The sequence below is a fragment of the Amblyomma maculatum genome, chromosome 7 (genome assembly GCF_055883805.1).
Source record: "Amblyomma maculatum isolate TAMU_Amacu chromosome 7, ASM5588380v1, whole genome shotgun sequence".
In the NCBI taxonomy this organism is placed as follows: domain Eukaryota; kingdom Metazoa; phylum Arthropoda; class Arachnida; order Ixodida; family Ixodidae; genus Amblyomma; species Amblyomma maculatum.
In genome coordinates, this window is record NC_139350.1 from 33,578,029 (window position 1) to 33,650,117 (window position 72,089).

A 72,089-nucleotide genomic window follows, 5' to 3' on the forward strand; every position below is an offset into this window, starting at 1 on the left:
CCTGCCCCAAAATATTATCCTTTGGCTTTGATGCATGCTGGTGTTTTTTTGATTTTGGTTGGGACCGCGGCGAAGAATGGTTCGACATGAGAGACCCACACCGTTTTAGAATTCTTACATCTGATCGCACCATCTCTGCGTCATTAATGTTTCCATTCCGTAATTTCCGTTCTTCTGCAGTTTATTTCTTGTACGCTGAGCTCTCTTTTTTGTTCTAATACCGCTTTTATTCAGGACCAGGCCGCCTTGGCTTCACTAATCGCCGTTACGGCCTTCAAAGCTCGCCTGGCTACCTGGCATGCTAGACGAGGCTTGTGCCCTGTTGAGGTTCAGCTATGGTGCGGAGGACTTCTCCCGTTAAAGGGCCACAGTCGTCGGTTGTGCCGCATAATGGCATCAGAATGGTGGCACAAGCATAGGCACTACAAGAATTGTCTCTGGGTGGCCTGAGCGAAGCGACATACAGAGTTCATGTGGTCTTATTCACGTCCCTGGACTTCTGCAAGGACTTCTGCGAGAACGACGCCATCCGGAACTGAAGGCAAGTTTTTGATCTTGGGAGACATGCTCGTGCCGGAAAAGTTCCAAAAGGTGCTGAAGCAAGGCCCGAAGTTTTGTGTGCAGCCCACCCTTGGCAAGGAAGAGAAGTTGTCGCTTGGGAGGTCTGTGTCTCGCCAGGCCAAAAAAGAGGAGCAGCCGAGGTGCATGGTTGATTGTGTGGAGGCTATGAAGGGGACTGAGGGGGGGGGGGCATGTGAAGGGGTACAGCTTTGCCCCGCTGGTGAATTTCCTGTCATCTGAAGATTTGACGCTATTGGTCAGCGCTTGTCCGTTATTCTCCTCTCTGTTTGTCCCAAGTAGCCGCGCTGTTTTTTGATCTTGTAATGTTTCCATCGTCATCTGGAGGAGTAGCCCTGTGAGGCGATGCAACAGTAGTGCTTTCAAGCTGTTGAGAGCTTTCAGAGGGCATGTTTGCTATGAAAGGGGTTGTTGCTGATTGCAGGGCTTGCGTTAGCTGAACTGCCAGAACGTTAGAAAAACACTCTGTAATAGCAACAACTATTCGGTCGACCATTTTAGTCATTGATGCTTCCACTGCAGTCATTATCGCCTTTGAGATCGATGCATCCAGAGGCACACCTGACGGGTCTGACACACCTGCATAACCGTGTAATCACTCCTTAACTTCTGTTACAGAGTAACGACTCGAACAGCGTTTTCTATCTATTACTTCTAGAATTTGCAGCTCCTGTTTTCGAGATGGACACTCCAAAGAGTTTGCAGCGTAGGCTCCACCGCAAAGGCAGCATTTGTCGTTTTGTTGTGAACATGATGACGAGTGATGACCATCGCCACATTTGGAACACCGCACGGAGGACTTACAACCACGAGCACTGTGACCATATCGCCAGCAATTAGTGCACTGCAGTGGCTTAGATTCAAGAGGATACACACGGAAGATCAATGGCCATGCTTTTATCTCTGACGGGCATGAAGTTCCCGCAAATGTGGCAATCACCGACTCTGTTGGTAAACGCGTATTATTAACTTCCCGGCTGCAACGGTACACCGCTACCACACCAGCCGCCGAAAGAAGGTCGAGGGTCTCAGCTGGAGTTAAAGAAGAGTCTACTCCTCGGACCAATCCTTTTGTGCATGTAAGATGAGTAGGGATAAAGCTGCTCACCTGAAGCGATCCGAATGAATTGCATTTAAGCAGATCCTTAACGCAATTGAGGTCTGGAGATCGGCACAGTATCCTGCCACGCCCAAACTGCCTTACTTCTGTGATTGAGTCATACAGGGAAGAGGCTGCCGGGAGAGCAACTCGAACAGTCCCAGGGTAATTCATTTTAATAAATCCGCCATCCTTGGCCACCAGCGCCACAGGAATGTTTGGAACGCCAGATCGTTGGAACGCTTCCAGAGGTAGATCGTGAGGCGTAATGAAAGCCGACCAGGGGGAGCGCCCCTGGCCGGGAGACTGCGTGGACATCACTTTACAGTTACAATCTCTCTGCGAGCGTTATCAACACGGTGAAAAGCGCAAATGCGCAGGGGAAAACAGAAAAAGAGGACTAGCCGCCCAATACTTAGCCGATTCACGCCTTCTGCTCGTAGCGATGCCCTAATACGTTAGCACGGTTAGCACAGCTGACAGCTGGAAAAAGCCATTTCGCCCATGGAGCAACAGCTCCATGGGCGAAATTGAACGTCACTCCTCGACTTCATAACATCAACTAACCTTTCGTCATTTATTTTATGATACTTTTCATCCTTCACAACATTCTTTTTATTCCCCGAGACAATAAACATCGCAAAAAAAAGAAGCAAGCTACACATGTGGTAGCTACGTGTACCACGTGCGCCCGTGCGCACACAATCAAGAACCCCGCTCTTCGGGATGCTTTCCGATACGATAAGTAGTTCCTGCTGCACTAGCGCAAACCCTTCGCACTACATCAGCTGCGTCAACAGAAAATGTTATTCCCAGGCTCAAAAATACATTTCCATGAGGGAGCGCTAGCTGTAGCGCTTTCTCTGGCAGTTTTAGGGTTTTACCTCTAATATCAGTAATCGTATTGAAAGAGACGAAGGGGAAGCGAGTGATGATGCGGCGCAAGGCTATAAAAAGGCGTTCCCGACTAGCATTCTCTATCCTGAGAGCTGGATTTGCGGAGGAGGTCTCCAACATGAACGACATCGTGCACCTGCAGGCGGGGCAGTGCGACAACCAGATCACAGCGAAGGTAAACAGCGCTTCCGATTCGGGGGTTTTTCGCGGGGCAGAGCTCGCCTCTTCCGGCAGGTTTCGGTGCGACTTACGTTAGCCGCTTCACTGTTGAAAACGCGATTTTCGACCATCTCATTTCAGGCTACGGGCGTAAGAACTGGCTTTTGAGCCAGGCGCCGGAGATAGTAGGTGCGGTTATCAGGTGCTTAGTTTTAAATTCTGTGTACGCGTGTGAGTGCTGCGAATCATATTATTCCGCCTGTTTCGACTTCTCTATTCGAACTGACGGCTGTTCTTATTATCCCATCAGTATCACAGCCGACATACAAAACGGTGTTCTCTGGTTATGTAGATGGGTTGGCGGTACAGTCTGGTGGTTCCGAGTTTTTGTCTTTGCTTTTTACTCGATATCAGAGGCGGGACAGGCCGCCATTGGAAACTTACCCTGACAACGTTTAACGTTAGAACCTTAGCTAGTGAGGCTAAGTTTAGCAGTGCTGTTAGAGGAACTAGAAGGTATGAAATGGGATGTCATAGGCTTATTGAGGTTAGGAGGCCGAATGAGGCATATATAGTACTGAAGGATGGGCATGTACTGTGTTATGGAGGCTTACCAGAGAGGCGACAACTAGGAGTAGGTTTCCTTATCAATAGGTATATAGCGGGTAATACAGATGAATTCTATAGTAATAATGAGAGGGTGGCAGTCATCGTTCCTAGGCTTAATAAGCGGTATACACTGAAAGTTGACAAACCTATGGACCTATATGTAGTTATGAAGACCAGACAGTTGAAAGCTTCTACGAAGATGTAGAATCGCCAATGCGAAAGTAAAGACGCATTATAATGTACTAATGGGCGACTTCAATGCCAAGGTAGGTAAAAAGCAGGCAGCAGACCAGGCAGTTGGTGACTATGGCATTGGTTCTAGAAATAGCAGGGGGGAGTTACTAGTTGAGATTGCAGAGCGCAATAACTTAAGAATCATGAATACCTTCTTCAGCAAACGGAAGAACCGGACATGGACACGGGAAAGTCCTAACGGGGAGACTAAAAATGAAATTGACTTCATGATGTGTTCAACCCCCGCCATTGTGCAAGATGTAGAGGTAATAGGGAAGGTGCAATGCAGTGACCACAGGATGGTGAGGTCCCGAATTAGCCTAAATCTGAGGAAGGAACGCAACAGATTAGTAAGAATGAAATCCATCAACAAATTAGCGGTCAGGGCGAGGGCAGAAGAATTCAAGATCTCTCTACAGAACCGATATGCAGCTCTAACCGAGGATGGCGACATCACCCTAAATCAATGAATAATAATTTCAGGCATATCATTACTAAGTGTGCGGTAGGATAGTTAGAGAGGATACCGGTAAGCTGTCTAAGGAGACGAAAGATTTGATTAAGAAACGCCAGAGTATGAAAGCTTTCAATCCAACAGACCAGATCGAATTGGCCGAGATATCAAAGCTAATCAATAAGCGCAAGGTGGCTGATATAAGGAAGTATAACATGGAGAAGATTGAGCATGCTTTAAAGAACGAGGGAAGCCTTAAGCGGTAAAGAAGAAATTGGGCATAGTCAAAAATCAGATGTATGCGATAAGGGACAAGGCGGGCAACGTCATCACGAATACGGACAAGATAGTCAAAGTAGCCGAGGAGTTCTTTACAGATCTCTACAGCAGCCAAAGTAGTCAGGACCGTAACGAGATTGGCGGCAGGGAACAACAGTCAGACTTTCCACTGGTGACAAAGCACGAGGTCAAGAAAGCATTGCAAAGTATTAAAAGGGGGAAATAAGCTGGAGAGAATCACATAACTACAGATTTGCAAAAGGACGCGGGGGGGGGGGGGGATATCGTGCTAGAAAAACTGGCCACCCTTTATACGCAGTGCCTTGTGTAATCGATGGTACCGGAACCATGAAAGAATGCAAACATTATCCTCATTCATAAGAAAGGGGCCTCTTAGGACCTTAAAGATTACAGACCAATCAGCTTACTGTCTGTTACATATAAGGTACTTACTAAGGTAATCGCTAATAGAATCAGGACAACCTTAGACTGCAATCAAGCAGGCTTTCGGAAATGGTACTCTACTATCGATCATATCGATACCATCAATCAGGTGATAGAAAAATGCTGGGAATATAACCAGCCCTTATACATAGCATTCATTGATAACGAAAAATCATTTGACTCAGTTAAAATATCGGCGGTGATGCAGGTATTGCGAAATCAGGGGGTAGACGAGCCGTACGTGAAAGTGCTGGAAGATATATATAGTGGATGCACAGCAACCATAATTCTGCATAAAGAAAGTAACAAAATTTCCATAAAGAAAGGTGTTAGGCAAGGAGACACAATCTCCTCAGTACTATTCACAGCTTGCTTAGAGGAAGTATGCAGAGACTTGGAACGGGAGCAGTTAGGGATAAGGGTAGATGGAGAATACCTCAGTAATCTGCGGTTTGCTGATGACATTACCTTGCTAACCAACTCGGGGGATGAACTGCAACTAATGATTGATGACCTAGACAGGAAAAGTAGGAAGGTAGGCTTGGAAATTATTGTGCAGAAGACTAAGGTAATGTTCAACAGCCTCGGGAAGGAACAGCAGTTCACATTAGGTAGCGAAGTACTGGAAGTAGTAGGCGATTATGTGTTCTTAGGACAGGTAGTAACCGCAGATCCGGAGCATTAAAAGGAAATATCAAGAAGAATAAGATAGAGCTGGAGCGCATTTGGCAAGCACTCGCAGATTTGACTAGCAGCTAACCGGTATCGCTCAAGAGGAAAGTATACAACAGCTGCATCTTAACTCTAATCACCTATGGGGCTGAAACGTGGAGGCTAACGAAGAGAGTTTTACTTAAGTTTTGGACAACCCAGAGGGCTATGGAACGAAAAATGGTAGGAGTAACATTATGAGATAGGAAGCGTGCAGAGTGGGTCAGAGAAATAACGCACGTTACCGACATTCTAGTGGAAATTAACAAGAAGAAATGGGCATGGGCAGGACATGCAGTGCAAAGAGAGGATAACCGATAGTCGCTTAGGGTAACAAACTGGATTCCAAGAGAAGGAAAGCGTAGGAGGGGGCGGCAGAAAGTTAGGTGGGCGGATGAGGTTAAGATGTTCGCGGCGGTCAATTGGTGCAGCCAGCGCAGAACCGGGTTAAGTAGAAAAATATGGGAGAGGCCTTCGCCCTGCAGTGCGTATAGTCAGGGTGCTGATGATGATGATGAAAGGCAGGACGTGCGTGAGGGTGGCATTCTCAGAGGCGTTCTAAGAATATTAACCCTGTGCTGTGATCCTGAAGAAGAATGCGATTAATATAAGGCTGGTGTGCTTTTAAGCTTCACCCAAGTTTAGCGAACGTTGAGCTACGTTAGACATATTGCCCGTAAGGAAGGCTCTGCTCCTACAGCATTCTGTCCAAAAAAAAAACGAGGAATGTCGCATTTTCAGGCATATGAGATTATGCTGTTTTCCGCGCACAGCTTGAGCCTTTGGGCCCGATGTGAATTTTTATGGCTGTCGTCAAGCTTAGGTGTGAAGACGCTCCTATAAGTGACATGTCTACCCGTTTGCAGCCCTGGGAGGTCATCTCTGACGAGCATGGTATTCTTCCATGCGCGGTCTACCAAAAGAATTCGGAGCTCCGGCTCGAGCGCATGAATGTGTATTACGACGGAGCTTCATTTGAGTGCCCTTTTTAATAATGTGAAAACAGTTCCGGTCTCAATAGTAGCCTACGTGCTATTAAATTCAACTCATCTCATTAGCGGCGTGTACAGGGCGTGTCGACACAAACATTCAATTATTAATAAGCAAATCACTTTAGGGAGAGACTGCAGAGGGTTATAGTCCCATAGAAAGTCGCGAGCTAGTCCAGAAGTAGGTCTTTGGTTCTCGTCGCGACGAGCGTCGTTGGTTTGTGTCTATCGCTTCCATAGCATTGAGAAATGCTTTCGGAGTACTGCGCTTAAGGCGACTTGCACCACTAGATTTTGTTTCCTTTCGTTGGCAGTTCACATTGCTACTGTAACGACCGCCTTGCGAGCTCTACTCCGCTAATAATAATTAGTTCACAGGAAAGTAAATACGCACTATATGTTACACATGCCCTGTCTACACCTGAACCGTGCCGAAAAGGAAGGGGCTAGTGAAAGCGGAGAGAAAGAGGTGCCATGGTCAAGGGCTACGCAGTAATTTCAACCACCTGGGGATCTTTAACGTGCACTGACATCGCACAGTACAGGACGCCTTTGCGCTACGCCTCCATCGAAACGCACCTATCAGCAGTTGGGCTCCCTATATTGAGTTTTTAAGTGACGGATGAGCGCTCGCCAGGGCAGTTTAGTAGAACTCTTGGGGTGAAGAGTACTTGGACTGTTTCTGTATACTATTATATTTACCGCGAAGTCACACGCTTCTTTCAATGACGGTGCCTCTTTACATTGTAGACAAGGATATACAATATACGATACAGATCTCGTTATTGCGACATAATTCATAAGCGGGGCGCAGTAAGTGATAGCAGATAATGTGGACACTTCATTAGCATCCGTTAAACAGCGTTCCATTAGTGACGTAGTTCCCTTATGTGCGAAATCTTTTCTCTGTAAAAAGCATATCCACATGTTCTTTAGTTGTTACGCTTTGATAAAGTTGGAGCGTTATTGCTTAGCCGTATCCGTGGCCTCCTTTTTGCGGCATTTCATGTTACTTGCAGAATTAATTCCCCAGCCCCCTCTGCTACATCTACAAAATTGCGTTTACGTCTTAAAGTAGTGGGCTCGTTTGGCCGCAAAGCCGTCGCAGTACTTTAGAGTTGAGCAATAGAGCAGGAAAAGAAAAACAAACTCACATAATTTTTGCTGGTGACGCAGCTGTTTTTTGGGCAGCGTTCGGAGTGGTGTCATGCCATTTTGCTTGCCATGTAGCATCCGCCTGCTGGTCAAGTTGGAGGCCCGTTTGTGATCGGGTTTCAAACCACGTACTTCCAATTGTGTCCCGATCGATAACCCACGCATGCAGCATGCAATGGTCGATGGCTATTGTATGCCGTCATTTGCAAAAGGGTAGCAGAACCTTTACCGACATCCCGCGGAATTCGGGGGTACATCTTGCGCGCATAGCTTGCGCATACTTTGTGCGGACGCCATTTATGAGTTGTTAAAGGCCTTGGAATTGTCGAGTTGTCAGCATGAAGGCTTGAAATTTAAGCGAAGTCCTTTCCTTAAACGGTGCGATTCAGGCTTAGAGAAATGTGTGATACTGCGCCCTTTCTTTCCAATGTAACAATTTGCAAAGACGCTGACGAAGCTGGATCATGCCCCTAATTATTTGTCTGCATGCCTGGACTCGCATTCCTTGATTGTGTAGTTTTCTGAGTGTTGTTTTCGCCTCACCTTGAGTCGTGGGACTGGTAGAAACACCGTAATAATATTACGCCGTAAGGGAACTGAGGAAGTGGAGAGTAAAAATGGAGAGCGCGAAAGGTCTGCCGTAGTGAAGACTACGGTGTAATTTAGGCCACGTGGAGACTTCTTCTGTGCACTTCACATCGCACAGCACAGGGGTGCCTCTCAGCTTTGCTACAATCAAAACGAATCCGCCAGAGGTCGGGTTCGACCGCGGGTAATCAGAACATTAACCTGGCATCTTAACCACTGCGGCACCGCGGCGGGACCGAAACACCGAACTGGATGTTCGGTTGCCACTTCATGTTCCGGCGTTTCCACCAAGGATATTAGAATGAAAATTGCGAAAACGACGAAAAATTGGCATACGAGCTCAGGATCACGAGGTATTAGTGTGAAACAGGCTGCTGCCGCTCTAAATAGGTCATTAATGTTTCACAGTTATCACCTTTATGCGTATTTAGGGAGGAACTGTGTGTATAGGTCAATTGGTTCTTGCCTGAAGGAGTTGAAATATTGTAGCGAGAGCTACATCGGCCACGGACTTGCCATTTCACCGTGGCCGTGCTCCGAGCAGGTACAGAATGACCTTGAGCTTTTGCCTAGCAACCGGCGTAGCAGCGGACGCCGAGAGCTCGGCGAGGAACCGCCGACGCCGTTCGGTATGAAGTCACACCGATTGCCTCATAGTTGCACTCGCCTTCACTTAACTAGTCACTGACCAGGAATAACTAACCGCCGACTAGTCACCAACCTGTACCAACTAATGAATAATCAATCACAAACCTGTTCTAATTAGTCACTAGCATAACTATATAGTCATGTGTAATGACGACTGGCTACGACGCCATCACTTTAGACGTCATCGGTCATGTCTAATAACCGGAAGTGATAACGGCGTCACATCCGATCATAACGTTATGGTTAGTGAGGACGTCACCAAGCTATTCACGCATATACGAAGCTGACCCCACCGGATGTTCGATCCAGGCGTTCGATCCAGGCGTCCGTGCGACGCCTTGCATTTGCCGCTTCGTCGAAACGTCGCACCCAAGAGCCTATAGAAATATACGCAATACAGCAGGCATTAATGGCATTTCAAATTGGTTGACTGCAAATAAAAGGCGCAGCATGTGTTACAATTCTCCGCAGACAGCTTGAGCGACCTGTAAAAAATAGGAGGCTGGCAGTGCGAGAGCACTGCTCAATCTCCACTGGAGAAATGCGGAAGCCTGAGCGTTGTTGTTACATGCAGGAAATCACCCGTCCCTCGTATAAATTTTGCTAGCTGGACCGGGGCATGTGCCACACAGTGGAAATTTTCTTTGTCCCGACCGCCGGCGACTGCGTTCCGATGGAGGCGACCATCCGTGAGCTGTGAGATGTCAGTGCACGTTAAAGATGACCAAGTGGTAGCAATATTCCCGCAGCTGTTCGCTTCAGCACCCCTTTCTCTTTCCGCTTTCACTCCTACCTCTCTTTTTTCTCGTACGGCTCGGCTGATGTGTCCGCAAAAAGTGACAGATACATCGCCTTTCCTTTGCTGTCAACCTGCTAAGTCAGAAACCCATACTTTCCTGGTCGTCTTGCCGTAACATCCATTGGACGTCGATGTTAGTCACGTATGTTTGATTTTACCTTCATATTTTTCACTCTAACTAACACTCCTGCCAACATGAGTTTTCCCCAACATCCTCATATTATTCTCGGTCAATCACAGTCATTTGTTCGATCCTATCTCTCTCAGAACGACACAACGGCTCTGGGGAAGTTTAAAGGCGCAATCCATTCTAGGCTCATGGAAAGAAATCCCGTGCGCGATCTCTCAACACCTGCTATTAGGAGGCGTGGGATCAACGCGCAAGATTCCGCGAGATGTGTTCTTGTCTAGCGTTCGTACCAGCTACAATCCCACACCTGAAATCGCATTAGGGACGCCACGCGACAGGAGTGGCGGTGTGTTGTCTGTACCGTCCAAACTCATACTTTCCGGATTAAGTGTGATAGATACTGCGCTTTTCCTTTCCTGCTAACCAATTATATTTATATGCAGCGCTTCAACGGACGCCGATAAGATCCAAATACTCAGAAGCAAATGATAGGAGAGGAAGAGCAGGTTTCGCTATTCTCCCCTTAGGAGACATCTGAGAGACCTAATTTTATTGCGGACGTAGCCTCACCGATATAGGCTAGTAATGCTATTGCATATGAAAAGCAGCCCGCTAGGGACTAGTTCTACGTTGCGCCATGAAAAAGACGGCCGCATTCGCGTCGCCTTCACTTCAGCTTTGATTGCGCCAGTGGTCACTTGTTGCCGACGCGTGTTGTAATGTGCTGTGTTACTGGGCGTACGTGATTCGTTGCAGTATGGATGTTGCCGTCTGCATCGTCAGGCGTGTACTACATGTGCGTCAAATTCCCCCGGAAGTCCGGCAAGCTCAAACGTATGCCGTTCCGAGGAAAGCAAGCGGAGACGAGAGTGAAGGACACGCGATGCTTTTTCATTGCAATGCGGGTCACTGCAGTGAATTGCAATGTTCTTTGCTTTGGGGTTACCAACGAACGTTGCGTGTGATAACGTTGTCGGTGAACTGGTTCAGGTGATGTGCGATAATACACGCAGTTACTGGTAGACCTTATTGTAGGCAAGTACAATTCAGGTTCTCACCAAGTGGGTTCTAAAAAATTCCTGGAGTGTAAGACTACTATTCCGCTCAGCGTGCTTGGAAGAAATCTGCGGCGGCCATCTTGAGAGGGGCAAGAAACGGCCTGTAAGAGCGCGGGAGAGCTTTGTAAAATATTTTTCCAATGCTGTGTGCTATGAGAGGAGCCATACTGGACGTCTATAGATTGATTTGCACCGCCGCGATGTTTAAAGCTCTCGACGATATGCGTGTACTGGGGAGTTTATAGCTATACTCAGGGCAAAAGTCGCCGCTCTACTTCAACGTCAAGCCTTCGAATCAAGCCATTGGAACACTATTGTCACATAGTTCGGTATCGTATGTCGAGTATAGAAGCATTGAATTAATTGCGAGTCCTAATTAAATATTACAAATTGTTTACTGTATTTAACATGCCACATCATAGTCATATATCATTCGATAGCTGATCTCAGGTATATTTGCAGTTGCATATTCTAGGGCTCCCCTTCATGGATCACTGCCTTGTCGTGGCGGAGGGGCTTGCGAAACTCGATGAAGTCGTGAGCTCTGCTGTGTAGGGCCACCCAAGATAGACAGGTCACGGCAGAGAGTTCTGACAAAATGTGATTCACTGGAGAAGGTAATGGCAACCCACTCCAGTATTTCCTGCCCAGAAAACACTATGGCCAGTCACAATACCATTATCGATATGGCGCCGGAAGATGAGCCCCCCAGGTTGGAAGGCGTCCCACATGTTACTGGGGATTAACAAAGGGCGATTCCTAGTAGCTCCAGGATTAATGAAGCGGCTGGGCTAAAGCCAAAAGGACGCTCAGTTGTGGATGTGTCGGGAAGCGACCGGAAAGTCCGATGTTGCAAGGAGATATATCACATAGCAACATGGAATGTAAGATCTATGACGCAAGGTAAACTGGATATCGTCAAGCGAGAAATGGACAGATTGTACATTGATATCTTGGGTATCAGCGAGCTCAAGTGGACCGGAATGGAAGAATTTAACTCCGGCGACCATTATGTCTTTTATTGTGGGCACGAATCCAAGAGAAGGAATGGGGTCGCTCTCATAGTGAACAGAAGAATGGGCAAAGCAGTGCTGGGGTACAACCCCAAAAACGACCGAATGATTTCACGTCGGATCCAAGGTCACCCTTTCAACATAACAGTTATCCAAGTCTATGCACCGACCCCTGCTGCTGAATAAGCTGACGTTGAGAGATTTTATGCGGGCCTACAATGCCTTTTAGACCGCACCCCATCATCAGACGTCGTTTTTCTCATAGGAGACTGGAATGCTAAGGTCGGGAGTGAATAAATATCCGGAATTACAGGCAAGTTCAGTCTTGGTGAGCCAAATGAAGCTGGGCAGAGGCTAGTAGAGTTCTGTCAAGAAAACAACCTGACCATAGCGAATACTCATTTTCAACAGCACAAGAGGCGCCTGTACACATGGATTTTACCGGACGGTCTGTACAGGAATCAGATCGATTATATTATTTGCCGGCAGAGATCGAGAAGCGCTATACAAGCAGTAAAAACAAGGCCTGGGGCCGGTTGTGGCACCGATCATCAGCTTCTTGTTGCCAAAATTAAGCTTCGATTGAGGAAAACGCAGAAAACTAGAAGGCCTTTCAGGTATGATCTGGATCAGATTCCATTAGAATATGCTGTGGAAGTGAGGAATCGATTTCAAGAATTAGATCTAGAAGACAAAGAGCCCGAAGAGATGTGGACTGATGTTCGTGATATAATACAAGAAGTTGCTACTAAGGTAGTTCCAAAGCAAAAGAAATGCAAAAAAGCAAACTGGTTATCTGAAGAGGCTTTGCAAATAGTTGAGGAAAGGAGGATGGCAAAAGGTATGGGGGAAAGAGAAAGATACAAGGTTCTCAATGCGGATTTTCAGAAAATAGCAAGGAGAGATAAGAATGCCTTCCTGAACATACAGTGTCGAGCAGTTGAGGACAACAGCCAATTAAGGAACACAAGAGCTCTGTATAAGACAATCAAAGATATCAAAGGAAGCTTCTGTGCTAAGCTGGGCGTGATAAAGGACAAACGAGGCAAGGACCTCACTGAAGCCTCAGAGATAAAGAAGAGGTGGCAGGAATACACAGAAGAACTGTACAAGAAGGACCCGGATGTGCAAACCCAACATAGGACGGTTGTGATTACTGATCTCGAGCCGGGCATCCTGAAGAGTGAAGTTGAATGGGCCTTAGCCAGCCTTGCTAAGAACAAAGCTAGCGGAATTGATGGTATTCCAGCTGAGTTGCTTCAAAACCTCAACCACGACGCTGTTAACACACTGCATACATTATGTCAAAAGATTTGGACAACCCTGCAGTGGCCACAGGATTCGAGGAGGTCAGTTTACATCCCCATTCCAAAGAAAGGCAGTGCCAAAGATTGTTCCAACTTCCGCACGATCGCGCTTATTTCGCATGCTAGCAAGGTGATGTTAAAAATCCTGCAAGGTAGGCTGCAGCAGTATGTGGATCGGGAGCTTTCGGACGTGCAAGCTGGGTTTCGCAAGGGCAGAGGAACCAGAGACCAAATTGCCAACCTTCGCTGGATCATGGAAAAAGCAAGAGAGTTCCAGAAACCCATTTACTCCTGCTTTATTGATTACGCGAAAGCGTTTGACTGCGTAGATCACAGCAGATTGTGGCAAGCTCTCCAAGAGATGGGAGTTCCAATTCACCTCATCTGTCTCCTCAGGAACCTTTATGAAGGGCAAGAGGCCACAGTCAGAACTGGGCATGGTCTTACTGATTGGTTTCCGATTGAGAGAGGGGTGAGGCAAGGCTGCATACTGTCGCCCTGCCTATTTAACCTATATGCAGAGTGCATCATGAGGAAGGCCGGTCTGGACGAGTCTTCAGCTGGAGTGAAGATTGCTGGAAAACGTATCAACAACCTTAGATATGCGGATGATACCACTTTAATGGCAGAAAGTGAAGTGGAACTCAAGAGACTTCTGATGCGCGTACAAGAAGAGAGTGAGAAGTTTGGGCTTAAACTGAACATTAAAAAGACGAAGATCATGGCGTCTTGCCCTACCAAGTCCTGGAGCATCAATGGACAAGAAGTGGAAGCTGTGACAGATTTTCTGTTCTTGGGCGCCAAGATTACCTCGGAAGGAGACTGCAGCCATGAAATTAAGAGACGCCTGCTTCTGGGAAAGAGAGCAATGGTTAGCCTTGACCGCCTAGTAAAGAGCAGAGACATTAGTCTGCCAACCAAGATCCGTATAACCCGTGCTATGGTTTTTCCAGTTGTGGTGTATGGATGCGAGAGTTGGACTGTGAAAAAGGCTGACCGCCGAAGAATTGACGCGTTTGAATTGTGGTGCTGGCGAAGACTCTTAAGAGTTCCTTGGACTGCCAGAAGATCAAATCAGTCGATATTGTCCACCATAAACCCTGACTGCTCATTGGAGGGTCAATTCTAAAGTTAAAGCTCAGCTACTTTGGTCATCTGATGAGAAGAGAGGAGTCGCTGGAGAAAGATTTCATGTTGGGAAATGTTGAGGGTCGCCGGAGAAGGGTTAGGCAGCGAACGCGATGGTTAGATGGCATTCTCGAGGCATTGCAGATGAAGCTATGTGATGTTAAGATAGTGAGAGACCGGAAAGCGTGGCGTGACATGGTCCATAGGGTAACGAAGAGTCGGACACGACTGAACGCCTGAACTGAACTGATTCTAGGGCTGATTGGATACAGCTAATTAGCTATTTAAAAAAAACGTTACAATGCATGCGTAGCTTCAAGTCGTATACCGATGGATAGCTTATGCCGAGTAAATTACACTGGGCCAACCGCATGTCATAAATAATTCGCGCTAATTAGTTTATTGTTATTCAAAATGAAAACATATGCTATAGTTTCAAGTCACGTTATAGCCTAGCTGATATAGAGTATGTTTTTACGAATCTAATGTCATTCCACTGCACTCAGTTCCTAACATCTGTTCAATCAACCTAGTTAGTTGGCCAATTTTCATTTTAGCGTCTCCAGAATGTAGCTTCCTCGGTCGGGATCAGGACCTGAACTGTATATTAGCAGGTGTATGCCTTCGCCAAGGCTCTCGGCATCTGGAATTAAACGCCTAACGAAACAACAATGCATGGGCAAACCTGAATAACAATTAAATCTGTATTTTGAAAAAAGAAGCAGGAGGAGAAACATAGCTTCCTATCCTTCACATAAAGAAACCCATATTGCTGTAAACAATTAACCTGACCATCGAACTGATACAGGCTACTTTATCAAGCTTGAAAGCAGCAGGTGCTATCAAGTTCTGTGACCAAGCATTTCAGACCAGCTAACAAAAACAAGGAGCAAAGGATCCGGGAAGAACATTAATTTTGGTGGGTTACACAGTTACACAGATCTGCGAACATAAATACGAACATTAAACTTTCCTATTTTGGCAAACGGAATTTGTTGGTCGAAATATACTTATGAGGGAAATAGCAAGTCGCTGCAAAGCTCGCAAATAGAAAAACAAGTAGAATAATAAAAATCAAGGAGTGCTAATCTGTTGAAGCGTAAACAAGGAATGATCTCTTCGGAGCAGATTATTAACCAGTATTCCCCAGGTTTGGATGATGCAATAAACCGCAATTTGATATCATCCTTGATGATCTGACCGTTTTTAAACAATATAGGAACCAACTAACGAAAAAACTACGTAATGCACGTAAAGAGTACTTCTCACGTTTTTTGGACGACAAAAATGTGCCGAGTGAGTTGCTCTGGAACAAATTAAACACGCTACTGCGTCGCGATAACCAACGTAGCTGCATTTCTAAACTAACGATTAATGGCAAAGTTTTGCACGAGGCGGAACTGGCTGATGCTTTCAATAATTTCTTTACAAGCATGAGTACGCCAGGCAGCTCCTCAAATGCGTATCGGTATATCAGCACGCGGAATGAAAAATCAATATTTCTACAGCCAGTGAGTGTACGGGAAGTAATTTCAACAATACAAAATTTAAAGAACAGCAGCAGTAGGGATATCGACGAAATTCAAATAAAACCAGTAAAGTATGTCGCAGATGTCATAGCACCAGTTCTAATGCATATCTTTAATAAATGTCTGACGACATCGACATTTCCGGTGAAAATGCAAACTGCAAAAGTAGTTGTGCTTTTTAAAAAGGGAAGCAGAAATGAATTGGGCAATTACCGTCCGGTGTCTATCTTACCTATATTTTCTAAGCCTCTCGAAAAAATAATACACTGCAGGCTGGTAAATTTTGCTGATCACTGCGAATTAATAACGAAACACCAGTTTGGGTTTAGGAAGAATATGTCTACAGAGTTAGCCCTGCTTCACCAGAAAGAGTATATTTTAACGCAGTTCGAAAGCAAGGAAATAGTAGTCGGCCTATTTGTAGATTTTTCCAAGGCATTCGACCTGGTGAATCATGACATTCTGCTGCAGAAGTTGGACTTTTACGGTATACGTGGGTGTGGACTACAGTTATTACAATCGTATTTATCCCATCGATGTCAAGTAGTCCAAATCAACAACTCGCGGTCACGAGTCCTGCCACTGCTTTGTGGTGTTCCACAAGGCAGCATATTGGGCCCCTTGCTATTTAACCTGTATATTAATGACATTGTTAACATTAATCAGAACGCCAAATTTATTATATACGCAGATGATACTAGCATATTTTTTTCTGGCAATAATATCGATAAACTCATCTCTGATTGTAATGACACCATAGTCCAACTGCAGCAATGGTCCTCATCCAATTGCATGAAGATTAACGAAAATAAAACAAAAGCTGTTGTCTTCCGGCCGAAAAATAAACCTGTTCCTCCTCATGCCGATATTGTTTTAAATTCTCATCCTGTTGACATTGTTGATCATTTCAAATGTCTAGGTGTGATATTCACTGCCAATCTGTCCTGGGAAACTCATGTGAATTTTGTATTAGCCAAACTTGCTCGGATAACCGGTGTAGTCGGTCGTCTCCGATACATGCTCTCTACTAAAACAAAACTATTGGTCTATAATTCTCTTTTCTATTCGCACGTCAACTACTGCCAACTTGTCTGGGGCACAACTACATTCTCTAACACACAAAAAATATTCCGTATGCAAAAACGGTATCTGCGCCACGTGTACAATGCTGGTTATAATGCAACCACTGCAGAATTTTTTCACAGTGCTCATGTTATTACAGCTCACAAGCTATACCGCTACCGTTTGAGTGCTCGGTATGAATATGAAGTAAAAAAAAAAATATTCATAGCCTGGATGCCTTGGCACATTTAGAAACAAATGAGAAGTGTTATAATACTAGACGTGGAGAAAAATGGAAGGTTGCTGCACCACGCTTGAATTCTGGTATGGAGCGTTTGTGTTATTCTCTGCCATCGCTTTTAAACTATTATCAATCACTGAATTTTGATTTATTTAGCTGTTCCACTGTTAAACTCAGAGACATGTTTGCTGTTTGACTAAGCTGATCAACTTTTCTGGTGTTTGTTTTATCTAGCATTTCTTTTCTTCTGCATAGAACAAGTGTCTTGCTATGCTTATCGCTTGTTTACTTTTTGTGCTGACGGTGTTTGTTTTACCTGGCTCAGGAACTTTTCTTTTATTCCGCATTGATTAAGTGTTTGTTTGTTTATCGCGTGTTGATTCTCTGGTGTTGCCTAGACGCTGCCTTATATATGGGGCTGCGGACTCGTCAAGCCGCCAAGTGGCAGCTTTTTTTCCGTAGCCCTCCATCTGTATAGCACCTGATGGAAATAAAGGTTTATTATTTATTATTATTATTATGTACTATTTTTAAGTATTATGAGCACTGACGCTACTCATGCCTAATGCCATGATCCTTATGGTGCATACTGAAATTTCATTTATTCTTAGCAGTTAAACCTTGAATGGAAGGACCTCCGTTTGTATTTGTACAAGACATATTCCAATCTTTTGTTACGCTATGAATCCTGGTTTACATACTACTCTACTGTACCTTTACGTAGCTTGTGGACATGCGTGCCCACGGATTGTAGTGATGATATGGTGATTCAACTTAGGAAACATATTTGTCATTGGCGACAAGTTCAGCACTCGTAGCACTATATGCTCTTTTAAATAAACTGTCGAAATGATATCAAATTCTACTTCCTCTCTGACCCATATTTGTCAAATACTTATTTGTTTCGTTGAAAGTAGGGGGTTGCTGCCTACGTGCTATGAATTCGATATCAATTTTTCATCCCTATAACTTAATCTACCATCGACCAAATAAGTCACCTTTATTCCAACATAATGCACATTGATTCAATTTGGTCAGCCTCAGTCTAACGTATTTACTCTTAATCAAACATAATCATTCATAATCAAATGTAATCCGCTATAATTTAGGTTTATCCTAAGTAATTACCCTCATTTCCACGTAAACTGCCTTATTCCAGCTTAAGCTACACTAATCCAACTTAATCTGGACATTTCTAACAATATAGCGTTGAATACAACGTAGTGCGCACTAATAGCCCCTTACTTTTTAACTATTAGCTCACCATTAAGCCTATAACTGTTTACCGATGCCTATGGCCGCACCGGAATTAACAGCGGGCAAAGAGCACAAGTGCAACCGTGCCGTTTGTTCGGTTCAGTAAAAAAATTAACTGAAACTTAATGCCATTTCCTCCATCTAGTCCTCCTTAATCCGCTTAAAATCCAACTTTATGCACACTTTATCCGCCTTATCAAGTCATTCCTATGCACGCAGTACAACTCCAGTACATATCACAAGCACAACACAATTGGGCCTCCATAATTTTTCCGACGCGTTTTTTTTTTCTAGTTTTGGGGTACAATGACGGCTTTTCGACAGAGTGATTTGTATACGCTCCCGTAATAATGGCGCGCAGTCTTATCAGCTTTCTACACTTTAATACAGAGAAGAAACTGTCCTGAATCTATATTTTGATTACCGGCGCCTGTAGCTGCACCGGGCATAACAGATCCGTCAGAGAGCGTATGCGCAACTAGGCTCTTTGTTCTGTCCAATCAAAGAAGTCTGGAGTAAAATGAAAAGAACACAGGTGACCTCAGCCTTTTGCCTGCCAGCCTTCGCGACGAACAGCCTATTCCAAAAGTGTTCTCCTCTCAGGGAAACCTAGCAAAAGAGAAGCAAACGCTATATTGCCGCGAAAGCTTCAAAACAGTATTTGTTGTTTTTTAACAGCCGCCGGCATACAGGCTTATCACTCTGATTCTGGACCGCGTATCAGTTCCGTAATCTTTGTTTGTCAATGCTCGATGTCGCTAGTCACACCTTTATCAGTTTCGTTGTAGCGCACGATGCACCGAGATCTGTCTCGAAGGTTCCGGCCACTCGGGTGTCTTTCCACAATGTTCCAGCCCGTGCTGGTAGCTGTTTGCGACGTTATCTAGATTGTTCTGTGCAGCCTTTAAATTGAGCGTTGACGAGTGTGACGGGCATTCTTTGTAGTTCTTTTGCGGGCGCAAGTTAGCCCAATAAAGAGTTTCTTCAGTGCAATCATCGACCCTTCATTTGTGTCGTCGACCTTGTCACCCCTACGTGGCAATATGCCTGCACGTACACGCAGCAATGCAAGGAGCACGGTCAGTTCGGAATTAGCAATAATGAGCTCAATTCGTGAAATCTGACTCCTGGGCCGGCTTGCACGATAAAGTCCGAGCTAAGTCCAGACTTAAATGGTGTCTTTAGAAAGACCAAGCTTATTTAAGACGGCTCGTGTTCCGAACGTCGAACGCTTCGGGTTCATGTTCACCAGAGTGGCTTCCCAGAACGGCCTCAGCAACCACTTGGGGCATTTTTCCTCGTAACACAATCTAAAGCCGCAAAAAGCAATGGCACGGATTTTACACAACGCAAAATTGGCGGAATGTGTACATCTTACAGCAGGGACAGTGCCAGCGCATCCCTGTATTTTCCTAATTTCTCTACTTAGACACCTGGCGTCCTTGTGTCTTAACCAAGACTCACTAGAGTCGTAATCATACAAGCGACTTATTCAAGTCAGGACTGAAGCCCAGTCTTAACTCCAGTCTTAAGCGGCCATGCTAGTGGCCTATTCTTTAGACTCCAGTTAAGTCTGGACATAGCTAAGACAGTCTTAAGATTGTTTTGTGCAAGCGGGCCCTGGTGTCATTGTTACACGGTTCGTACAACCGTTAGCCGTGCATAAACAACGTTTGTGTTGTTTGTCTTATATGCCACGCATTTGAAAACCTCCCCTTCTCCGTGCACTCAGCAGGCGCGCTCAGTAGCAGCTGGCTGGCTTTCCTGCCTCCCTCGAGATAGCGTCGCCGAGGCTTCTGTCGACGGGCGCGGCTTCCGCTCGAGTAATTTTTTTATAACCTCCTTGGTTCTTACGTTTCTCCTTAGGAGCCCGCAAATCTTAAGAGGAGTTTTATTCATGGCCCACTTTTTAATTTCTGCATTCGTTCTCTTCGTTTCCTTAATTCCGTCAGTACATAAATCTAGAGGAGTGTCTTCGCCCCTGTAGGTATGATTCGGCTAAGAATATGTCCTAACACACGCTTTTAAGTACCTTCAGGCCAGCGTGGTGCAGGCCACAACTGGGTCAAGGGCCAATACACGGAGGGTGCCGAACTGCTGGAGGTAGTGCTAGGCGTCGTTCCCAGGGAAGCGCAGAACTGCGAATGCCCGCGAGGTTGCCAGTTCGCCCACTTCCTGTGTGGTACCACCGGACCTGACGCGGGTACTCTACTCATCTCAAAGATCAGCGACGAGTACCCGGACCACGTCATGAACACCTTCAGCGTGGTCCCTTACCTAAAGGTGTGACATTGTCTTTATGACACCATTTCCGCGCCTTTGAATCTGTCTGATCGCCCAAGGGACTTTCTCAAGATATTCTCCTCGAAATCTATTTCGCCTGTGTGAGCGCGCCCGGTTCTCATGTGGCTTTCTGCTCCTACCTCCAGGTCTCGGACTCCATCGTCGAGCCATGCAATGTCACAATGTCCATCGACCATCTAGTGAAAAATGCCGACGCAACTGTCTGCAGGGACAACGGAGCCTCTGACAAAATCTGCTTAACGACCCAGTGGCTGGCGACTCACATTTACCGAGATCTTAACAACTTAGTCTCTGCAAATATGTCGGGTGTGATTGCATGCCTTCGGTGAGTGTTTCAAAGCTGCGCACATTACTGCATTTCTGTAAACAAGCGAACCAATGCATTTCCTGAAGATCCCACAGAGTTTAACACCCATCCACCGCCTCCTTCTAGTGACGGCTGGGATCGATTCAATATGAGGCTTACAGGAAACATAGCGGCCCCAACAGTAATTAAAAAACTAAAGATGGCCTAGCTCTGCTATGCCTGGACATACGCAGCGAAAAGCAATGACTACCTCGGGATCAGAAGTAATTTCTCCAGTCTTCTGCGTCGTTCGCCAGCAGCTAAACTCTCCTTGGCTTCCATGTCGAGCGCGTCTAAGTTCTATAACTCGTTGACAAGAAAGGAAAGGCGCAGCATCTGTTACTCGCGGAAGGCAAGAAGCGCCACCCAGTGGCGTTGAAACGCACTTGTTCCCGCTTGGTCCTGCTAGCTGACGGCAGATGAGTGACGTCAAATTCTTGATGTCACCCTAATTTACTGACTTTATTTTAGACTTTTTTATTTTAGACTATCTGTCGCACGGAATCTCGCTATCATCCTCACGATAGACAAGCGAAATTATGAAGCGTGCTTCACGACCCGGGGCGTGGCACAACGCAGCAGTAAAGCGGTAGGCTGAGGATCCTAGTAGTGGAGGTTCTATTTCTAGATGAAGACTGATTTTTATTTTTTTAATGAGGAGGAGTCGAACACCTGCTGAGCACCAGGCCTTGGCTGTGATGTCGCGGCATACGGCACACGCGAAGCTTTTTTCTTCAAATCCTTTAGACATAATCAAAACAGGATAATGTGCCTTCATGAAGTGCGTGTGACCGCACTATTCTAGCAAAAATCATTGAAATAGGAAACGTAGCTAAAAAGCGCCCTCGGCTTCCATGCCTCAAGTGTAAAATATAATAATAATGTAAAATGGGGGTTTACTGAGCAGATCAGCAGGACTCGATCAGCAGGACTGGACAGATCCGCGGCGAACACAGCGACAGCGAACACAGTCAGGTCCAACACGCGCAGCGATCACGATGTCATTGTCTGGAATGTTCCTCGTGCACTTCTTCCTCTTCACAATAACCATACTAGGTACACCAGCTAATTACAGGAAGCGAAGGAGGTTTCGAGACGCACTTCTTCTGCAGCGGCAGTAGTGACTACCACATGTCAGTTAAGATTCTCCAAAAAAAAGCCGCAGGACGAAGTAGCAGCTCCGATCGATCCAACTCGCTCCGTCAGGTCTTTCCCAGCGCCCTCAGGGACTGATACTGTGGATAGGGTCGACTTTCCTTCTCACGGGCTAACACTGACTTCGCCTACTATTTTATTTGGTGTTCTGTTGTGTGTCATAACTCGCTCGTGAGCTGTTCTTGTAATCTGTTACTTCTTTTTTGGCCTGTACAGTGCACTTTATGCTTGGACCTTACCATGGTCTGCATTATGTACATAAATATAGTTTAAAAGAAAACAAGTCATGTCCGTGTAGCTGTGAACTTAACAATATTTCAGTTACAAGCTAGAGATTGAATATCGACGTCATTTACTGCACCTGCATGAATAGCATAGGTATATAAACTACGTTCATTAATTATTTTTTTGCCATGTATTTCTTTTTAATATCTCACCATATATAGCATACGTAGCCTTTTCCTTCCTTTTTGTATCGCTGTAATACCCTACAGGGTGGTGCAGATATTTGATGCAAGTGTTTTGGTTTCTTGACCGCTGCAGGTGGCCAGGGCGCATAACAGGAAAAGCAATTTTTGTAATTAAAGTAAAACTTCAATAAGCATACGAAAGGTTTGAAGTAGGCGACATCAATACTTTATTGACCATTTTAAGTTTCGCAGGCTCATGAGCGGTGTAATTTCTACTGCCCCACAAGATGACCGCCGAACATAATATGTGGGAATACATTCCTATTGTGAGAGGGTTCTAATCGAGCATCTTTCCCTATCAGGCTTCCTGGGCAGTTGAATGCTGACCTTCGCAAAATGACCACGAACATGGTGCCCTTCCCACGCCTGCACGTCTTCCTGACTGGCCTCGCTCCGCTCACCTCGCGTGGAAGCGAGCAGTAAAGGGCTCTGACTGTGCCACAACTGCCGCAGTTGGGGTTCGGAGCCGAAGACATGATGGCTGTCTGCGATCCCCGCCAGGGTGGCTATCTGGCAGTGGCCGTTGTGTTCAGAGGCCGGATAAGTATGCGGCATGTCGATGACCAGATGCAAAACATGCGGGACCTTCACTCTCATTTCTTCGTCAAATGTATCCCAAACATAGAAAGTCAAGTGTGTGACATCCCACCTCAGCGCCTGAAGATATCGGCCTCGTTCTTTGGAAAAGCACATCGCTGCCTCCATGAGGCGTGTCTGACTCCTTTTCGAGCAATGTATCCAGCACTGCGGAACCTGCACCTCGTCATCTCGGAGTACTTGTCTGACCAGTTAGAAAGACATGGTGGGCACGGTTTCTGCAGCGTTGTCACGGGCGCTTCTTTTTTGTACGGGGGACAGGCTGGAGATGCCGGCCTTGATGCACTAGCTGACGAGCTTCGTATCCCCTGTGCCTTTTCATAAGCTTGTACATTGGCCTTGGATACGCGCAGTGACTAAATATATATTGTATTTTGAATGCTTTATTCCCTCGCCCTGTCAAATGTTGCTTTTCTTTTTGGGGGAGACAAATTTGCTACAACTTGATGCACTGGGCTGGGCGGGCGACCTCTCTTCCCTCGCATGAAGAGAGGTCGCACAGGCAGCTTTAGTTATGCTTGAGAGTATCCTTTGTTGAAGTGCTTTATGCAGCCCTTTCATGGAATACTATATAAATACCGCGTCCTTGATGGTATAATTGTTTCAGTTGTGTGCTCAATGTAAGCAATAAACACCTATTTGCTATCGCCGCCACTGAGTTGCTGAGTACTTTTGCGGACCTAAATTAATCACAATAAAACGGTGATTTTCATGCAGTTACGCTTTTATTCCTGTTTGTACATACGGCCTTGTCCCTGTTCCGTGGCAATATTCACTCGACTTTTAAATGTTGCTCAATGCACTCAAAAATAAAATACGCGTTATTGTCCTGATATGAATGCGGACCGATATTAAAATGTCATTGTTTTTCATAATAGGTATGCTTCTCGTTTTGTTTTCTCGTTCTCTACACCAATAACTGTCTCATACCAAGGCGAGACGCTATCAAGTGCTCTTCTTTGCCCTCCACATAAGCAATACATTACATTTGTCGACGGTAGAAAGTTTCAGTACTGAGGGCAGGCTATGAATGTATTCCCTCGCGGCTGATTTACTTTTCAAACCTTATTGAAGCATTGCTGTGTGTTTTATATTTTTCTTCAGCTGCACAGCTAATTCAACCTTCGGTGAGCAGCATTTAATAATATTACCGCGATTTCTGCATTTGTAATCACTAACTGAAAATAAATCTTAGAGCCGAGCATACAATAATTTAGTCGGTAATGCAAATGTGCTTTAAATGATTAGGCGCATGAATAACTGTTTTTCCCAACTGAATGTATTTGAGATTTACACAAGCGATGATCAGGGCACATGCAAAGCACCGATTATGAAAATTACTACAGATTAGAGAGCCTTTAAGATAAACGCTGAAAAAAAATAAGGTGCTAGTAAAGAGCCCTGGTAAATCAGGGGTCGATATTCAAATATATTCGGTTTCCCTCCGCATATAATTCCTTGAATACAATTAGGCTTGCGCTTCTCGGCGGCAGCAGCCTCAATTTTATTACGGGAAGAAAGAATGTGGAAGTTCCCGCGTTATTGGAGACAATGCGTACAATGCGTGTCTCATCTGGGCGCTTTCTGGATTTTCACAGGAAGAAGAAACATTGAAAGAGTTTCAAATAGCGATTCAAATATCGTGCTCTGCTCCCAAGGAATACCCAAGAGCATTTATATCAGGTTACTATTAGGTATTTGGGAGTTGGGAGACCCCATATTCGGCACGCTTAGAGATAAGGGGCTAGCGTCGCATAAGCCACAGGAGATATAGAATGAAAAGATCTGCCCTTGTTATGATGTACAAACTAGTTGCGCCCTATTCTGGAATTCGGTTGCGTATTTTTCACAGGTTCGGCTCCTTAGAAGCTTCCACAACTTCTCTTGAACGGCAATAAATGTCCTGTACTCTGAGGCTCGAGTACTTCCTTTGCATTCCCGTTTTCAGCAACTTACGGTATAGTCCATTATAAATTTTTACAATTCGTCCTATCGTATTTTGTAACAATCTTCATTGCTTGACAATATTTATTTTTCGTAGCTTTTGTTTTCGGTATGTAAGGCCGAGGTCGTATATGTGCTGTCGCTTTTATCTCCATTGCAACTAGATGTGTGCTGTCCTTCACGAGTCAGGTTTCGTCTATCACAGTTTAGTTTGGTCTATGATATTTATACCAATCATGGAAATTCTTTGCTCGTGTCTGCCTTGGTTTTCATTTTCGACGACCACCTGCGACATTTTCAATTGTATGTCGTATTTACCACTGATGCTGCACAGCGTAAGGGAAAAGCGGCGGTTGGAAATATTTCTTTTCGACTTGATTAGGCTTTTTTACTTCGCTTTCCTTACTATAGCACCATATTTATTAGGAATCTTTAGCTATTGTTTTAGCCACCCGAAGAGTTTGTTTACATCACGGCAACTTTACTGTGGCGACAGACGCTCTATCAGTTTGTACTGTCTTGAATTCTTAGATTGCATCTACTTTGCGTCGGCAGCTTTATGACCTCGCGCTGTCTCATATCAGTGAAATTAAACTTATGTGGGTTCCCAGCCATTGTGCATATACAGTGAACGAATCCCCGTACTTTCTTCCGTCAGCTTCTTTGAATCACCCTATCTTGTGATTACGTCTCTACCTCCATTTTTGGGAGGCGGCGCGATTCAAACAATTTCTTTGGATGAAGTCCTGAAATGCGCTCTTTTTGTATTATGACTACTTGCGGCATTTCAAGTATGCATGGAATTCAGGTGTCTTTCCCGTCAGGGCGAGGTGTTTCTTGATTCTAACTTTCATATTCATAGATCTGGCTGTTCGCCTTCAGCCATGATCGTGATCATACTGCAATTACTCTGATACATTTAAACATTTTTTCCTGTCCTGCCGCGCTGTTTCGCCTCCCTCCGAAAACTCTCCTTTGAAATGCCTTGGTAAAATTTGTATACATGCTTGATTGTTCCAGATTTACTTCCTTTCGGCGCTACTCTGCTGGGATTCAGCAGCTGAACATTTCGCTCTGCTGTACAGCAAATTTGTTATAATTCCCTGCTAGGTGTGCCGATTCTGCTGTTTCTCCTGTTCAGATTCTTATTTAGGTGAAATTAATCTTTTTTGCTGTTGAGTACGGCCTTTTTTGAATAGTAATGCAATTATATATATATATATATATATATATATATATATATATATATATATATATATATATATATATATATATATATCATAAGTAAATAGACGTACTTGGTTGCTAGAGGTTACATACAAGTGAAAAATTGCTTCATACTGTTTTGCAAGTTTATTTGGAGTCAACGTTTCGGCAGGAGCCCTGCCTTTCTCAAGACAGAGGGTACATGATTCTTGTTCGTCTTCTTATAGCGTTGGCAAGACGTGATACAAACAGAATATGGGCACATACAGGTGAACCAGCTGGACACGCACAACACACACATACACACACAGGTGCGGAGAGCAGGCTAGGCCCAAAGGGTCATCCACCCCACTGGCCGCCGGGAGCCATCTGTATACAATACAGGCAGCCGCGGAACAACCTCGGGAAAAAAAAAAAAGGTGGGGGAACGTGTTTGCTGCAGATGGTGAAAAAATTATTTTTTTTGTTCTCACTAAAAGATAGGGAGCGCCAAGCGTGATGAAAAAAAAGGCACCACAACCAGGTGGACATTGTTGGTTAGAAGAACCTGACAGCGGCGAGTAAAGTTCGAGCAACTCGCGACGAGAGATGAACCTCAAAGAAAGAAAAGAAGAAAAAAAATATGTGGGACAGTAGAATGGTGAAATACTTTGAGGTTTTCGCTAAAAGATGTGAGCGCCAAGCATGAAGAAGGTTTTTACGAGAAGTGGGATGTGGAGGGTATCAAAGAAGCGGGGGAAAAAAAGGGAAGAGGGGGGAGGAAAAAGAAACAAAAAATGAGGAAAACTGTCAAGGGATAATGATTGATATATGTGCTTAGCATTAAACTTGCAGGGCTCGTAAGGACAACATTGCCCCAATGTTTTCATTTATCCCAGTATTGATTGTCCTACACTTATAAGTAAAGTATGACTCACGCTGCTCCCGCTCCCGTGTATTATTGAATCCCCCATGAAGAACTGTTAGTTTGACTGAGTCGAATGAGTGCTGTTTCTGGTTGATATCTTTTGAAAAAGGAAGGTTGGGCAGAGAGCGGACATGAGCACGGTGATAATTAAACCGCATTCTTAGAGGGGTAGCTGTCTGGCCAATATATTGCATGCGGCATACACCGCATTGTAGGAGATATATAACGTTTGAGGCATCGCAATCAAAGTTACCATCTATTTTCCACCTAACATTTGAGACTGTGCTTGTTGCGCAGCTTGATGTCTGCATGTGCCTGCACACCTGGCATCTACTCTTTCCGCAAGGCCGCACCCCAACCGCGGGTTGTTTCCTATTTTTGAGTGGACTAGGATGTTGCAGATGTTTTTCGGTTGTCGGTAGACAACCTGGGGAGGAGCCGTGAAAATATTGGAGAGACGTTCGCTCTGTTCTAGAATGTTGAAATGTTTCTTTAGGATTTTGTTCACGTTGGGGGGGGGGGGGGGGGAGGGTTACTCGTGTAGGTGAGTACCAGCTTGTTCGACGATCTATGTTTTCCTTTCGTGGACGTCCCTCCAGTATTTCCTCTTGGTTGAGTTCATGTGCCTTTTTTATGGCGTCGTCAACAATATCTGGCGGGTACCGTTGTTTAATCAGGACTTCCCGCATACGTTTTGCGTTTCGTGCGAAGTCCTGATCTTGGGAACAAATTCTTTTGAATCGATGAGCCTGAGAATATGGAATGCTTGTTTTTGAGTGATGAGGATGACAGCTTTGAAAATGTAAATATTGTTGTCGGTCCGTGGGTTTTCTGTATACGCTTGTGGTGAGCGAACCTTCATGAACCGCAATTTCAACGTCCAGAAAGTTAATTTTGTTTGGGGAATATGTGTGCGTGAAGGATATGCTAGGATGGAGGAGATTGAAGTTTTCAATGAAATGTAGGAGTGATTGTTCTGTGTCAGTCCAAATTATGAAAATATCATCCAAGTAGCGTTTGTATAGGGCGGGCTTAATAGGGGAAGTAAGTAAAAATTCAAATTAAATGCTATGCATGAAGATATTAGCATAAGTAGGGGCCATTTTTGTACCCATGGCGGTGCCGTTAATTGGTAAGTAGTGTTCATTGTCGAATTCAAAGTTGTATTCTAGTACTAGTTTCGTCAATACCTCTCCGCACCTGTGTGTGTATGTGTGTGTTGTGCGTGTCCAGCTGGTTCACCTGTATGTGCCCATATTCTGTTTGTATCACCTCTTGCCAACGCTATAAGAAGACGAAAAAGAATCATGTACCCTCAGCCTTGAGAAAGGCAGGGCTCCTGCCGAAACTTCGACTCCAAATAAGCTTAGAAGCAGTATGAAGCAATTTTTCACTTATATATATATATATATATATGTGTGTGTGTGTGTGTGTGTGTGTGTGTGTGTGTGTGTGTGTGTGTGTGTGTGTGTGTGTGTGTGTGTGTTGTGTGTGTGTGTGTGTGTGTGTGTGTGTGTGTGTGTGTGTGTGTGTGTGTGTGTGTGTGTGTGTGTGTGTGTGTGTGTGTGTGTGTGTGTGTGTGTGTGTGTGTGTGTGTGTGTGTGTGTGTGTGTGTGTGTGTGTGTGTGTGTGTGTGTGTGTGTGTGTGTGTGTGTGTGTGTGTGTGTGTGTGTGTGTGTGTGTGTGTGTGTGTGTGTGTGTGTGTGTGTGTGTGTGTGTGTGTGTGTGTGTGTGTGTGTGTGTGTGTGTGTGTGTGTGTGTGTGTGTGTGTGTGTGTGTGTGTGTGTGTGTGTGTGTATTCATGTATTTTTTATTATAGCCAACAGCATATTTTCTATGCTTACTGGACTCATTTGTGGCCAATCACCATCTTGGGTATGTGCCATTATCTTAGGGCACGCCAACAATAGCACAGCTCCATCGGCGAAATGAAACTTCACTCCTTTTCTCCATTACATCAACCAACCTTTTTTCATTTATTTGATCATACTCTTGATCCTTCATAACATTCTTTTTATGCCCTCAGGCAATAAACATGGGAAAAAAAATGAAAGTAGAAGGAGCTAGACATATGCTAGCTACGTGTGCCACGTGCGCCTCTGCGCGCACAATTAAGAACCCCATCTGTTCGAAATCAATGGCGGGAAAAAGATCTACCAGTGACTGACAGGTGCCTTCACTGTGACACTCCACCTGACGTCTGCGATGTGCGTCACTTGTTGTGGACGTGTCCATCAACGACTCACATTAGGCAACGGATAATCATGAAGGTGGGCCTGCGGTGGAATCGCGATTGTGATTATAAGAAATGGACAATGGACAATCGCTACACTGCCAACCTTCTCGAATACATAAGCGCAACTGGACTTCACTCCTTCTTTTAACTTTCTATCTCTTGCATCCCATTCCCCCCTTTTCAACTTATGCCTTGTGGCAAACTTTTCGAAAAAAAAAATTAAGAACACGGTGCTTCAGGATGTTTTCCGACACGATAAGTAGTTCCTCCTGCGCTATCGCAGGCCCTTCGCATTGCATCGGCTACGTCAACTTAAAACGTTATACCCAGGCTCAAAAATGCATCTCCCTGAGGGTCGGATCAGCTGTAGCGCTTTCACTGGCTGTTTCAGGGTTCACCACTTATACTAGTGACCGTATTGAAGGAGACGAAGAGAAAGCGAGCGATGATGCGGCGCAAGGCTATAAAAAGGCTCACCTATGCCAGTTTTGACCTCTCTATTTGCACTGATGGCTGCTTTCATTATCCCATCATTATCACAGCCGACATGCAAAACGGTGTTCTCTGGTATTGCAGATGGGTTGACGGCACGTTCCGGCGGTTATAGTTTTTTGCCTCAGCCTTTCACTCATTGTCAGAAGCGGTACATGGGTATCGGTGGCATTCGAAGAGGCATTCAAAGCATACTTAACCGGTGGTGTGGTCCTGAAGAGCGATGCGATTCACATAGGGCAGGCGTGCTGGTAAGCTACGCCAATGTTTCGCGAGCATTGAGCTTTGTAAGCCATAGGGCTCGTAAGGAAGGCTCTGGTCCTTCCTTACGGTCCTTCCTTAAGATCCTTCGTAAGAAAAAAAATGAGGCACGTCGCTTTTCCTGGCATTTGAAATTATGTTGTTTTCCGCGCACATCTTGAACCCTTGGGCGCAATGTGAAGTTTTATGCCTATCGTCACGGTTTTTTGTGAAAGCGCTCTGATAAGTGACATGTCTACCCATTTTCAGCCCTGGGAGGTCTTCTCTGACGAGCATGGCATCCTTCCATCCGAGGCCTACCAAAGGAATTCGGACCTCCAGCTCGAGCGTATGAATGTCTATTACGTCGGAGCTTCTGGTGAGTGCCCTTTTTAATAATGTGAAAACAGTTCCTGCCTCATTAGTAGCCTACGTGCCATAAACATCTCACCTCGTCTCAATAGTGGCTTGTACAGGGCGTGTCGTCAGAGCATGTCATCAGATTGTGTCGGCACAAACAGTCAACATATATAATAAGGAAATTTGTTTAGGGAAAGAATGCAGAGGGTTATAGTCCCATAGAAAGTCGCGAGCTAGTCCAGAAGTAGGTCTTGGGTTCTCGTCGCGAAGAGCGTCATTGGTTTGTGTCCATCGCTTCCGTAGCATTGAGAAATGCATTCAGAGTACTGCACTTAAGCCGACTTACACCATTAGATTTTTTTCGTTTCGTTGGCAGCTCACTTTGCTACTGTAACGGCCGCCTTTTGAGCTAGACTCTGGTAATATTAATTAGTTTAGAGGAAAGAAAAAACGCACTATATGTTGCACTCGCTCTGTGGACACCTGGACCGCGCCGTAAGGAAAGGGATTAGCGAAAGCGAAGAGAGAAAAAGGTACCATTGTCTAGGGCTACGGAGTAATATCAACCACTTGGGAATCTTTAACGTGCACTCACATCGCACAGTACAGGACGCTTCTGCGCTTCGCCTCCATCGAAACGCAGCAGTCAGCAGTCAGGATCCCAATATTCAGTGACGGATGACCGCTTGCCAGGGCAGTTTAGAAGAACTCGTGGGGTGTAGAGTACTTGGCCTGCTTCTGTATACTATACTAATTGTAGACAAGGATATAAAATATATGATGCAGACCTCGTCATTGCGACATAATTCATGAGCGCAGCGCAGTAAGTGAGATCAGATAATGTGTACACTTCAAAAGCATCCGTTAAACTTAACACAGGTTCAATAATGACGTAGTTTCCTTGTATCTGAAATATTTTGTTCAAAAAGCATATACATAGGCTCTTACGCTTTGGTACAGTTGGAGCGTTATTGCTTAGCTGTATCCGTTGCCTCCTTTTTTGGCGTTTCATGTGATTTGAAGAATTAATTCATCAGCCCCTCTCTTACATCTACAAGTTTATGCCGTAACGTAATGGGCTGCTTTGGCCGAAAAGCCGTCGCCGTACTTGAGAATTGAGCTATCGAGCAGGAAAAGTAAAACAAAAAAACACGCATAATTTTTGTTATACTTGTGACGCAGCTGTTCTTTGTGAAGAGTTCAGTGTTGTTCAGTGATGTAGAATTCGCTTGCTATTCAAGTTGGAGGCCCTGTTTGTGATGGGGATTCCAACCGTGTACCTCCAATTGTATCCCGGCCGATAACCGACGTATCCTGCTTGTTACAATCGATGGCAATTGTATGCCGTCATTTGCAAATGTGTAGGCTCCACCGATGAGATACTGCACCTTCGTTTCTGCCTGAACCAACTGCTAAGATGTCGACTACTGTACCGGGTACCCGGTGTCTTCAACCTACGAGCTGTGACATTGAATTTAGTGCTTGATATCACAGTTCCGATAAGCACTTTTAACAATATTCCTTCCATTTATTTTTTTTAGAAGACAAGGAAATATGAAGAGAAAAGAAGCGGAAAGGGTATTAAGAGGTGTAGAAAAAGAGAGAAAGGGGAGAGATAGAGTAAGAGACTCTACAGACCCTCCCCTTCTCTCTCTATCTTTCTCACCACTGACTGTCATTACCTCTCACTAAATATATCGGGTGTCTACCCCAACTTCTACCGACATTCCGCAGAATCTCGCAGGCAAATCTTGCGCGCATATATTGCGCATACTTTGGGCGGACGCCATTCATGAGCTGTTAAAGGCCTTGAATTTGTCCAGTTGTTAGCATGAAGGCTTGAAGTTTAGGCGATGACCCTTCCTTAAACAGCGCAATTCAGGTTTTGAGAAATGTCGGATACTGCGCCTTTTCTTTCCAATTTACGAATTTACAAAGAAGCTGATGAAGTTTGAGCATGAAGGTCTACAAGTTTGTAGGGCCCTAGTTTTCTCGTTTTATATGACCAAGTTGGATCTTGTTTGTGTTTCCAGCCGATCGCCCTCTTTTGCTGCTATCTTTTCGCTGATGTTTTAGTCATGTTACCTTATCATGCGCCGATTATCACATGGTGATCAGATTGCTTCCTGATACACCAAATATCATTTGAAATGATGGATGCTAAATTTAATTGCCATGAATCTAACTATGCAGCTTGCTCACTCTCCTTGATGACAGTTGTTGTGCAAAGGGTTTTACAGTGGATTTCTCTCAATAATTATTGCACTCTATTGATGGTTATTACGTTAAAACTGTAAACAGCTGGCTGTCGAATGTGAGAGTGAAAGGCACGAGTAGGCCAAATTGTTTCTGCTCATCATGCCAAGTAACTGCTGCCTCTCATCAACCCATTATATGATACATAAATCGTCAGAGTTATGAATAACTCTTGCTTGCATGAGGAATAATCATCTCCATTTTACATACCAACGTCTCGACCTTCACTTGCTTCGCCTTCCACTCTCATCGTCTAGAGTATGCTTCACACTTAACTCACTTCATGTCTCAAAGCAGGTGCCACTAAAGTGCCATGGCAGGCTGGATTAAAGTGACCAAGGCATTGCATATAGCTGAAGTTTGCATTTGTGCTAATCTGTGACTGCGTTTGGAAAATTTATACTTTTTCTGAAAATATTGAATTGCATCAATACTACCAAAAACTGAAGCAAAGTTAGGATGACAATTTTAGTCTTACTTCTTTCCCGTTTGCACAAACAAAACAGGACTAATATAAATTATACATTGAATAAAGCCAAAATATGAATATATTACAATTAAGATGTGTAAGTGCTGCAGTTAGACTTAAGAACCATTCACGCATCTGAATCACAAAAGGCACATGACGTACGACCCGACTAGGCAGCCTTAACTCTCATAACTTCTGACGTTACATGCAAGCTGTAAGAAATACAGCAACTTTCGGCGTGCACACAAAACGCGGAGGCACGGCTCTACCGTGAAGGTGGTATATTGGCCCTTTGACAGAAGCTGCGCATCTACAGAGGCTAGTGTTGCTGCACCAAGTACCTGCCTCTTTGCGGAAATGACACACTGTCAAGGTTCGAAAGAGCAGCAATCCCATAGATCATTTGCAGCTAATTGCCTCGCTTCCGCATACGTGACCTAAAAGAAAAATAAGCGACACGACATGATTATACTTGCGGCGTGCATCCTGCTTCACTCAATAGAATGCTGCCGTAGCGGGAGAAGGTTGTTGCAAACAATTGAAATATATGACACATGGTTCTGAGCTGAAGAGATGTCCGCGCCTGTGATATATTGCTTTATGTTCTAACTCCCAGTGAATATTTCTGACACTTTGTTTCTACGTTTCATAATCGTATTTAGCAATTAAAGATTTTGGGAATTACCATTTAATTCTGTTTTTTACCGAATTCACTCCGTTCGCATTCAGTTTCTTAACAATATACTTGTCATTTCCCGTTGCTTAGCTCACTGCATTGCCCAAAATACACTTCAAGGTTTTTTCCCTCAACCTTTCAGCATCATGGATACCAAGTACATATAATTGGCACGAAATTCTACAGTAACATATATTGACAGCATACTACTCATCACTACTGTACCTGGTAATAGTGCCATGAATGCGGTTGTGCGATCAAGTGCGATGTTAGCGCAAGTTAAAGAACCACAGGTGGTCGAAACATCCGGGGTCCTCCACCATGGTGTCCTCAAAGCCTGACTGGCTTTGGAACGTTAAACCTCATAAAGTAATAAAGAAGAACTTTAAGGAAATCACAGAATAGTTAGGTATTCAAGTGGCTATAAGCATATTGCCATCCTAACCGACACATTCCAAAGCACCAACACTGGTAACAGGTTTGTTGCGGCGGCGTGCCACCTGAGTAGATATAGACTGTGCAGCGTCAGCTACACTTTGGAAGCTCTAACGTGCTTTGCACTAAACCCGCAGCAAACGGTTTAGAGCAAATTATCCTTGCTAAACATGAAATGTTGATTTCTGTCGCCATCAAACTGTAAATTGATACTGGCTGAATACTGTTGTTCAAAAAATTTTCGCGACTTCCTGAAGGCAGCGAAGCGAGTGAGGAATTTCACCCTTCTGTTCATTAGTTAGTTTGGCTTCCATATGATAGCGAAGTGACGTAGAAAATGTTTACTAGAGTTCGAAATGTACCAATAAGAACACCTAAAGTTCACAGGGTTTCAAAGCATACAGATCGGGTACAACTAACAAAACCGCAGACTTCCTTCAAAGGAGGCCCTTCCGCCTTAGCTTCAACCAATTTTCTTGAGGCAGCGATTCATTCGAATAAGACTTGGGGACCTGCCTTTCGTATACCAGACCATGCGTTCTCAAACCAGCAAATCTCAGGGGATTATTCAAGACCTCATGCGAATCAGTCGCGGCAATTGTCTTGAAGAGGGTAATTTCATATGATCGCAAGAGCGGGGCCTAGGACGTCGCCGCAAGATGCTGAGGAAGGCAGACGATGGCAGTTCTTCAGGAGAGGAGTAAACTTAAGCTTTATTTTTATATTTAGAACATATGTGCAAACTTACAAGCACGTTCATTAAAGGCACCTAATTAGCTCGTAATGAAATGCGAGCACAGGAAAGGTACTCTAAAAGAGCCCTCGTGGCCGGCTCAATTCCCTTTTTCCTGTTCCAGATCCGTTCAGCTGGTGAATCCAAACTTTTTTGTTCATTGGGCATTGAGCGGCGTAGTGTGGCTCCGTTCAGCTGCTTTGGCTCCGCGCAACGGCCCTACAAGCACCTCACACTCAAACGTGTACACACACACACCGCGCACTTGGCCGGGGCCGACGGCAGACAACCGCAAAACCACCAGGATACCCCATTCGTCTTCTAAGAAGCCGCAATGTCCCCGCGGGCTCCTGCAACGGCGTCGGCCAGCCGATATGGCACACATATACCAGACATGTTACCCGCAGTAAAACGGGAGCGCAGAAAAATCACACCTTTGCTAAAGCCATCTGTGCCTTAATGGTCGATGTGGTGCACATGCGGGGGCTTCTCGAAATTCACTGCTACCTCGTTGAGAACAGTTAATGCAGCCATCGACCGCACTGCAGTCACAACATGACGGCGTGCTGCTGCTGAGCCCCGCGGCGACGGTAGCTGCTTGCGTTCAGCCTCGCAATCCCGGTCCATTGCTCAGAAGCGGGATGAGGCGATGAGAGAACGCCCGTTCTGTTTGCAGACAAAAGCTATCGACTTTAAATATCCTACTGCTGACACGTCTCTTCATTTCGGGAAGATAAGGATATGTACCCTCTTGTTCTGATGCCCCAGTAAAAAAGCTCTGGTCCTCTTACACATTCCCGGAGGAACCACACCCTATCCTCCAGCGGTCCTTTCCGAACGCGTGGACGTGCTGGAACTATTTTTTGCAAATTGTTCGGACATAACACGTTTCAGCGGCAAAAAGCGATTTTTTCATGAGTCGTATCCAAGTGTAGTGCTGCCAGCAGGTGGCCAAGACCGGCTGAAGATTACTACCCACTCACGAAAAGTAATCACAGATTGTTACTTGGAGTAGCGCCACGCTTTGTGCTTGTTACGGCCTTATAAAGCTTTATTGAGACGCCTTTAGTTAGCCTTATTCGTTGTATGACTCATACCAAAGAAAACATTATTAGGAGTGATTTTGTGTTCGTGTGCTCACTGTTACTGTGAGGCCGGTTGAATCATTATGCGATGTGTGTACACCGTACCAGTGTCGCTAATCTCTTGCGTCCATACCTTACGAGGGAGCAGATTCCGGTTTGCAAGTGGCCTTAACGAACGATTGACATTCTATGGCGCAGGCAACGCCACCTTGAATGTGCTGGCGTAGGAAGTGCAAACCAGTGGATGCGATGTGTCTCAAAGCGTCTGGTCGGCTGGTAGCCGAAGCGCCTTCGGGAAGCCTGAAGAAGGCGATGGACGTTGCCTCCTGCGGTCGGACAACTCGAGCGGCTGTCCACGTCCTAGAGCGAAGGGCGAAATGAGCCCGAGTGCCGCATGTGACATGTTTCTTAGTCCTAAATTATACTTGGATGGATGAAGAATGAATGATGGTGTGTAAATACATCCCCGATGTCGTTTTCCTGCAGTGGAGCCACAGTCAGATGGCTAGTGCATTCTTTATCTAACACTGGAAGACAATGTTAAACGGAAAATGAGGACCAGTTATTCCCAATCTTACTCTCAGTAATAACTCGAATCTTCTGTTCTGTCGGCAGGCGCTGAAGTGAAGGAAACAAATATGCAATACTGGTGATAAATTGACATTTAATATTATTCACACTCTCGATTCAAACTGAAACACCTGCACTAACAAAAAATTGATGATCAGCGTTCTTGTGCGAGACGAGATGTATCCTAGCGCCTGGAATCTGAAGTATGAAAACAAATCCGACCCATTGCGGAATTCGGTTGCGAAAGCTGCTGGACATATATATATATATATATATATATATATATATATATATATATATATATATATATATATATATATATATATATATATATATATATATATATATATATATATATATATATATATATATATATATATCACGTAGCACAGTTGGAAAAGCATCGAACGCGTTATTTGGAGGTCGTGGGTTCGGTTCCCACCATCGGCACGTTGATTTTCTTTCTACTTTGTGTTTATTTATCTTTCCCCTAAACACTATACATTACTAATTTACGTGATTATGAAGTAAAAATTAAAAAAAAAGTACAATCCCCAATGCTTTCCTTGGCCTCGCCGACTGTCGGCTTCTTTCGTTCATGTGTTGTAACGAGTACCCTCATTTCCCCTTCATTTGTCTGCTTGTAGCTTACGGGGGTCTCGGTTCTGGCAGTCTTGAAGCCATAGGTAGCGTAAGAGGGTTCTAGCACAGCTTTCGCCCTCACTCGTGATCACGTTCTACGTGACGCTGGCGGTAACACAGGACGTTCCACGTCCACCGCAATAGTTGAGGGTGGCGCTGGTGAACACTCTCAAGGTTCGTATACAGACAACTTTAATACCCAAGAAAGTAACAGGGGAACAGCGGCCGATGTAGCTCAGTTGGAAGAGCACCGGACGCGTTATTCGGAGGTCGTGGGTTCGGTTCCCACCATCGGCACGTTGTTTTTCTTTCTACTTTGTGTTTATTTATATTTCCCCTAAACACTATACATTACTAATTTACGTGATTATGAAGTAATAATTAAAAAAAAGTACAATCCCCAATGCTTTCCTTGGCCTCACCGACTGTCGGCTTCTTTCGTTCATGTATTATAACGAGTACCCTCATTTCCCCTTCATTTGTGTGTGTATATATATATATATATATATATATATATATATATATATATATATATATATATATATTGTTACGAAGCGGCAAGCCGATGAAGAGAGGAGATGACGATGACGATGGTAGATGACGTTTAATGAATGTTCGCGGGCCTAGCGCGAGCGCTCCTGCCCGCGCCACTGCCCACTTCTCCTTCCTTGTCGTCCGTAACATGACCCGGGGCCACCGAGCTATCGTCCCGATAGTGGACGAGGAAGTTTAGCGATGTTAATGATTTTATGGCATGATGATGGGCGTGTCTGGATGCTTGAAGAAGAAGAGGAAGAATAGAACGCCTTGCCGGTACGATGTCTGATGCGTGGGTGATCCGCCTCCTTTGGAGCTGTCAACCGTCTGTCACCAGAGTCCATGGGACCGATGGCTCGAGGTCACGTCGGGCAGCTTGAGCGGGGGTTGCGTGTTCGTGTCCACCGGTTCCTTCGGGTCATTCGGGTCTTTCGGGTCCTTCATCTTGGTTTTGATTGGTATGTCTGTTCTTGTCTTCAGGTCCGGGCTGGGGGCTGGGCGGTGGTAGTTGTTCAGGTGTGGGCTTGAAGGGCTGGGGCGAAGCTGCTCGGCAATGTTCCTGGGCCCTCGGTGATGGTGGCGGCTTGAAGATGGCGTCGATGCTCCAAGGCGAGGATGGGGATGCCGTACGCCGCACCTCTAACCAAATGTTACGAAGCGGCAAGCCGATGAAGACAGGAGACAGAACATGACCGATGACGATGGTAGATGACGTTTAATGAATGTTCGCGGGCCTAGCGCGAGCGCTCCTGCCCGCGCCACTACCCGCTTCTTCTTCCTTGTCGTCCGTAACAATATATTGTAGGGGTGTGTTTATTCAGTCCACCCAGGTGGATTAAGCTGCTTAGGATGAATTCGCAGCGGAGCGCCAGGCGTAGCGAATCACAAAGACAACGACCAACTTCTTCGTCTTCGAGTGCGCCAGCACGCGCTGTATGTGAGTTGTTATGATGACGACGATTACCACACTACGTTTTTCCCCTGGGTAGAGAAGGAGCCATCCTGGCGACTTATGGAGCCGAAAGGACAGACGGATCGTAATAGGGCTTGATTCGGCTCACATAAACTGTTTCGAGCCCACGGCGACACATGCCCGCAGAGAGCGTAACAGGCTCAGCTACGTAGTTGACTGGAGATGATTATTGGAGGACTCGGTATGGGCCGTGATATAAAGAAAGAAGCTTCTTTGAAAGGCCAGCGCTTGTGGCAGGGACCGGGAGCCACACCAGGGAGTTAGGTGCATATGAACAAGCCTCGCCGGCGTCGCGGTGGTGTTTTTGTTGCCACTGGTTTTCCGTTGTAAGCGAACAAGCGAGCTGATGACATTCTGCATACTAGGCATCGATTCAGAAACATCAGGGCATCGATTCAGACACAAAGTGGCATCGATTAAGAGACATCAGGGCGGTACGGAAATAGCGCGCCCATTGTGCAGGTTGGCTCGCGCCCCATATAGAAGAAAGGAGGGAGAGAATCTAGTGGTGGTCTGTATCGCAGTGTTGTACGCGTAGGTTACGAAGGGAAGAACCTGGTCCCAGTTGGAATGAGCGTCGTTGACGTACATGGCTAGCATGTCACTCAGAGTACGGTTGCAGTGTGCGGTCAGGCCATTCGTCTGAGTGTGGTACGAAGTAGCGGTGCGGTGAATGATGCGGCATTCTTTCAGTAGGGCCTCAAGAGCATCGGACAACAAAACGCGTCCGCGGTCACTGAGTAGTTCCTTCGGAGTCCCGTGGCGAAGAATCAAGTTGTTGAGAAGAAACAAAGTACCGTCTCTTGCGGATGCAGAGGGTAACGGTGATGTTTCAGTGTAGCGAGTAAGTTGGTCTACTGCCACGATAATCCACCGGTTTCCAGCGGGAGTAGTAGGAAGAGGGCCGTAGAGATCTATGCCAACGCGGTCAAACGGACGAGCAGGACAGGGTAACGGCTGCAACGAAACAGGGGAATTCTGAGGAGTATTTGGGCGTTGACAAGATTCGCGAAACCAAAAGGCGGCGTAAAGTGTCGAAGACTTTATCACAGGCTGGAGTCCAGGCGAAAAGGTAGGAGCTGCCGGCAAGGAGCTGGGTTAGAGGAGTGATGATGGAGGCGAAGTTCAAGATGAAACGTTGAAAGCAGGAGCAAAGGCCGATAAAGCTCTGGAGCTGCTTCAGGGAGGTTGGCTTCGGAATTTCTGCAACTGCGCGAATTTTTGTGGGGTCGGGAAGCATGCCGTCCTTAGAAACTACGTGGCCTAAAATTATGAGCTTTCGGACGGCAAAACGGCACTTCTTCTAATTTAACTGAAGCCCAGCGTCGGCGAGACATGTGAGGACATGCTTTAGGCGGAGAAGGTGAGAAAAAAAGTCAGTAGAAAAAATTACGATGTCATCCAGATAACAAAGACAGGTCTGCCACTTGAGTCCACGAAGAACAGTGTCCATCAGGCACTCGAAAGTAGCCGAGGCATTGCAAAGGCCAAAGGGCATAAGGTTGAACTCGTATAAGCCGTCAGGTGTTATAAAGGCAGTTTTCGAGCGGTCCCAATAGCCAGAGCGCAAATCCAGAGGAGAAATACTCGGCTCGCTGTAAACAGTCCAAAGCGTCGTTGATTTATGGCACAGGATAGACGTCTTTGCGCGTGATCTTGTTTAGCCTACGGTAATTGACGCAAGATCGAATGGAACCATCTTTCTTGGAGACCAAAACAACCGGAGAAGCAAATGGACTGTTTGATGGCTGTATGACGCCCCGGCGAAGCATATCGCCACGTTATCAGCAATGACTTTGCGCTCAGAGGCCGACACGCGATAAGGACGCTGTCGTAAAGGTGCGTTTGTACCAGTGTCGACTGTGTGCGTAACCACAGATGAGCGACCCAGAGCAGTGTGAAGATGGTCAAAGGCAGAAGTGAAGCTGCCAAACTCCCGCAGTCTCTGAATGCTATGCCAACAACAAAAAAGCTTTTGCATGTCTTAATAAAAGTAGAAATGATCCCCCGATGTTTTTTTATTGCCATGTCTAGTCAGACGGTTTAGTGAACTGCCACATGACCAAGCAAATTGCAACTGTAAGTGCACTGAGGAGTCATGCGTTAGAGCAAGCATATGGATCTTGTGTTGCTTAGCTGCTTAACTCCAAATATCCTCCTTTGTCAGACAAGATATTTTTTTAGAAAACTGGATGAGCCAGACGAAAGCAGATTGGATTCTTAGCACCATTGTTACTTGTTACACGTGCGTTCCACCCCTGTATTCATGAACTCTGCAGAATTGGGTCGAGTACGTCTGTCGAGTGAAAAATCAGTTGTAGGGTTCATGTATACACAATCGGGTCGAGTTAAATAGGCGGCGGAGAGGGTCGCGTTAACTCGCTTGCAGGGGGTAGGTTAATTCGCTTGACCCGCTTATCTAAAGGCATGTAGACGCTGTCCAGTCAGGGAGTCTAGTTATGGGGAACTCTGGGATATGAAAAAGCCTCTGGAGCGGCGACGAGCGTCACTCGAAATGAATGCTTTTTAGCGCTCATCAACAATAAAAAATAATCGAAGCTCTCGATAGTAAAAGGCAGTGGGATCAAATACCAGTAAGAACTTGCACAATAACTTCGAATCTCGATGCTACGCTCTGTTACGATACTTACTCACTAGAAAGCGAGTTCATGTAGACATCAGCCGGGTCGAGTAATGATGACCTTGCTTACTCAACGCTGATTCAACCCGGTGCTGTCGAGTCCATGTACACAGGGCTTTTGTACTTGTAATTTTAGGTGAACTCTCAGTTCGTGCATTGCACATTAAATTTGAGCGATATTTGCTTTTTTGCATATGTGCTGGTTTGTTCTGCAAAAAATACTTCATGATAGAAAAACAGCGCAACAGACGTGGACGGAGGTGAAGAACAAACAAGATGGGCGCTGAACTCACAACTGAAGTTTATTGAAAAAACACAAATATATAACCCAGCCAAGCAGCACCAAACCGCACATTAAACAAGAAAATCATGATGACCCCACACACACACCACGTTCAAGAAACTCAACCTCACTATCTGTTAAAGCGATTGACGGTTCACTAACACATTTTTCACCCAATCAAATGATATGCCTGGCCTCAATGATTTCCCGGTTAATCTGTGCCGGATGGGCATCCAAAATAACTGTCTGTGTTAGAGAAGGATGGCAGCCGTCACATCCCTTACAGTGTACAACCAGATTAGATCCTCTACCAATCTCTAATGATCTCTCGTGCTCTCGTAACCGGACATTGATACACCAGCCTGTTTGACCCACATACACTTTATCACAAGGTAACGGAATCTTATATATCACTCCTACTTTACATGGAACATAGGAAAAGTCATGCTTCACCCGACACGTGTTTTTTTCCCGGACTTTTTTCGCTGCTTTGTTCTTAATTATGCTACATATTTTTGACAGTTTATTTGGTGCCGAGAAAACCACACTAACATTAAACCTTCTGGCTACATTTTTGAAATTGTGTGATAGACACATCCGGCACAGATTAACCGGGAAATCATTGAGGCCAGGCATATCATTCGACTGGGTGAAAAATGTGTTAGTGAACCGTCAATCGCTTTAACAGATAATGAGGTTGAGTTTCTTGAACGTGGTGAGTGTGTGGGGTCATCATGATTTTTTTGTTTATTGTGCGGTTTGGTGCTGCTTGGCTGGGTTATATATTTGTTTTTTCAATAAACTTCAGTTGTGAGTTCAGCGCCAGTCCTGTTTGTTCTTCACCTCCGTCCACATCTGTTGCGCTGTTTTTCTATCATGTCACCATACCAACTCGCCCAGATGTCTCTTTTATTACAAAAAATACTATTTCTCCAGACACAATGTTATTTTTAATTTGAGTACAAAATATTGTCCATTTTTGAAAAAAAAAATAATTTGTGAGGCTGTTAAGAAATTTCGATTTTGAAATATATTCACAAAATAGCAACATTTTATAGATATTGAAATATAAAACGTGTGCGAAACAACTTTTCAGCTCAGGATTAAACTGGTTTTTCAAGGAACTTGTGATAGGGTGAAAATGAAAAATCACTGTCACGCTAGATGTATCGTTTTTTTATGCTCCCATAGTCACATCAAGCATTGTAATTTAAGGTGTTCTTAAGCAATTAAAATAATATTTGGCCTCAGATATTCAGGCAGATTACTATTCTCTATACCAACAACTACTATGAATTGGTTTGAAGAAACCATATGCCCGAGCACCACACCCGGTGCCTGGACATAAAATCACCCATGTATGCCTAACTGAAAATAACCTTGCACGTGGAAGGTTGCCGATGGTATGGCCATATGATTAGCAGTGATGAAGGAAAATGCATACCTGGTAGGCTGCTAGCTGATAAGAAAGTACGATATCATTGTACCTAGATCTAGCATAACATTTTCCTGCCTATGCAAAGTAAATTTCTGGTACTTGATAAATTGCTCTATGCAGGCTGACTGTAATAATTTTAGCTGAACAAGCATGCACTGTATGATTAGGAGAACTTCTTGTTGGGCTTGTTCGTGTTTATTTATTATAAGTTGAAGGCGCCAAAACAGTGCACGCACACAAGAAAAGAACGGGACAGAGTTCCACTCACAACTGATTTATTATGGAGAACAAAGTACATATATATCTCACTGCCGGCACATGCGCAAGGAACATATTCAGCTACATCACATTCAGCATCATGTAGTTAAAGATAAGCTATGTTCAAGAAATGCTTTCTCAGAGAAAGAGGCTGTGGTATGAGGCATCGGCTTCTTGAACATATCTTATCTTAAACTACATGATGCTGAATGTGTTCCTTGCGCATATGCGGGCAGTGAGATATATATGTACTTTATTCTGCACAATAAATCAGTTGTGAATGGCCCTCTGTCCCGTTCTTCTTTTCTTGTTTGTGCGCATGTTGTTCTAGAGCCTTTAATTTATAATGAGCACGGTATGAAAACTATTCCGTGGTACATTACAAGTAAGGCAATTGTTTAGAGTAGAATGCAGCAAGCAATAAAGCTGTGAAAACTAAAAAGCTGGAACTTGAAATGGTACGGTTATTGTAAACCCCACAGGTGGGTCTCATTCTTCACTGATCTTGAGAATATTATATGTGTACACAGCCTTTAGAATATCTGCGATGTACACATCTGCCTCAGATAGCTGATTGAAGATAGCTTGATTGATTCTGTCAGGGCAATGATTTCTTTATTTTGGCCGCAGTAATGTATGCGTGCCTGTAACTGGTGTACTGCTGCAACATATTCTTTAATGTGTTCTTTAATATCATCCAGTTTTGCATGCTTAGTAATCCATATTGTCTATTGTAGGAGTTTTTAAGGTTTTTTTAAAAATTGAAAGTTCTGGAGCCTGAACCGTCATATTTTCAGGAACTGTAATTTTATATGAACACTAAGCTTCCACCTGAAGTTATCGGATTGCCAGAAGCAGGTTTTTCCTTCCAAATATCTTTCTTTTGTATCTGGAATGGATATTATTTTGCGTATATGTTGATCATCCCTACGTCGTAAGATGCTGCATGCCCTTGCAGGCGCAGAAACCTGTCGCAAAGTGCTCTAAAAGAAGAATGCGTGGCAATAGGCCTTCAATATATACAGTAGAACCCCTTTATAGTAAAGCCACTGCGGCCAGCGAAAATATTTACTGTATCATTGTCCTTTCTGTATCAGTCGTCTGTGATGACATGGTCCTGAAATTGCTGTGTAGTAGTTAAGTAGGCACTTACTGGACACGTCTTGTTGCTTAATGAAAAAAAAAACTAAATACCCTGCATCTCGCTTTTATCATCTCTTTGTGTGATTTTTTCATTATAAAAGTTCTCTACATCTTGTGGAAGTACCTCTGAAGCATGAAGGCGTGATTACGAATGCAACTAAGTTCAATTTCATGTAAAAACTAAAGCCTTGCATGAACATGGTGTCCCTTTTTGCTCTTTCTGTCTTTTAAAAGGCAATAAATGATAAATTCGCATTGCACTAAAGTGCTGTAAGACAGTACTCGCTGCACCTCCACTTTCTACCACCACTGCCTCATGATTTGTACTGGACATTGCAGTGAATGTTGACCCATTTCTTTCCCTTCCCTATTTCTTGCTGCACTTTTACTCCTTTCCTTTCTTAATGGAACACGCCGCCTCCTTGCTATGTTTGTAGACAGCTTTACTTTTTTCTTTTCGCGCTGCGCGCTTTCTCTCACGGCTCCAAGGCTTCTTTAAAGTAGGCTTCTTCTGACTGCTGGTACGGCTAGTAGTAAAGCCACCTAAACGAACACTCGGGGTTATTGTTCTGTTTTCAAATATACAAAAAGTCTTGGCCTCGCGACTGTAGGTAGTACGCGGGAGCCGCCGCCATGGCCAGAAGCAGTTTAACCGACTTTTACCAACAACATCTTTACTATAACGGGGGAAAATGTACAGTTGCCTATGGAAGGTGAACTGGGACTTCAGTTTCACTTTACTATATCCGAGTTTACTATAGCGCGGTTCTGTATTTTGTATTCAATCGTATAGAGCACCCAGACTTCAAATATGTGTTTGCATAAGTGTCAAGAAGGTGAGTTTAGATCTCATGGTCATATATGCTTGTCTTCTGTGCAGATGCCATTTGTAAGCTCCACGGGCCAATCTCCTCAACAAATTGTTCCTGAATGGTTGTTTCCTGCGGGGTGCCCAGTTTACTACCTGGGCCATGCGCTTCCCTCGCCCCCTCAGCCTCATCACTTGATCCATTGACCCTTCACTGCTAACTATCATGCTCAACACAGTCCACTGCCATTTTCCATCCATGGTGGACACTGCCCTGGAATGCACCCATGCTCAGCCTCCTATTCCTGCAACACCTCTCGTACTACAAGGCTATAGTGCATCAACCTTGCTCAACATGTCCAGCCCCTTCCATCATGACCAATGCACACTGCACCCCGTCACCTCTACCTGCACTACCTGGTCATGAGCTGCTTAGTGCCCTGTTTCCAATTACACCTACTAGCCTCTACCATGTTAACCCTGTACCCAATGCTTCCTGCACTGCATTTTGGCCCTCTGATGTCCTTGTGGCATGTACATGTATATGAGCTCTCAATAAAGTGTTTTTGGAAAATATTTTGCTTCCCTCATGTAATTGCATGGTTTTTATGGCTCCTTAGGGAGATGACATGGAAGGAGGTATTGGGAAATGACTACATAAGAAAACCACAATTGTCAGAGTGACAGTTATGCAAATGGCAGCAGTAACGGCAAGGGTGAAATACCTGCATGGCTAAAGGTGGCTTAACAGTGGCAGTTCCAATGCCACGTGTGCCGATGAATACTTGTAGCATGCCAATAAATACCAATATGTGATACTCGAGGCACGGCCGGTTTATTGCCAAAGGCACATGTGACAATGAATACTAGTGGCGTGCCAATATGTGACACTAGGGGCACGGCCAGCTGATAGCCTATGTTGGCAGTGCCAAGACAGGTGCAATGTTGGCATATAAGCCGGACCAATATATAAGAATTTAGTAATTTCTGAAAAAAAAACAGTGTTACACCAATGCTGGTACCAAGTTTTGTCGATTTTGGGCCGGGGTTGGTGCGATGTTGGTGTGCTGCCTGGGTAGCGCGAAGAGGGGATAACCGATTGTCGCTTAGGGTATCAAACTTGATTCCAAGGAAAGCGCAGCAGGGGACGGCAGAATGTAAGTTGGCGGATGAGGTTAAGAAGTTCACAGGGATCAAGTGGATGCAACTAGCTACAAGGCCGGGTTGATTGGAGGAATATGGCTGAGCCCTTCACCCTGCAGTGAGTATAGCCAGGCTGAAAATGATGACGATCGGTTTGACACTGGAAGACCAGCGCCGTAGGTATGCTGGTTATTTCAATGGCTAAATATAGGTCTTACATCTGTTTTAGTGAGGCTATACAGGGTGTCCAAGTTAACTTTAGCCAAGCGTTAAAAAATACAATGTTTGAGATAGGCCAGAGAAACCACCTGTATACAGCTGCCAGCCATCTGGTGCACCAGAGGCAATTTTGTGTTTTGCAGTTAACTGATTAGTAATTAAGATAATTTTTCTAATTTACTAACTGTTACAACAGATGCGATTTCCAGAGTTGGAGAGCATCTTCTAAAACCCGCATTCATCTATTTCCGATAAATAAAGCCTAACGTGCATCGTTTTCCCAAGCTTGAAAGCCCGCGAAATACAAAAATATCACGTGACTGGCACATTCGTGCGCCACGGTTGTGCTGCTCTCAACCTGGATTTTAGTGAACGAAATCAGCTGCGGCATTGGCTCCACGACCCCGTTCAGCGGCAGGCCGATATGTCTGCGGTGGTTCTTCGTCCGCTTCATGAGTGACCATGCGCGTGGCGATGCAAATCGCAACGAGCTTACCGCGCCGGCTGCAACCAACGCCAGCCTATCAGCCTGCCGCTGGGACTGCACTGTCGAGTCACGGCCGCAGCCTATTTCGTTCACAGGGGCCGCGATTGAGAGCCCCACAATAGTGGCGCACGAATGCGCCACTCACGTGATATTTTTTGCATTGCGCGGGCTTTCTTTAGGGCTTGAAAAAACGATACAGGTGAGGCTTTCTATGTCGGAATTAGATAGAATGGAGGTTTTAGAAGATGCTCGCCAACTCTGCAAATCACATGTGTTGTCTAAAGGTAATAGTTAGTAAATTAGAAAAATTATCCTAATTGCTGAGTAGTTAATTGAAAAATAAAAAATTGCCTATGGAGCGCCAGATGGCTGGAAGCTGTACAGAGGTGGTTTGTCTGGCCTATCTCAAATGTTTCATATTTTAATCCTTGGTTAAAGTTAGCTTGGACACCCTTGGCTGGGGTAGCATTTTTGTCAAATGCCCATAAAGGGATGACATTTGTTGAACTTTTTTCCGATGCTGAGCAGGTATTGGTCCATTACTGTTGCGCTACTTGGGAATTTGCTAAGGAAGTAGATCGCCAATGCGCTCTTAATTGGCGGCCAGCCTCTACTGGCAATGCACGCTATACGAGATCTCGCACAACCGGCAACGGGTAAGACCAGGCCAGTCCGTCTGACGCGTCAGAGGACCGATGGCCAGATCCAACGTGTTCATAATTCTTGTCCAGCTTAGAAATGCTGTAAATAAGAAATACATTTAAATTAAAGAGACAGTGAAAAATTAATATTAGTAAAATTTCAATATTTGGAAACAATACAGATTAAGGAAAGGATCAAGCGTCTAGTGTCCCAAGAAGAGCAGGAACAACACTTATGATTTTGCATTTGTAGATTTCAGGTTCTGCTGTGATCTGAAATTCTTTGCTGTCCCGTTTTCGAAGATTGACTTCGGGTTTTGCTTAGTGTTATCTCTGATAGCCTCCATCTCTACTGTTCGTTGCTGCTATAGCTTTACAGGGAAGTTGACGCAGGCAGTTTTACATTTGTGACTTTTTTGTTACTAGCCACAGGCGCATCTTGGAAACTTTTGGTACGTCCCGTTTATCCTTTCGTAGAGTCGACATAAGAGATCGAAATATAGAGATGCAGGCGTGTGGGAAAGTATCCGCTAGTGTACTGTGATAGTCAGCACTTCAGCCATCGACATGCACCTGTGCGTTGTGCGACGAAGACAAAGGAGAAGTACGCTGGGCTCGCCGTTGCAAGGTCCTGTCCTCACAGCTCTCCATCTCAGCGTCAATAAACGCCCTATTACAATTGGTGGAGGTGCTGGGTGCGATCCCACCCAAACTGGAACTGCGAAGCCGTACACTACCCTCTACGACCGCCATGCAAGACGAGTCCACTTCGACGCTGCCGGCCGTTCCACCCACGATCATGTGTGCTGGCGTCGTGCGCCAGCGTGACCCTTGCCTGTTCAGCGGCACGGCCGATCAAGATGTCGACGACTGGCTGTCATCGTATGAAATAGTAAGCAGCTACAACAAGTGGGATGACTCATACAAGCTCAGTAACGTCATATTATATCTGACGGACGTGGCGAACCTCTGGTTTTGCAACCATGAGGCTGACCTGTCATCTTGGTCGACATTTAAAAAGAATTTCGCGGAAGTGTTCGGCCGCCCGGCAGTGCGTAAGCTTCGTGCCGAACAACATTTACACGATCGTGTTCAGCGCGCTGATGAGACCTTTACCAGCTACATAGAAGACGTCGTTGATCTCTGCAAACGAGTCGACCCGGCCATGCCGGAAGCAAACAAAATCCGCTATATCCTCGAGGGCATTTCTGAGGACGCCTTCCAGATGCTGGTAGCGAAAGATCCCACCAGCGTTAGGGAACTCGTGAAGCTTTGCCAGAGCTACGACGAGCTCCGCAAGCGGCGCGCTTCTAGGCGCGGCTCCAGTGTGTGCGGCGAAGGCGTATCCGCATTAGCCCTGGGTGGTTCGCCAACTTCTGAAGGGAGCCCGCTGAATCAAAAGATCAAAGATTTTATTCGTGAAGAGGTCGCACGTCAGATCTCACTCCTTCCCCATTTTCAAGACTCGGGCCGCCTCTTTCCTGAACTGGCTCCATCTTTGGCCCCTTCTATACGCCGTGTCGTGCAAGAACACGTCGCTGATGTCTTGCCGTCCAACCCCGTGGTGCCGCCTGTGACGGCACCTCTCACGTATGCCCAAGTAACGGCTAGGCCACAACCTTCGCCCACGTCTGGCTCCTATGTGCAGGTCCCTGCCTACCGTTCACCGCCGCATGCTGAGCCTTCGTTTCAAGCCCCACCCTCAAGGTTCCACCCACATCTTATGAAACCTTGGCGTACTACGGACAACCTTCCGATTTGCTATGCCTGCGGTCTGCCGGGCCATGTTGCGCGCCTTTGTCGCCAGCGCCTCCAACCTTCACAGCCTGACATTCGACTTTACCCGTACGATACCGACTCACGCTCGCAAATGATTCCGCCCGGTTCTCAATTTGTCCCACAAGATCGCCAAACCTATACCACTCGTCGATCACATTCTCCTCGGCGCCGATCGCTTTCTCCAATGCTGCGACGTTCTACCAGCACCGTTGAGGGAAACTAACAGTCGCAGTTCCGGGGGCAAGAACTGCGCTTGTTTCGAATTCCTCAAGTCCTCCATGTCGTCCCGCTAATGTTATCAAAGTTTCTGTAGAAGGCGCCACAGTTCTCGCTCTCGTCGATACCGGTGCAGCCGTCTCCGTCATCAGTGAAGCGCTCTGCCGTCGAATTCGCAAAGTGACCACTCCGATTTCCGACTTTTCGCTCCGCACCGCCTCATCACAGCACATTCACCCCTCCGCATCTTGCACAGCCCGTGTGCTCATTCAAGACGTCTTGTACCCCATCGAGTTTATTGTTCTGCCGAACTGCTCGCATGATATCATCCTCGGATACGATTTTCTATCGACTCATCAAGCCGTTATTGACTGTGCTCGTGCGCGAATTGCCTTGTGCACTCTCCCTGTTTTTTGCTGCTTGGGCAAAAGTTTTGGTGAATTATGACCCGCAGCAAGCAGCCGCGTTTAGCTCTTCCTAAAATATTGGTATATTCTTTAATAGAACTATACGGCCCAAAGGTTTTTCTTCTAAGCCCCGCAGCTGCACTCGCTGCACATCTCCAACGTTTGAAATCTCGTAGATGACAAATCTCGTCCTAACTCTTCCCTAGCTTACTTCTATATCCAGCATCTCTTACAGGAGCCGCGTTACAAGGCCTAAACGCGAACCACTTGGGCCGTACATATTCGACAAAGGCTGTACTTATATGCATCCAGCAGCCTCGATTTCTTCCTAAAGGTTTGTACTTGCCTATTGGAATGTTTATAATAGCGTTTATTCATTTGAAGTGGTGGGCACTATGGGAAACGGGCATATTAGGCAAGTTTTGACGCGTCCCGGTCGTATATGGTCCCTTGTTTGTTTCAAACGCAATGTACGATACATAAAGGCCCGGAGTCAGATCCCTAACGGATGTTCCAGAGGCCACAAATGGAGCTGAAGTAGTCACAGATGCTTGCAGATGAGCTGGCAATACCGGAAGCTCGATCGGTCATGGTCTTTGTCTACGCAGGCTGCGAAAGGAAGCGAAAAATGGGTATTTAGCATCGCAAGCATTTATATTTCGCTGTACGAAGCAAAAGCAAAAAGACAAGTGGGGGTGTAAGCATTGCTTGAACCTAATGATACTAGCGCAAGCTCTGTCAAGAACTGTTTTTCATCGTCTGGCAAGGAAGTATTCGCTATGATGATTTGACGATTTGGTAGAGCATGATGATGTGGCTACATAGAGCCCGCCTATGGCGGCAGTGACCCTCGCCACATAATACACACTAATCTCCAGTTTGCTCAATATGAGACGTTTCAAAGAAGACTAAGTGATCTAAGGAAAGTCAGCAGATAAGGAAAGGCAGCGGAAACCAGCTCATTAGTTTCAGTGCGAAAGAAACAGTGCGCAACGGACGCGCAGGAAGCTCGGTACAGAAGCCACGTCCGATCATGACGTGATGCAATGGCAACTGTACCAAATTTCAACTGCCTGCTTTATTGTGAGCTTCGTCGCTGTTAACAATAACTACGCAGCTGGAAATGACTGGCCTTTCCCTAGTTACAATTTGCAAGGCAAAATACTGTACCTATATGACGTGGCGCAAAACCACGTGCAGTCCGAACTTAGTGTCGTTGCCAAAGCATATGTCATCATTGTACGTCGCTTCTGCACCGATCTTCGCACGCATTTGTAATGGTAAGTTCTGGTTACATAGGAAAAAAGCGTGGGATTTCTCGCGCGGCAAACGCTTTCGAAAATAAGTTCTGCTTCGTTTCAAAAATTGATTGGCAGCGTCTTGCTAGCGGCTTTGAACTCGCTATTTTGACTTACAACTGCGAACAATAAAAAGGTAATTAGTGGGTTTTCAATAATTAACGCCTTAATTAGAGTTATTTTGCATCATGCTGTGTCCGCCGTGGCAGAGAGTCAGTTAATTTGCAATTTTAACCTCCATTTTAAAGTTACATAAAGCCTTCCCTGAAACCCCCCGCGCAAAACAGGCGACGAGACTACCATTGATGATACTTCGGACTGGGCTAGTTGGCAACTCATGCCTTGAATGTATGATATGGAAACCCAAACGACCACAGGACTGAAAAGTAAAATTCCCAACTTTCATGGGCTATATGGGCGTCAGGAAATCCAGTATATGGCTTTCCTTGAAATGATCCTGCAGGCGCACCAGCCTTGGGTTGTTCTTGGCTTTTCGAAGCTGCATTAAAATATTCGTGCGAGTTTTCTGTGGTACGAAGATATGGACAGCATCATAAGTTGGCATACAAGCCCTCATTGAGCAGGCATTGTAGCTGTAGTAGACAGCACGGCTTCAGTCTAGGTAGTCGTGTATTTGAAACATCAATTTTGACTTTTTTAAATCATGAACAGGACATGAGAGTAATATTTTTCAGAAAAACTAGTTTTACAAGCGACGAACCTGGAATTTTAAAAACCTTGATTAAACTCAGAAACAAGATAGGTACTCCGGTTTTACTGTTTCGTCAGCATCTTCGATTTTTTCTGTGCCACAAATGGCTGTGTATGCAGTTCCACATCATCGTGAAGTTTCGTACAGGCTACGAATTTAGCATGCATCTGGAATTGACTGATCTCAAGCACTGTACTGACTGAATCAGGCAGGAATCAAATGACCCTAATGTCTCAAAACGTTTGCGCCATCAAACTGTCGCCACTCAGAAATCTATCATCATGGATGGTTCCCCTAGTGAAAAATTCCGTATCGCACCAAACGGGCTCGAACCGGTCCTGTATTATCCCACATAAATTTCAGACCAGTCCTGTATGAAGCTTAAAACTGGAGAGGTCATGTCCGGTATTAATCTGAATCCGGACGGACCGGTCCGGTATATAGATAATACAGGACAGACCATTTCCAGTATACATCTCATACAGGACATCCCAAGTGGTATGGATATGAAATAGGGCGGACCAGTCATTTATTGAGCTCATATATAGGACAGGTCTGTTCGGTTTAACTGAAGCCGGACAAACCCTTCATGAATGAAACTGATACGGGACAGAGTATTTGCGCTTCTCAACACAATTCGGGTGGATCGTGAAGCACAACCAGAATGACCACATCGGAACATGCCTTCGCGCTGAATAAGCATGCAACCATACATATTATATGTTACAAATTTTCTGTACATGTGGAGTATGCGTTGTTTCGCAAATACCTAGAAGATATGAATCCGTGGATGTGTGCGCTAGCAAGTACATACACGCATCGCGTTTTGCTTTTGCGTGTGCAACATGTTGCTGCAGCTTGTACGACCTCATGATGCATCTTCATATCTGCGACTGAAGATCTGCCACCTTCAACGCGAAAGTGCAAGCAAGAAAGTAGCGTTTCGTTAGCGAGGATAAATACGCTCGAGAATAAATGAAACACATCGCTGACCATCCAAATATGCACAGGTAAGCCGGGCATCCGGAGTGGCTTCCTCAAGTGTTTACGTATGCGAAACACTTGGTCGGAAGTAAATCCATTGACGTCGCTGCTCGCTGGCAGCAGGTGAAGCTAAAACAAGCAGTATAGCAAGTGTTGGTGCACCGCATAGATCTATATGTAGCAAAGATTGCATGCGTTCGAAGCCGATTACAAAAAACATCAGTACTACTAAATTGTGACATTCTGAGGTTTGTCTGCAAGAAAGCGATACATTGTATAGATACTGGACACGGATAATCCTTCGTGATAGTAAGGAAAAAGATCCAGTGCGTTAAAAGGCTGATCGTTCAATTACGACGGCAAATTCTACACCCTACAAAAATACACAAAGTACGAAAGAGCAATGTTGACTACATAAACAGAAATATAACCGCAGTCGCAGTATTTCGCCGTGGTGTAGTGGTTAAAGTGTGTGCTTGCTGGTCGAATCACAACTAAAATTTTTTTCTTTCTTTTTCTTTTTTTTCTTTTTCAAATGCAGTCGTATTATTTTATAGCTCTGCATGCTTTTTCCAGCCTGGCGTCCAGATGTTTTTTTCTGAAACAAGGGCCAAGCACCATACAGGAATTTCCGGAATGAGAGCTCCGCGTGGTTTCATTTCGGTTCAGCCTATAATAATTAACCATAAACCGGACGAACGCATCATTTCTGAAACTGATACCGGGCAGAGTATTTCCGCTTCTGAACGAAGCTCAACCAGAATGACCATGCCGGATACGCCAGCGCACTAAATAAGCATGATACCAAACATATTATACAAATATGTTTATATAAAGAGCACGCTTCGTTTCACAAATACCTCAAGAATACGAAGCCGTCGAAGTGTGCGCTAGCAAGCATATGCATATATATTCGCATATATGCGCGACACGTCTCTTTTGTGCGTACAACAGTCGCTGCAGCTCGTATGATCTTGCGGTGCGTCTTCATATCTGCGACTGAACATCTGCCACCTTTAACGCGAAAGTGGAAGCACGAACGTATCGTTTCGCTAGCGATGGCAAAAAACTGCTCGAGCAAAAATAAACAAACATCGCTGGCCATCGAAAGATGCGCAGATAGCGGCAAACCGGGCGACGTGTTCTCGACTGTTTACTTATTGAGACCGCTCAGTCGGAAGTGTATTCAGTGACGTCGCGGCTCCGCTGGTAGCACCTGAAGCTAAAACGCCAATATTACAAGTATTAGTGCACCGAATATCTTTGTATGTAGGAAAACTTAGAAGCGTTCGTAGACGATGAAAACCCCATCAGCACTAATTATGATATCTCTAGGTTTGCCTGCATAAAGCGACGCATTATAACGATACGGGACATTTGTAAACCCTCGTGATAGCCTTGCAAAATATTGAGCGTGTTTAAAGGGCGATCGCTGAATTACGGCCACAAATTCTACACCGAAGAATAATATACAAAATACAAAATACGAAAGAGCAAAATTAGCTACATATACCTAATAATAACCACTGTAACTGTAACCCGCTGTGGAGTAGTGTTAAGGTGCCCGTCACAAGACCAATAGGATCCAAGTTCGATTCCAGACAAGGGAATGGAAGTTTTTTAAATGTAGTCGCATTATTTTATAACATTGCATGCTTTTCCCAGCCTGGCGACACGTTTCTTTCCGGAAACGAGGGCCATCAACGATATAGGCCATTTCATTTTTAAATGTAGTCGCATTATTTTATAACATTGCATGCTTTTTCCAGCCTGGCGACGCGTTTCTTTCCGGAAGCGAGGGCCATCAACCATATAGGCCATTCTAGTATCACAGCTCCGCGCGGTTTCATTCCGGACTTTCCAGGGAAGTACAGGAATTACCTGAAATAGCCTACATACTTGTATCCCAGATCCTGTACAGTAAACCTGTATACGATTTCCTGTACGATTTTTATACAGGATTTTTCAGTAGGGTCACAATATACTTTCATTCATATAAGTTCGCACAGAATTTGTGCGCCCTGAAAACTGCCATAGACTTGATGACAGGCTTCAGAACGTGAGCCTTAGTTGCGCTAAATGCTCAAAGCATCATAGAAAAGCGAAACCGAGAACCTTGAATAAACTCAGAAACAAGACAGAAACTCTGCTTTTACTGTTTCTTCAGCGTCCTCGACTTTGCGTCGCTTTTCACGGTGAGCTGATTACTTGCAAATACACAGATATTAGTTATCTTCATTATCCTCTTCTACTTGACCATATAATACAGAGGCAATGTGGGCATGTTTATCCCGCCTTTGACGCGCAGATTCAAAACTGTGCGGCTTATAATAATTTCACTACTATTGTTTTGTGGTTATATTTCGTGCTTCACACACGCACATATGGAAAATTTATCATTAGCTTGTTGACCTGACCGAGAGAAAAACGCAACTCCAAATGCTACTGTGTGTTATAAAAGCGCTGCTGGACTGAACTAAACGCACATAATTAAACGGGAGACACCACACTAAGCCGGGCACTATTCGCCTGATATCTCTTCAAGGGCGATACCGAAGCGGCCGCATCGCTGCGAGACTGCACTTGTGAGTTTAACTATATTCAGCAAGAGGCCATAGATCGTTGCTCGATGAATGTTTCCCTATTGCATATGTGGAAGTCGTTAGGATATTCTAATGTAAGTAAAGTAATTTACTTATTTGCAATGCATTGGTCCTTTAGTTCAATAATTCTGTGACCTAGTATTAGTTAAATTAATAAATTGTCCTGGTGTAGCAATTTCGAAACAAATTTAGCCAATTACAGCAGTCACGTAAAATTTGATGATGAAGCAGCAAGCATCCTTTAAAGAAGGATTTTTCTGGCTTTGGTATCATTTCTGACCGTTGCTCCACACCAGAGCCAGAGACACCAGCCTATGTTCATGCATCCCTATGCTGGACAGTTTACTTCCTCTCTTCCGAGGGTTGGCAATCGGTCGCTAAACCAATGCCGACTAGCATGAGAGGGGGAAAACTACTTTGGAGACTAAGTTGGATGGTTCCTTTCCGTCAACGCCATTAGCTGAAGCGGTTTCTTTGAGAAATGCCGCCGCTGCATTCTTGACTTGTGACTGACCATAAGCGACTACGCGTACTAAAACTCCGACAATACATCTGCTTGTCTAATCCATCATTGACCTCGCACTAGACCAGTTGCTATTCCAAAAAGTCAGCCTTGCTGTGCTGTTCAGCAAACATTTCTGCCCAATCGCATTGTAGACTTGCGCCCTGGGCCATTGGAGCAAAGCTGGCTCATCTTCCGACGAGCAGACGTGTCCCTGGAACCACCGTCTGCGCCCTACAATGCCAAGGCCCGACTTAATCCGCTTACTGTCACCCCAAGCAGGTTAGAAAAGCTCTCCTTACAAAATGGCGTGTCGGCGTTTAAACCACGTGCAATCTGCATGATTCTCGACCGTTTCTCGAGTTCTCAACAGACAACTGAGAACTATGGTTTTAATGTTATAGGGGAACTCTTCTATGGTAGAATTTCAAGACCATTTTTAAAGCTAAAGAACGCCGACAACAATCTAGCTTGGACAGACTTTCTGAAGTCCACCGGCGTGGGTTTCGAACTAGTACTTGAGCTACAACAATGGCAGCTTTCCAGCGCTCCTCTTGTATGAGGCGATTCAGGGATAATCAGTGCCGTTATCCCTCGCAGCGGTGCATTCATTTGAACGACGAAACCAGTAAAATTGAGAAGCCGGAAGGCAACTGAGGGATGGAAAGAATAATCTCACCACTAGAATAAGAGGGATATCTCAGCAATATTACGAGCATGGTGGTTACTGTTGCCGTTATCTACGTCATCATAGCTGCTATGCACGCGGATGAGAAGGATGTACCTTAAAAAGGTGCGAAATGTTCAAAGCCCACTTTAAAGCTTAGGGTGGTGCAGTCAAGAAATTTGAAATATTGTGGGAGTAGAGAGCAATATTTTTGCTTATTCGCCAAAACCAGAGCCTATATTGAAAGTGATTGTTACCTATGGGAAGTGATTGAAACCCAATGTAGCCATTTGGGAAGAAGTACTTTGTAATACAATTTAATTTTGTCCGCAAAAATTTCGGCGGCACACTGCAATATATATTTTAGTTCACTTCGGTATCCATGCCTCTTTTTCGATTACTCCACTGCAAACATATGATGTCGCCATTTTCCGGTTCCTCACAATTCCTACAGGTAAGTTTATGCCCCTTAGTTACATTACCCGCAGGCATAGCAAACAGTTCTCTTTATTAATACGTGCATGCGATCACGTTGATCCTATGCATGGTAATGAAAAAAAAACCCTAAACGTCTCTTAAGGCGAATGCCTTTTAGGCTCTTTGAAGGAAATTTCGTGCGCAAGAGTATCGTGCGAAATTTGTACCTGAAATCTCTCATATTCCACGAGAAGGGTTTTTGTATAGCTTTCCTGCCATCTCCAATCCCGCACTTGAATGCGCACCGAGGGACTGCATGCGACAGGAGCGATGGTGCACCGTCCAAACTCATACTTGCCGGGGAAAGTGTGACAGATTACTACACCTCACATTTCTTGTAAAGAATGATAATATATGTAGAGGAAGGGTAGGCTTTCAAAGTTTTCCTTTGAAGAGACATCTAAGAGACGCTCCATTTCTTATTAAAATCTTAGCGTCATCTCAGCGCTTACGAGGCCAAACGGCCACTTATTACTACTGGTGCGATGAGTGATTTTTACTGTACAAGAGTCCTTCTAAACATCTTTTCGTCGACGGTTACCAAACGGGGTCAGTGTCCTTACCAACAAATATGCAATTTATGCCATCCCTGTCATTTCCTTCGTCTACAGCAATGTCTGCAATAACGTGCTTAAATAAACTGCCCTAATATGTTAACCTTCTTTCGACAGAAATAGGGTGCACCTCATCGAAAACATAAAGGTAAATCTCCGAGAATAATACCGGCCATGATCCAGGTGAGATATGCGTCGTTAATAGGGAAGGAGTACTGCAACCTGATCACAACTGCTCTGCTGTCAATTGCAGTGGACACTTAGCACGGTATCAAGATAAGCGAAAAACTTCCCATGCGCTTGACCCTCGGTAAGGCGAGATGTAGCGACATGTGAACGTACTTTTCACCGTGACACGACGTGGGGCCCGTTTTTCACAGAGGCACCAACGAGAGATCAGACTGCGTCGCAGAGATTCCACCAGCGACTCTTCTCCGTTTTTCGTATCGCACCGGCACCGCTGAAGCGGTACATGTGCCCTTAATGCAAGAGCCCAGTTACTAATGGTAGACCACGGTTTGTGGGGGAGTAGCTCCAGTTCTGAACAGATTTGATCCAAACTTATGGTTAGTAGATCCTTGCCAATTTTGTTCTGAGACTGATGTATGCTAGTGAGAAAGGCCAAGTCACACCTGGCGACTTAAGCAGTCTTTCGCTTATACCAGCACAGTATAATTTGCATATCTTGCTTTCGACATCAGCATCGTATTTTAAATACCACAGGGAAATGATCGCCTATGCTCTTATACCGCACTCGTGCGTTCTTGTAGAATGACGGGCCAGTTGATCTTGATAAGTAGAGGCCATATTATTCAACGCAAAATTAAAGACAGGACTGAAAGAAGAGACAGACAAGGGACGGAACGCTGTCGTTCAGAGAATTCAACGCGAGACAGACGCGTCCCTTGTCTGTCTCATCTTTTAGTCCTATCTTTAATTTTGCGTTGAAAACATGTGCACTATACTTATCGTGTGTTTTGTTGACAAGAAAAACAATTCGCGTGCATAAGCAAATGCCATTTTGTGTTGGCGTCTATAAAAGTTGAACAGACACACCAAGCGTACGCAGAAGGCACCAGTCGCAGCATTCGCACCTGCCCGCGAACCATGGCACCGCTGAGTTGCAGGTGACAGTGTCTTGAGGTTCACACAGGGGCTCCAGTTCACAGACCGATGCGCCGAGACACGTCTCGAACTTCCCTGCATATGACATGAGTATTACACTTGTGGACGGATATGCACTCCATGGGTGTCAATGCGGTAAGTTTCCGGTCTGGCATTTTCAAGAACCCAATCGCATGGTGTACTGTTTCATTTATCAATGAGCAGTCCAAACCGTGGCGCCGGCAAACCCAGTCCGGAGATAAAAAAAGTATCACCGATGTACTATGACAGACATGATCTAGGAGTGTTTAGGCAGCGAAGGTGAAATTTATTCAGCGCGTGCTTATATTAAGCACAAACATCGAGGTAGTTTAGTGGTTATAGTTGGCAGCTCTTGAACCTAATCCCCCGATCGAGTCTAAACAGCGGCAAACGCATTTCAATCGAGGCGAAATGCTACAACCCCAATGCGTTGTGGGGTATCACAGCAAGATAGAGGCCCCAAGCGTCCGAAATTTAGCCGAAGTCATCCCCAATGTCGTCTATCGCAACCTATGCGCAGCTTTAGCATGATATAATAACCTCACATGTTGCATCATGTGAGGGGCAGAAATCAATATTATAGTAGTTTGCTTGTGCAAGTAACCATTTGCGCATTTCCACTATGTATATACTCATTAAAAATAGGTTGAAAACTTGTGACATGCCGTTTGCGAAGGCCAAATTGAGCAAAAACTTTTTCGAAAAAAATAAGCGTCCTTTTTTCGCTCAAGTATGCTCTACTTCCAAATGTAAAATGTTATCCTCTCCTCGACTTCGTTACCTTTGCTGCCTGCCCCGCAGGGGTGGCGCAGTGGTTACGGTGCTCGACTATGGTCGGCAGCCGCTTTTCGGCAGCCGCTTTTCGTTGAAGGCGAAAAGCAAGGCGCCCGTGTGCTCCGCGATGTCAGTGCACGTTGAACCACAGGTGGTCGCAATTTCCGGACTCCTCCACTACGCCGTCTTTCATAACATGAGTCGTTTGGGACGTTAAACTCCACCAACCAACCATACCTTTCGCTGCCAGGGCTCCGTAACTATCCGGTATTGCATCAGCAGTTTAACACGATGTCGTTAAAGTACATGTTACTAAAAAATCCGCCGCCGGCATTAGAAAAAACATCGCAGGCATGGGACTGGCATGTGCTAGCTGGCAGTACCCTTGCTCAAGCGCTGATTTCGAAGGGTTGTGCGAATTAACGTGATAAAATAGTATTAGAAAGTAGGGAGAAGCTGCCAACTCGGTTGCCCATTTGAGATGGCAAGATGGAATAAGAATAAACTTTCCGGTAGTCTGCACCATGTATAACAAATTGCGATGAAAACATTATATTATATATATATGTATATATATATATATATATATATATATATATATATATATATATATATATATATATATATATATATATATATATATATATATATATATACTGTCACGTGCTTCGGGGCGTCAGGAAAGGAAGAAGAGGCTGGGGAGACGAAGAAGTAACAGAAGCCACCGTGGTGTGTGCTGGTGTTCCTTGACGGACTCGCAGCGCTTTAGACGACAAATAAACACCCCCGTTACGTAATGAGTACGTAACAGTTGCGGTGGAGTTTGCGCTGTAGATCAACACGGATCCCCTTGTCTTCGACGAAGCAACCGACTCGTTGGTTTGCCACCCTTACCATCTAACATGGCTCAAGACGGCGACGCTGATCGAACAACACCTGCGGTAAGCAACTGGCAGCACTACCGCGAACCGCGCACATTTGGTGGAAAGTCTGACGAGGACGTCGACGAGTGGCTAACTATGAACGGGTGAGCCGGTACAATCATTTGGATGCGACCGTGAAACTAGCGAACGTAGTGTTCTTCTTGGAAGGCACTGCTCTAGTTTGGTTTGATAATCATGAAGACTCACTTGCCAGCTGGGATTGTTTCACAGAAGAGATAAAGGAGTGCTTTGGCGACGGATCCGTGAAGAAGAAACGCGCAGAGCATAAGTTGATGCAGCGAGCCCAGGTACCTGGTGAGACTGGCACCCCATATATCGAGGATATTGTGAAATTGTGAAAGGTTGTAAACCCTCAAATGTCCGAAGAAAATAAAGTGGGGCACTTGCTCAAAGGTATCGCTGTAGATGTCTATGATTTTCTTTTCAGCAAAGACAATTTGAACTCTACAGCTGACTTCATCAGGCACTGCCGCACTTTCGAAACCTTGAAGTTGCGCCGCATCACTCCTAAATTTGGACGACTGGCCAACGTCACATCTCCTGCGAGCGTTGATGTCAGTGCTCCGGAGTCCATGGCCGATCTAATACGCCGAATCGTGCGGGAAGAATTGCTGCGTGACAAAGATTCTGCATGCCGGGACGAACAACAGTACGACAGTTGCGCGCTGCAAGCAGAACCCGTGACCCCATCAACTTCCTGGACTCCGGCTTTAAATGCGTCACGCTTTGGCAAGAGCAGACAGCATAACAATGTAAGCACCTCTCAGCCACGGATGGGCTGAAGAACCACTGACACACGCCAGGTGGTTCGCTAGCAACGCCGTCCCGATTACTACTGCCAACCAGAACGAGTTTCCGCCCGCATTTACTCGGACCGTTGGCGCCAGAAATCTGTGTGTTATAGCAGTGGCATGACCGGACACATCTCCCGGTATTGCCGGCTGCGGGGCCTGCTACCACAAAATCATTGCCCGCTGCCCAACGTTTTTGATCATTTCGACACTGAATTTCATCCTACACCGACGCTGGATACATACCGCCCGGCACAGATGCGAAGCGGGTCGCCTTCTTTGGACCGCAGCTTGACGCCGCCAACCCAAAGACAGCGACAATCTCCGTCTCCTCGGCGCCGTTCTTCCCCTTCGGGAAACTAGAAGACGCGGCTGATGGGGGTTATGTCGGCGGAAATTCAACGTTCCCAATACCTCTGCCGCTATTTATGTTAAAGAACAAACTCGAAGTATCCATTGACGGCATCCACACCATGGCCCTATTTGACACTGGAGCAACAGTCTATGTTATGAGTTTAGCATTCAAGAATCAATTAGGACATAAAGTGATGTTTAGCGTGAATCAAGCTGTGGTATTCCGTGCTGTTGGCGGTGAATCATTGGTGCCTTTCGGTGTGTGCTATGCGAAAGTTGTGATTTGTGGCCAAGCGTTTTGAACCGAATTCACTGTGTTGCCTCGTACCATGCATAAGTAATTCTAGGTGTACACTTTTTGCAACAGTGTGGTGCAGCGTTAGACTGCTGTAGTCGACAGATCTCGCTTAATGCTGAGTAGATGTCGGCTCTTGTAGAAACCTCATCGCTCGATTTAGGAGCGGTCTGTGTCTGAAGATACACTTGTACCTGCGATGTCCAGAAAATTAATTCAAGTTATTTTATCCACGAATTAGTGCGAGGATTTCGACGCCATAGTGAAACCTACAGCACTGGCCTGTGCAAAGAATAGTGTCTTGGTGCCTCGTTGCATAGTTTCAGTCACCAGAGGCTACACCTTGCTATGGACTGTAAACTGCTCAGATGAGCCAGCCGTGTTGCCTCGCGGCATGAGGCTCGCTCATTACGAGGAAGGTGTGTCGAATTACGTGGCGGTACTAAGTAACCATGCTCCTGAAGAGAAAATATCCGATTTCGCAGAGTCTCGAATCTAGGCAATGATAAACACATCTTTGGGAGCACAGGAGCGCCGAATTTTTGTTGACCTGCTTTCCAAGCATGCTTCGGTTTTCGACTTCGCCAGAGATCATCAGCCACCGATTCCAAATTCTCGCATCCATCATTCGATTGATACTGGAATCTCTGGCCCGATCAGACAGAAGCCTTATCGCGTGTCTCCGACCGAACGTCAGCTTATTGACGAACAAGTTCATGACATGCTCCAACATGGCGCTATCCAGGAATCTTCAAGTCCTTGGGCGACTCCAGTTATTCTCGTTAAAAAGAAAGGCAGCACATGGCGTTTAAGTGTGGACTATCATCGCATTAACGCTGTCACCAAAACAGATGTATATCCGCTTTCACGTATTGACGATGCAATCGACTGTCTTCATTCGGCGTCATAGTTCTCCTCGGTAGACTTGAGATCGGGGTACTGGCAGATACCGAAGAACCCAAGCGACAAAAAAAGACAGCATTTGTGACACCCTGTGGTCTCTATGAGTACAACGTAATGCCCTTTGGATTGTGCAATGCGCCTGCCACGTTGGAACGATTCATGGACACCCCCATTCTGCACGGACTCAAATGGAAAATTTGTTCGTGCTATTTGGACGAAGTTGTGATCTTCGGCAAGACCTTTCAGGAACACAGTAGCCGCCTCGCCATCGTTCTTGATTGCATTCAGAGAGCAGCCTTCGTCCTCAACTCTAAGTGCCACTTTGGCGAACACCAAACAATTGCTCTTGGTCACTTGGTCGATAAGGATGGTGTTTGGCCAGATCCTCAGAAGATTGCTGCTGCAACCAGCTTTACAGCACCGAAGTTAGTGAAGCAGCTTCGGAGCTTTTTAGTACTGAGTTCCTATTTTCGTCGTTTTGTGCCCAGATTCACTGACATTGCATACCCACTCACGTGCCTTTTGCGCAAAGATGCGCCGTTCAATTGGACTACTGACTGCGACTCTGCCTTCCGCCACCTCAAATTCCTTCTGACATCAGGACCTATTCTACATCACTTCTGTCCTTCTGCCCCCATCGAAGTTCACACCGATGCTAGGGGCGTGGGCGTTGGCGCAGTGCTCATCCAGCGTGATGGCACCGTTCAGCACGTGATAGCTTATGCTAGTCGTTCGTTGAGCAAGGCGGAGCGTAACTACACCGTTAAGAGTGCCTCGCAGTGGTTTTTTCGGTGGTTCGATTTTGTTCCTACCAATGTGGCAAAGTTTTTACCATCGTCACTGACCACCATTCGCTCTGTTGGCTCGTTAATCTTCGTGACCCTTGCGGCCGGATCGCTCGGTGGGCATTGCGGTTGCAAGAGGTTAACCTCACTGTGACTCTCTGTCACGTTTGCCGTTTTCGTCAACTGATAGTGATGATGACAACTTTGATGACTATCTGGCGCCTATCTCGGCAATGTTTCCTGACCCTCAACTGTTCCAGACAGAACAACGCAACGATCAGACTTTGACACCGCTCTTCTCTGCCGCTCATGAGTCCAGAGATGCGCGTTTCTGTGTTCGTGCCGGCCTGCTTTACATGAAGAATTTCAACACCGGAGGTGCACGCTTTCTTCTCGCCGTGCCGGATAACCTCCCGTATTCCCGTTCTTGAAATGATGCACGACGCTATCACGTCGGCCCACTCTGGTGTCGCCCGGACCCTTCATCGCACACAGGAACGCTTTTACTGGCCGAAAATGCATCAAACCATTCAGCGCTATGTAGCCAGTTGTGTCAAGTGCCAGCAGTACAAGCTCCCTACTTCCCGTCCACCGGGACCACTGCACCCTATTGCGCCTCCGACCACACTCTTTGAGCATGTGGGCATCGACCTCTTGGGTCCTTTTCCGCGATCTTCGAACGGTAACCGGTGGAGAGTGGTTTGTGTTGACCATCTCACTCGATATTAAGAAACAGCCGCAATACCCTCAGCCACTGCTTGGAAGTATTCCTATTTCTTCTGCGATTTCTCGTCCTGCGCTATGGCCCTCCTCAAGTTCTGATCAATGACCGTGGGCGCCAATTGACAGCTAAAGTTATCGAAGAACTCCTTCGTCTCTGCCCCTTCGATTACAGTGATACAACAGAGTATCACCCGCAATCGAATGGACTTGTGGCACGGACCAACCGCACTCTGACCACTATGTTGGCAATGTACGTGGACTCTGATCACAAGAACTGGGATGAAATCCTCCCTTTCATTAGATACGCGTATAACACTGCACAGCATGAAACGACTGGCTACAGTCCGTTTTACCTCTTGTATGCTCGAGTTCCCCGCAGCTGTCTTGATACCATCCTTCCTTTTCCCCTCCACAACGAGCCTTCTATCGCCACAACTTCATGTCGAGCAGAAGAAGCTCACCGCGTTGCCCGCCTCCACATCCTGGACTCATAAGAACATTAGAAAGAGCGTTATGAAAACCGACGCCCACATGTCTCTTATCTGCCCGGTGATTTAGTGTTGCTGTGTACGCCGCTGCGAAAGCGTGGTTTAGCCCAGAAGCTGCTGTTTCGCGATAGGGGCCCTTTTGTCGTTTTGGAGCGCCTGAGTGACATGAATTATGTAATTTCACGCCGCACCGAAAGTGGCCGATGTTGACGCCGGACCCAGGTGGTGCAAGCGGCTCGGCTAAAAAGGTTCCATCCCCGGCACCTTCCTTAAACTGCTTGCCATGGGGCTTCATCTGCCAGGGGGAAGTGTCACGTGCTTCGGGGCATCAGGAAAGGAAGAGGCTGGGGAGAAGAAGAAACAGAAGCCACAGTGGTGTGTGCTGGTGTTCCTTGGGGAATTCGCAGCGCTTTAGACGACAAATAAACACCCCCGTTACGTACTGAGTACGTAACGGGGGTGTTACGTGCTCAATATATATTGTCACGACTGAAGTGATAATATTACGAGCGAGGTTTATATCTGAAACAGGCCGAACGTCGAAGATATAGCTGTGTCCACTTGGGAGTCCCAGCACGAGCCGCTTCTTCGTCGACCTCATCTTCTCTTGTCTCCATTTCTGGGCGTCACACTTTGCCCGACGCAGCCGAAGCCTGCTGGGCGGCTTACACATCGTCACGTGATCGATAATGCTAGAAACGGACGACATGCGCGACTTCACATTTCGCAGAGCGATGGTCGGTTTTGTTGAGGCGAGTGATACGATAATTGAACTCGCTGCCCCGCCGGGGTGGCGCAGTGGTTACGGCGATCGACTACTGTTCCCAAGGACGCGGGATCGAATCCCGGCCTCAGCAGCCGCTTTTCGGTACAGACAAAAAGCAAGGCGCCCGTGTCCTATGCGATGTCAGTGCACATTAAAGAACCCCAGGTGGTCTAAATTTCCGGAGTCCTCCACTAAGGCGTCTCTCATAGCCTGAGTCGCTTTGGGGCGTTAAACACCGCAAGCCAAACCAAACCAATTGAACTCGCTAAGTTGGGAAAGAACGAAAAATTGTCCATCATTATGGCACAGCAGCTTTTGTAACAGACCCCGCTTTCTGATAGGCCGCCACAGCAAGACCGAGACTCCAGGCTAGAAAATGACGTGACGGTGGTGGGCATCGTACCGTGCTTTCAAGCGATCCTAGGACGCTAAAATGCGAATGCGGGCAAGCCGTTGGGCTTCTTCGGCAAATCAGATTCTTCCGGCTACCGAGGTATCTTCGCCACTAGTGACTGAAAACGGGAAGATGGTGTCAAGGGTATATTGTGGGTGGCTAGCGTAGAGCAGAAAAAATTAACTATGGCCAATGGTCTCATGACGGGCGGTGTTTAAAGCGTAGGTAATGAACGGTAGTAATGTCCCACTTCTCTTGATTTGCGTCCACGTACATGGACAAAATGATGGTTATCGTATGGCTGGTGCATTCAATTAGACCGTTGGTTTGAGGATAAGGCGAAGAATAGCAAAGATGAGAGGAACATAAACGGAGCATCTCCTCCGCGACGACGGCGGTAAATTGGGGACCACGCTCGCTGATAATAACTCGTGGTGGTCCGTGGCGAAGAACTATCTCCCGCAATACAAAGAAGGAGACTTAATGCGGGTTGGCCGTGGGTAGGGCTGCCGTCTCACAGTATCAAGTGAGGTCGTCCAGGCAAACAATGATCCACCGGTTCCTATTATAAAATAGTGGAAATGGGCGAAAGATAATTACGCGCACTTGCTCAAATGGTGCACAGGGTGGTGCCATGGGGTGAAGTTGCCCCGCTGCCACGCTTGTGACATGCTTGTGGGAGACAAGGATCACGTCGTACATTGATCGGGTGAGAACTGCCATTTCTGCACCGAACACTTCACCCCCCAAAGAAACTTTAACACTTATTGTGATCGGACGAACGGCGGAGACCACCGCGTCGAATGTTAAGAACGGCGACAAGGATCGAGACGGGAAGCAGGTGCCATTGACCCCTCCCAAGCCAGAGCGGAGGAGGATCGTCTGGCTATGAGCACCCAACCTAGGCGCCTGTCAGATGCCATGGCACCTGGCACCGGCCGGCGGCAGACTTGTTTGTCACGCGGCGGCAATCAGGGATCCCGCGAACACGTCTACAGTAGGACGAAAGGAAGGTAAACGACCAAATTCTGGTCCTTTCAAGTGTTGAGCCTTGCTACTGTGAGCGGGCGTGCATTCTTTCCTTTCTTCCCGTGGTGAGTCACGGGAACAGCTTTCGGCTAAGTGGCCTCGCTGAATGCAGCCCGGTGACGACAGGACCGATGACTCAGCCCAGGTGCAATCCTGCACAGAGACAAGCGGCTGATGTCATCTACAGCATCTAGACGGCCAACTCCTCACCCTCAAGCCAGAACCTGTCAGGGGGGCATGTCAATGATTGGTGGTGGTGGAGAAAACATATATTACATAGAGGTATATACACTAGGTGGGATGCCTAGACAGGCACTCCATTGGCGTTTGCCACAGCCCGGGCGCGCTGCGTTAAGACCTTTTGGGCCTCTAGGGTGCAGCAGCCGGACAGGGTCGCCACCCAGTTCTCTCGGGTGGGGTTGAGCATAGGGGGCAAAGATGGGTTTTTCTGGCAGTCCCACACCATGTGGTAGGTGTCAGACACCTCCAAACAGTGCGAGCACAGCCCGTCGAATTGCGGATCAAAATGTTTTAGAGTATCCGGGCACAACACTGTTTTGGTGAGCAGGCGCAGGAGCACCCGCTCGTTAGCCTTCCCCAGCCCTTTGCACGGGGTCAGAAGAGTGGTGCGTGGATCTGTAATATTCACATATTTTTTTTAAATTCCTAAACTGGGCTGAAATCAAAATCCTGGTCCGCGTCTGGTCCCGTGGGCAATGCCCGGAGAGAGCGCGCGGGCGACGGCGTCGGCTGCCTCATTTCCTTGAAAACCTTGGTGACCTGGAGCCCAAACGAGAGATCGGTAAGCGGGATCCGAATCTCGACTACAATTTTGGTATATGCGGTAAGCTAGGTGGGCAGCCCACCCTGTCTGGACGTTCCGACAAGTCCCTCTCGAGTAGGTTATGATGTATTTGGAGGAGGAAGCAAACCAGGAGTTTTCTATGTGGACGTCTCCGGCCCGAACCCTAGGGGTTGGTACACAGCCGCGGTCATCCACAAGGGCAAAACAGTAGATGGCCTTACGCTCAAGGCCCAGTCACCAACCCATGTAGAAGAGGTTGCCATCGCCCTCGCAGCCTCCTCCTCCAAATACACCAACGATTGCAAGCAGTGTTGGTGCGTGTGTGTGAGAGTGCGGGAAAGTGAGGTGACATAGACACTCCCTCATAAACTGACCTGCCTTTCATCTATGGAACATAGGGATTCCACCCTATAAAAATGAACAAGTGTGTGTAGGGTGTCATACAACGGAGGCTGCTGCTCTAGTCATTCTCCCACGAAAAAGGCTACCATGTAAATTTTGTAATACAAGAGACATCTGGGCGAGTTGGTACGGCGACATGATGAATAAACAGCGCTACAGACTAGGGCGAAGATCAAGAAGCAAACAGGGCGGGCGCTGACTCGTAACTGATGTTTATTGAAAAACACAGTATAAATATTATATTAATAACACATCATAGTATCATCATATTGCTACGTGGCGGCAAGCGATGACAAAACGAGAACAGAGGATAGAGAGATGCTCGATGGTCATGAGATGACGTTGTATGAATCTGTGAGCGGGCTTAGCGCGCTCGCTTCTGCCCGCGCCACTGCCCTCTTCTTCCTCCTTCGTCCGTAACAATATTTAGAACATGCGATAAACTGATAAAAAAGGTAAAATAGTCATGAGCAGGATCACCAGAGCAAGAGAGGGCTGCACGGAGAGATACAAAACGATATCGAGCCCTGCAATATGTGCATGGTCTATAGCACAATTTGAAAAATGTAGCCCGAATGTTTGACATTATTATGGTTTTCTTGGCACCAAATAAACTGTCAAAATTGTGTAACATAGTTAAGAACAAAGCAGCGAAAAAAGTCAGGGAAAGAAACATGTGCCGGGTGAAGCATTTTTCCTATGTTCCATGTAAAGTAGGAGTGATATACAGGATTCCGTTATCTTGTGATAAAGTGTATGTGGGTCAAACAGGCAGGTGTATTAATGTTTGGTTACGAGAGCACGAGATCTTAGAGATTGGTAGATGCTCTAATCTGGTACGCATTGTAAGCGGTGTGATGGCTGCCATCCTTTTCTAGCACAGACACGTATTGCGGAGGCCCGTCCGGCACAGGTTAACCGGGAAATCATTGAGGCCAGGCATGTCATGCGATTAGGTGAAACATGTGTTAGTGAACTGTCAATCGCTTTACAGATTATGAGGTTGGGTTTTTTGAACATGGTATGTGTGCTGGGTCATCATGACTTGGTTTTTGTTTAATGTGGGGTTTAGTCAGGCTTGGCTTGGATATTTATACTGCTTCTTTTTAATAAACTTCCGTTTCGAGTCAGGCCCCGTCCTGTTTACTTCTTAATCTTCGTTCTAGTCTGTAGCGCTGTTTATTCATCATACATTCTGTACATAAAAGTTTTCCTATCTCACTTGAAAGTCGGGTTTCCAGCGCCTCGTCCTTGCAACTGCTCCGACAACCACCTGGCCCAGAACACGCAACCTGGGTCACAAGACATTGCACCCTCCAACAGCAAGCAATGGTTCGGCACTGACACCAAAAACTGCACTTTTATCTCACTTAAATGCGACTTTTCTTCCGAGGCGGCGCTTAAAAGCAGCACTCATAACGGATATGGTGGCCCCGGTATCAACTAAATCCATCATAGTTACACCATCAACTAAAACGTAGAATAAGTTTCGTAACATCAGCAGAAGTGGGAGTATCTGTTCTCGCAGCGAATGTCCAGCGACCTCACCCACCATCGGTCGCGCCGACCAGTTTTCCAGTGGCGGTGAGCGGCGCTGGGGCAATGGAGAACGGCGCGCGCGGGAAGCTGGAGGTGGTGCCATGCTTCTGTTCGATGCCGGGGCAAGATCCCGCAAAGGTGCTTGCCATTGGTCCCCGGAATCAGGACGGTAGTGCAAACGACGAGAAGGGCCACTCAGGTTAGTTCATGGAGCCGTAGCCGTAACGGCATGCTTGGCGGTGAGAACATCATCTTAAGATGTGGCCAGGTTTGCCGCAGCCATAGCACACAGGAGGTCTAGGAAAAGATGGCGAAGGAAAGTAGCTGCCACGGATAGCATCGCGTCGACCGTTGTCATGCCGGTTATGTGTAGGCCGATAGTAGCGGGTCTGTTGCCTTGGGGGTGACCTCGGTATATTGCTCTGCCGCAGCTGTTGCGGTCCCCTGTATTCATTGAAATCTGCTGCATTAAAGGCGGTTGTAGGAGGCGGACAAGGCGGATGCGACGAGGGAGCACTGAGGAACCCCCAGCTAGTTCTAGCGAGCGGCTCACTTCTTCGCAAACAATCTGACGGATCGTGGAGGCCAGGCCGTCAGACAATGTTACGTCAGCAGCCACCGACGTCACGCCAGCCACACGTCCGAACTTGGGTGTTATGCACCGCATTTTCAGTGTCTCGAACGTGCGGCAGTGCTGGATCACGTCATCCATTGAGTCAAGGATTGAAATGCCAATAAGAAAATTATAAATATCTTCGGTAAGCCCTTTAAGCAGATGGCCAACTTTGTCATCTTAAGTCATGCGAGCAGAGACAAGCTTACACAACTTCAAGACTTCCTCGATAAACTTGGGGCATGTTTCGCCAGGAAGCTGAGCTCTTTGAGAGAGTGCTTGTTCAGCTCGCTTCTTCGCATCAGAATCTCCAAAGCGCTTTTTATCTCCTCTACAAAGCGATCTCAGGTGGTGAAAGTGTCCTCGTGGTTGTTGTACTACGTTAGGGGTGTGTCGTTAAGCACGAAGACTACCTTAGCTAGCTAGGCGGAAGAGTCCAACATGCTGTAAAGGCTGATCCGCTGGTAATAGATGAGCTCATCCACGTCCTCGCTGGATGAGCCCGTGAACGTACGCGGCTCCCGGTGATGCTGCCATGAGCTGCTAGGCACGAACCTCGGAGCATCGCTGTCAACAGACATCGTAGGCACAGATGGCACCATGTCGGCAAGGCGGCTACTTCGGCGCAGTTCAAGCTGGAAATTCGTCTTTGGGGTTTCTGGTGAACATCTACACAGCGCCTCTCACCAAAATGTTATGAGCAAGGTTCTAGTGCCAGCACGAGCCGCTTCTTCATCGACTTCATCTCCTCTTATTTTCATTTGTGGGCGTCACAATATATATGCGTTCAGAAAAGCCAGGAAAAGGGAGAAGAGGAGTTCGAGGTTTGCGCGCTTCGTTGGACCTTGGGTGGTGGTGCCTGCGTCACTGTCCGCTGGCTGTGTGAACCTCGCTTGTCAAAATCTTCAGAACGTCTCCATGGTCGCGTTACGGGTGAGACATTATGGTGGAGGTGCTGGGTGAAATCCTAGGCTCCACAATCAATGCAGTTAGAACTAGAGCATCGCAGGAGTCGTCGCCTTGTGTCTTGAGCCACTCACCAGAACCATGCAACCTGCCGATTACCGGCCAGCAGC

General features: G+C 45.9%; 1 protein-coding gene and 1 pseudogene across 1 annotated transcript in view; one reads left to right on the forward strand and one right to left on the reverse strand.

The window, feature by feature from the left end:
- Positions 1–2,693: 2,693 nt before the first annotated feature.
- On the forward strand, positions 2,694–23,662 carry LOC146182941 (tubulin beta-4B chain-like; annotated as a pseudogene).
- Positions 23,663–50,789: 27,127 nt separating this feature from the next.
- LOC146182942 (uncharacterized) overlaps positions 50,790–72,089 on the reverse strand; it is a 28,258-nt gene continuing 6,958 nt past the window's right edge. Inside the window, exons 2-3 of the mRNA XM_084608303.1 lie at positions 59,319–59,462; positions 50,790–51,074 (exon numbers count right to left, since the gene is read on the reverse strand). Coding sequence (XP_084464429.1) covers positions 51,007–51,074; positions 59,319–59,462 — 212 coding nt within the window. The 3' untranslated portion in view covers positions 50,790–51,006. The remainder of the gene's footprint in view (positions 51,075–59,318; positions 59,463–72,089) is intronic.